The sequence below is a fragment of the Coenobita brevimanus genome, chromosome 44 (genome assembly GCF_032717465.1).
Source record: "Coenobita brevimanus isolate Jiangsu-jjx chromosome 44, ASM3271746v2, whole genome shotgun sequence".
Classification (NCBI taxonomy): domain Eukaryota; kingdom Metazoa; phylum Arthropoda; class Malacostraca; order Decapoda; family Coenobitidae; genus Coenobita; species Coenobita brevimanus.
Genome location: NC_136997.1, coordinates 419,462 through 471,961, shown reverse-complemented (window position 1 = coordinate 471,961; position 52,500 = coordinate 419,462). Strand labels below are relative to the sequence as shown.

At 45.9% G+C, this 52,500-nt stretch overlaps 1 long non-coding RNA gene across 1 annotated transcript; it reads right to left on the bottom strand.

Annotated features, from left to right (window-relative positions):
• Nucleotides 1–12,524: 12,524 nt before the first annotated feature.
• Nucleotides 12,525–29,855, bottom strand: LOC145398122 (uncharacterized). The gene is made up of 4 exons (XR_013897070.1): nucleotides 29,677–29,855; nucleotides 26,738–26,897; nucleotides 25,044–25,257; nucleotides 12,525–12,810 (listed from the first exon to the last, which is right to left on the bottom strand). It is a non-coding gene; the product is annotated as an uncharacterized LOC145398122 (long non-coding RNA).
• Between the last annotated feature and the right edge of the window lie 22,645 nt (nucleotides 29,856–52,500).

Here is a 52,500-nt window from a genome sequence, read left to right as displayed (position 1 = left end):
TCGACGCCCTAATCCAGCAAAGGGTGGCCGCAGACAAAACGCCTCCAAGTCGCTCTGTCACCCACCATTTGACTGCCCTTCCCCTAACTCACTCCCCCCTCCCTCATATACCCTCCACCTCATCCTCGGTCTTCCCCTCCCTCTCCCTCCCTCCACTCCAACTACATACATATTTTTATCAAAGCTCATATTCAAAGCTGTTCAGGTAGAAGTGTGCACAGAAAGTCTCATCAGGTCAACTCTGGAACTGTCTCCCTCTGTCTGTATTTCCTACTACCTATGATCTCCAGTGTAGGTAGATAGGTAGGTAGGGAAGTTAACCGTTACTCCCAGTCCTTCATTTATGCAACAGATTAACTCTGGAACTGTCTCCCTCTGTCTGTATTTCCTGCTGCCTATGATCTCCAGTCTTTCCAACGTAGTGTGTCCAGGCATCTCGAAATGAACGCATCTTGAATTTGGCTCTCTTTTGTATTGTTTTTGTTTTTCTTGGAAGGAACGGTTTGCGGGCTCCTGGCCTTTGGTTCCTTCTTCCTTGCATAAAAAAAAAGAAAGTAAAATGGAGTAGAAAACATTAGAAATAAAATGAGGCGGTTTGACATTGTGGAGATGATGGAGAGTGAGAGACTGACGAGGAGAGTGTGTGAGTGAGGTGGAGGGGAGGAGACAGGATGAGAGGAAGGAATGGAGTAGAGAGGTATATGTGAGAGGGAGTGTAAGTTGGGAGGAGGGAAGCGAAATGGCAGGGGACAGGGCGACAGGGAGGCAATTTGTTTGTGGCCTAGGAGACAGAGGATGAGATGGAGGGAGGGAGTAGAGAGGTATATGAGAGAAGAGGTATAAGATGGGAGGAGGGCAACGAAATGGCAGGGGACAGGGCAACATGGAGGCGATTTGTTTGTGGCCACCCCTTAAGGGACTGAGGCGTCTGGCTATAGATAGATAGATACAGATGTGCCAGCTTCCCCCAGTGTTGTCAGTTCTATATAATGAGTGTTTACAGAAAATCAGCCAAACTTAGGCCTCATGTGGAGCTGATGTACTATGGAAAGATCCCAGCTTTGTGACGGCATATGAGATACACTGAGCTGGTCTGGCCATGTGTGGAGAATGGAGCAGAAGAGACTAACTAGGAGAGTGTATGTGAGTGAGGTGGAGAGGAGGAGGAGATGGAGGGAGAGTTATGAAGAGGGCTGCCTGTGTTAGGAGGACGGCTGTGTTAGGAGGAGGGCCATGTTAGGAGGAGGGCTGTCTGTGTTAGGAGGAGGGCTGTCTGTGTTAGGAGGAGGGCTGTGTTAGGAGGAGGGCTGTGTTGGAGGAGGGCTGTGTTAGAGGAGGGCTGTGTTAGGAGGAGGGTTGTGTTAGGAGGAGGGTTGTGTTAGAGGAGGGCTGTGTTAGGAGGAGGGCTGTGTTAGGAGGAGGGCTGTGTTAGGAGGAGGGCTGTGTTAGGAGGAGGGTTGTGTTAGAGGAGGGTTGTGTTAGGAGGAGGGCTGTGTTAGGAGGAGGGCTGTGTTAGAGGAGGGCTGTGTTAGGAGGAGGGCTGTGTTAGAGGAAGGCTGTGTTAGGAGGAGGGCTGTGTTAGGAGGAGGGCTGTGTTAGGAGGAGGGCTGTGTTAGAGGAGGGCTGTGTTAGAGGAGGGCTGTGTTAGAGGAGGGCTGTGTTAGGAGGAGGGCTGTGTTAGGAGGAGGGCTGTGTTAGGAGGAGGGCTGTGTTAGGAGGAGGGCTGTGTTAGAGGAGTGCTGTGTTAGGAGGAGTGCTGTGTTAGGAGGAGGGCTGTGTTAGGAGGAGGGCTGTGTTAGGAGGAGGGCTGTGTTAAGAGGAGGGTTGTGTTAGGAGGAGGGCTGTGTTAGGAGGAGGGCTGTGTTAGAGGAGGGCTGTCTGTGTTAGGAGGAGGGCTGTGTTAGGAGGAGGGCTGTGTTAGAGGAAGGCTGTGTTAGGAGGAGGGCTGTGTTAGGAGGAGGGCTGTGTTAGAGGAAGGCTGTCTGTGTTAGGAGGAGGGCTGTGTTAGAGGAGGGCTGTCTGTGTTAGGAGGAGGGCTGTGTTAGAGGAGGGCTGTGTTAGGAGGAGGGCTGTGTTAGGAGGAGAGCTGTGTTAGGAGGAGGGCTGTGTTAGAGGAGGGCTGTGTTAGAGGAGGGCTGTGTTAGGAGGAGGGCTGTGTTAGGAGGAGGGCTGTGTTAGAGGAGGGCTGTGTTAGAGGAGGGCTGTGTTAGGAGAAGGGCTGTGTTAGAGGAGGGCTGTCTGTGTTAGGAGGAGGGCTGTGCTAGAGGAGGGCTGTGTTAGAGGAGGGCTGTCTGTGTTAGGAGGAGGGCTGGCTGTGTTATCCAAGCCACTGTAGGTACTGTACAAGTGGTGGCCTTTTATCCAAGCCATTATCAGTGTAGTTATGGTTATTCCTTTGCCTTATGCCTTAAAGCAGACCCAAACACCGATTCCTTTGACACCTGTTGCATTGTCATCAAAGCCGCTCTACGTTCCAGGCTTACTTCATAGCCACCCTTGCCAAAAGCCATCAGGGTTTTGCTATTAGGTAGACACTGCCCCCTTATCAAAGCTTATTACTGCTCCGAATGTGGCCAAGAAACATAATACTGCACTTCTTCGTGACCAGCATTGTATTAAATTAGTCTTAAGTGTTCTAGGTGGCTCTGGAGATATCGTAACAACTCTTCCTTAGCGACTTAATACAACTTAATGCTGTATAAGCAATACAGGTCAGTCTGCCCTTGTTTATTATTGGTATCAAATAACTAAAATACAGCACCAGTTCTGGCCGCAACCCTACCAGGGCCGTGGTGACCGAGTGAAGAGAGAGGTGGCCTGCCACCTGGAAGACCCGGGTTCAAATCCCGGGAAATAGAGGTATATTTAAATATGTGGCAGTATCCTTAGTGGCCTGTCATTTGGACCCGGGTTCGACTCTCGGTTGACATAGAGGTTAATTAAGGTTGTTTGGCAGTCACGTAGTGACCTGCCCGGTGGCGGGGGTGAGGGCAGTCACGTAGTTGAACTGCCAGGGGGGGGGGATGTAAAAGTCTACACTTACACACACGACACGTCACACGCACACATCCACCAATTTAGACAGACAGACACACAGTAAGACAGACGCCCACCTACAGCAGAACACATGCATCAGGGTAGGGCGTGGAAGGTAGGGGGGTTTTATTTCAAAGGCCAAAAAAGGGTATACCTTTTTTGGACTTTAAAATAAAAACCCCCTACCTTCCACGCCCTACCATGACGTAGTATGTTGTGTGTGTCTGTCTGTAGGTGGGTATGACTGAGTGCTTCAGTGTATATCTGTGTATGTCTTCATGTGTGTGTAAGAGTTCGTGTAAATATGCCTGTGTGCAGCAAGTCACTATAGACCCGCCACAATTATCTTTAAACTTTCTCCTCCATCCTCCCAGGAATCGAACCCGGGTTATCTGGTTTAGGGAGCCAAGCCTGTACAGACTCGGCCATCACGATCATGGATGATTGAGGTCGGAAACTCCTACTGTATTTTCCTAAGTTGTTATCTGCAAAAAAAACAAGGTAATATGAAAGTGTACCATGCAGAACAAGTTGCTAAGGAAGCGTTGTTACGATCTAGAACCACTTAGAATACATAAGCCTAATTTAATGCTAGTCACGAAGAAGTAAAGAGTATCGTATATCTACCTACATACAGTATAGGGAACAAAGAAAAACAGGACTTGGTGTTTTTTTTTTTCTCGTTTTTATTTGGCATAATTTACAATGCATTCCATACCTTGCCTGTATTACTGTTATTTACCGTATCTGTCAGGCCCTATACACTCGGCTGGACCAAATCGCCTGTTGTCAGCTGTAAAGAAATGCAAGAGTTATTTCAATTATGCAGGGGTTATTGCTGACAGTGTATTAACCCTCTAAGGCTCCTATGACACACTCCCAGCTCAGTAAAATCGTCTGGTTTAACTGGAATGTCACTAGAACTGTCCATAGCATCAGGGGGTTAATAAATGCCTAAGCTAACCCTCTAATGCTCGGGAGTGCTCTATGTCCAGCTGACGGGGGGGACTATGGTGTTTGGCTTCAAAGGCGCCTGGGAGAGACAATACGATAAACACTCACTTAACCTGGATTAAAATGCACTGGCCATCTCCCCATCTCCATTTCTGACCTGTAGCAACACGTTAACACTACAATACGATGCTAGTCACGAAGAAGTGCCATGAAGTGGATGCAGGGCCGTAGTATTGTCTCACTCTGCCTCTGAGCTACGGGAAATAACCCACAAAAGGACGAAAAATTCCGCCCAGTTAGTCTATACGACTCATCACTCAAAGCAGAGAGAGAGAGAGAGAGAGAGAGAGAGGACAATTTTAGGTCAAGTTAGAGTCAAAAGAGAGGTCTGGACTGCTTGACCTCTTCCCGTCGCACAGTGCAGCGGTGGCGCCATCTAATGCGAGGAACGCAAGAGTGCCAAGCCAATTCAGTACGAGGCCGCATATCAGTTTTTTTTTTTAATGGAGAGGCTAGGTATAAGTTTCAGTGAGTCCTTCCATAAGACAAGGCTACCTAAAGCTAAATAACATCGTGTGCAGGTATCAGAAATAAAATATAAAACGTCTACATGACATAAAAACATCTGTCCACCTCCAGGACTCGATCCCTGGCGCCTAGAACAACGCATTCCATCTGCTGACGTCATTTGTTACTCTTTCTCATTGCCAGGCGTCAGAGGATTCCAAGCAGCTTAAGGAAACCCTCTCAAGACGATGGCAAGGGAACAGTCTTCATTAACTGCCACACTGAGAACGACTTATTACATTTGTTCTGACTAATATCACACCTCACCCAACCCCACTCCACCCCCCTGCACCCCACCCAACCCTACTCCACCCACTGCACCCCATCCAACCCCCTGCACCCCACCCAACCCAATTCCAACCCCCTGCACCCCACCCAACCCCCTCCTACCCCACCCAACCCCGATCCTACCCCACTGCACCCCACCCAACCCCACTCCTACCCCACTGCACCCCACCCAACCCCCTCCTACCCCACTGCATCCCATCCAACCCCCTCCTACCCCACCCAACCCCAATCCTACCCTACTGCACCCCACCCAACCCCACTCCGATCCCCCTGCACCCCACCCAACCCCACTCCTCCCCCTCTGCACCCCACACTACCCCCTCCTACCCCACTGCACCCCACCCAACCCCCTCCTACCCCACTGCACCCCACCCAACCCCAATCCTACCCCATTGCACTCCATCCAACCCCGATCCTACCCCACTGCACCCCACCCAACCCCACTCCTACCCCACTGCACCCCACCCAACCCCCTCCTACCCCACTGCACCCCACCCAACCCCAATCCTACCCCATTGCACTCCATCCAACCCCGATCCTACCCCACTGCACCCCACCCAACCCCAATCCTACCCCACTGCACCCCACCCAATCCCCTCCTACCCCACTGCACCCCACCCAACCCCAATCCTACCCCACCGCACCCCACCCAACCCCACTCCTATCCCACTGCACCCCACCCAACCCCACTCCTACCCCACTGCACCCCACCCAACCCCCTCCTACCCCACTGCACCCCACCCAACCCCCTCCTACCCCACTGCACCCCACCCAACCCCAATCCTACCCCATTGCACTCCATCCAACCCCGATCCTACCCCACTGCACCCCACCCAACCCCCATCCTTCCCCACTGGACCCCACCCAACCCCCCCTCCTACCCCACTGCACCCCACCCAACCCCCAACCTACCCCATTGCACTCCATCCAACCCCGATCCTACCCCACTGCACCCCACCCAACCCCATTCCTACCCCACTGCACCCCACCCAAACCCCTCCTACCCCACCGCACCCCACCCAACCCCAATCCTACCCCACCGCACCCCACCCAACCCCACTCCTACCCCACTGCATCCCACCCAACCCCACTCCTACCCCACTGCACCCCACCCAACCCCGATCCTTCAGACCGATGGGGACAGGTGCTAGGAGCCTAATTAATCTTGCTATCACACCTGTATTTTCGCCTCATAGTGATTACCGCCATTCTTACCGTTTTCTTTGTCTAATTCTCGTAATGAAGTTATACCTCTGACTAAAAAGCTTCCTGGCATGAGATTGTTATTATTATTATTATTATTATGTTTTGATACCGCACGAGAGAGAGAGAGAGAGAGAGAGAGAGAGAGAGAGAGAGAGAGGAGAAGGGGAGAAATAAGACGTCACCAAAGGAAGGGTTTGACGAAATAATGTGGTGTGTGTGTGTGTGTGTGTGTGTGTGTGTGTGTGTGTGTGTGTGTGTGTGTGTGTGTGTGAGAGAGAGAGGGGGAGAGAGAGAGTCATAATCATCATCATCATCATAATCATCATCATCACCATCATCATCTTATTATTATTATTATTATTATCATCACTGCCCTCTCTCCATCTTCACTGCTGAGATGTAACAATAAATTAACGTTGGAATATGATGCTAGTCACGAAGAAGTGCTATGTAAGTGGGGCCGCAACATTGTCTTATTCTGCCACTGAGCTACGTGAAATAAACTCTAATATGATGCTAGTCACGAAGAAGTGCTATGCCACAAAGAGTTTCCATGTCACCTTGTCCAGCATCTGTCTGTCTTCCCTCCAGTTCACACTCTCCTCATGCATATACCTCTCCACCATACCCCTCCATCTCTTCCTCGGTCTCCCTCTCCCTCTATCACGCTCCACCTCACTCACATACACTCTCCTAGTCAGTCTCTCACTCTCCATTATCTCCACATGGCCAAATCATCTCAGGGTGCTTTTCCCAAAACTATCAATCACATCCACATCAACACCACAACGTTCCTTCACTTCCTCATTTGTCTGTCTCTCCACGTAACTCCACATCCACATCACCACCACAACGCTCCTCCACATCCTCATTTGTCTGTCTGTCTCTCCACCTAATTCCACATCCACATCACCACCACAACGCTCCATCACTTCCCCATTTGTCTGTCTGTCTGTCCACTTAACTCCCCTTTCACATCAACATCACAACGCTCCTTCACATCCTCATTTGTCTGTCTGTCTCTCCACGTAACTCCACATCCACATCATCACCACAGCATCCTTCACATCCTTATTTGTCTGTCTGTCTCTTCACGTAACTCTACATCCACACACACACCACAACGCTCTTTTACTTCTTTATTTGTCTGTCTCTCCACGTAACTCCACATCCACATCATCACCACAACGCTCCTTCACTTCCTTATTTGTGTGGCTGTCTCTCCACGTAACTCCACATCCACATCAACAGCACGACGCTCCTTTACTTCCTTATTTGTCTGTCTGTCTCTCCACGTAACCCCACATCCACATCAACGCCTCAACGCTCCTTCACATCCTCATTTGTCTGTCTGTTTCTCCATGTAACTCCACATGCACACAGACACCACAACGCTCCTACTTCCTTATATGTCTGTGTCTCTCCACGTAACTCCACATCCACGTCAACATCACAACACTTCTTCACTCCCTTATTTGTGTGGCTGTCTCCCCACGTAACTCCACATCCACATCAACACCACAATGCTCCTTCACATCCTCATTTGTCTGTCTGTGTGTCAACCTAACTCCACAGTCACATTAACGCCACAACGCTACTTCACTTCCATAATTGTGTGGCTGTCTCTCCACCGAACTCCACATCCACATCAACACCGCAACGCTCCTATACTTCCTTATTTGTCTGTCTGTCTCTCCACGTAACTCCACATCCACACCAACACCACAGCATTCCTTTACTTCTCATTTGTCTGTCTGTCTCTCCACGTAGCTCCACATTCCTCTCAGATAACTTATTTCCACACCACTTTCACAATTATAAGGACGATTTGGTTCATCTCAAAGAACTAGTAATTATCAAAGAACTAATGAACAATATCCTCGCTTACCTTCCTTCATCTCGGCAAGATGGGGAAGCTGTTTAAACACCATCAACACAGAACATACACAGCTCGAGCGTCCTCCCCCGCTCAAGGTTAGAGGGTGACTGACGGGATTCGAAGCTTCTATGGTTCACCGAGCTCTAGTTCGAGATGAAAGTCTCGTTTTTGTCCTGCTGATTAATATTTATCTTTAATATGATCCGTATCTATCTGTCTATATATCTATCTATAGTCAGACGCCTTAATCCCGTAAGGGGTGTCCACAAACAACTCGCCTCCATGTCGCCCTGTCCCCCGCCATGTCGCAGGTATATGAGAGGGGGGTGTAAGTTGGGGGGATACCCCTAACTTACACCCCCCTCTCATATACCTCTCTACTTCATCCCTCCATCTCTCCTCCTCGGTCTCCTCCTCCATCTCACATACTCTCCTAGTTAGTCTCATCCTCCATCCCTCCCACTTTCACCCCATCCCTCAAACTATACCTCCCTCCTCCATCCCTCCGTGTCTTCCTCGGTCTTCTCCTCGTTCTCCTCCCCCTCCACCTCATTCACATACACTCTCCTAGTTAGTCTCTCACCCTTCATACTCCCAGCGCTAATTTAGTCGTCTGGGTTGATGATATTCACCTGAAATACCAGATTTTTATTTATCTCTGCTGGTGTGTATCCCAACCCCGACCATGGTAGTGGTGGTAGTGGTGGTGGTGGTGGTGGTGGTAGTAGTAGTAGTAGTAGTAGTAGTAGTGGTGGTGGTGGCAGTAGTAGTAATAGTAGTAGTAGTAGTGGTGGTGGTGGTGGTGGTGGTAGTAGTAGTAGTAGTAGTAGTGGTGGTGGTGGTAGTAGTAGTAATAGTAGTAGTAGTAGTAGTGGTGGTGGTGGTGGTGGCAGTAGTAGTAGTAGTAGTAGTAGTAGTAGTGGTGGTGGTGGCAGTAGTAGTAGTAGTAGTAGTAGTAGTGGTGGTGGTGGTGGTGGTGGCAGTAGTAGTAGTAGTAGTAGTAGTAGTGGTGGTGGTGGTGGTGGCAGTAGTAGTAGTGGTGGTGGTGGTGGTGGCAGTAGTAGTAGTAGTAGTGGTGGTGGTGGTGGTGGTGGTGGTGGCAGTAGTAGTAGTAGTAGTAGTAGTGGTGGTGGTGGTGGTGGCAGTAGTAGTAGTAGTAGTGGTGGTGGTGGTGGTGGTAGTAGTAGTAGTAGCAGTAGTAGTGGTGGTGGTGGTGGTGGCAGTAGTAGTAGTAGTAGTGGTGGTGGTGGCAGTAGTAGTAGTAGTAGTAGTAGTAGTGGTGGTGGTGGTGGCAGTAGTAGTAGTAGTAGTAGTGGTGGTGGTGGTGGCAGTAGTAGTAGTAGTAGTGGTGGTGGTGGTGGCAGTAGTAGTAGTAGTGGTGGTGGTGGTGGTGGCAGTAGTAGTAGTAGTAGTAGTGGTGGTGGTGGCAGTAGTAGTAGTAGTAGTAGTAGTGGTGGTGGTGGTGGCAGTAGTAGTAGTAGTAGTGGTGGTGGTGGCAGTAGTAGTAGTAGTGGTGATGGTGGCAGTAGTAGTAGTAGTAGTAGTGGTGGTGGTGGCAGTAGTAGTAGTAGTAGTAGTGGTGGTGGTGGCAGTAGTAGTAGTAGTAGTGGTGGTGGTGGCAGTAGTAGTAGTAGTAGTAGTGGTGGTGGTGGTGGTGGCAGTAGTAGTAGCAGTAGTAGTGGTGGTGGTGGTGGTGGCAGTAGTAGTAGTAGTAGTAGTAGTAGTAGTGGTGGTGGTGGCAGTAGTAGTGGTGGTGGTGGCAGTAGTAGTAGTAGTAGTGGTGGTGGTGGTGGTGGTGGCAGTAGTAGTAGTGGTGGTGGTGGTGGTGGCAGTAGTAGTAGTAGTGGTGGTGGTGGTGGTGGCAGTAGTAGTAGTAGTGGTGGTGGTGGAGGTGGTAGTAGAAGCAGGAGCAGTAGTAGTAGTAGTAGTAGTGGTGGTGGTGGTATAAGCAGTAGCAGCAGAAGTAGTAGTAGTAGTAGTAGTAGTAGTAGTAGTGGTGGTGGTGGTGGTGGTGGCAGTAGTAGTAGTAGTAGTAGTGGTGGTGGTAGTGGTGGCAGTAGTAGTAGTAGTAGTGGTGGTGGTGGTGGTGGTGGCAGTAGTAGTAGTAGTAGTAGTGGTGGTGGTAGTGGTGGCAGTAGTAGTAGTAGTAGTGGTGGTGGTGGCAGTAGTAGTAGTAGTGGTGGTGGTGGCAGTAGTAGTAGTAGTGGTGGTGGTGGCAGTAGTAGTAGTAGTAGTAGTAGTAGTAGTAGTAGTGGTGGTGGTGGTGGTGGCAGTAGTAGTAGTAGTAGTAGTAGTAGTAGTGGTGGTGGTGGTGGCAGTAGTAGTAGTAGTAGTAGTGGTGGTGGTGGTGGCAGTAGTAGTAGTAGTGGTGGTGGCGGTGGCAGTAGTGGTGGTGGTGGTGGCAGCAGCAGTAGTAGTAGTGGTGGTGGTGGTGGCAGTAGTAGTAGTAGTAGTGGTGGTGGTGGTGGCAGTAGTAGTAGTAGTGGTGGTGGTGGTGGCAGTAGTAGTAGTAGTAGTAGTAGTGGTGGTGGCAGTAGTAGTAGTAGTAGCAGTGGTGGTGGTGGCGGTAGCAGTAGTAGCAGCAGTGGTGGCGGTGGCAGTAGTAGTAGTAGTGGTGGTGGCAGTAGCAGCAGCAGCAGTTGTTGTGGTGGCAGTAGTAGTAGTAGTGGTGGTGGTGGTGGCAGTAGTAGTAGTAGTAGTAGTAGTGGTGGTGGTGGTGGCAGTAGTAGTAGTAGTAATGGTGGTGGTGGTGGCAGTAGTAGTAGTAGTAGTAGTGGTGGTGGCAGTAGTAGTAGTAGTAGTGGTGGTGGCAGTAGTAGTAGTAGTAGTGGTGGTGGTGGTGGCAGTAGTAGTAGTAGTAGTGGTGGTGGTGGCAGTAGTAGTAGTAGTAGTAGTGGTGGTGGTGGTGGCAGTAGTAGTAGTAGTAGTAGTAGTGGTGGTGGTGGCAGTAGTAGTAGTAGTAATAGTAGTGGTGGTGGTGGCAGTAGTAGTAGTGGTGGTGGTGGCAGTAGTAGTAGTAGTAGTAGTGGTGGTGGTGGTGGCAGTAGTAGTAGTAGTAGTGGTGGTGGTGGCAGTAGTAGTAGTAGTGGTGGTGGTGGCAGTAGTAGTAGTAGTGGTGGTGGTGGTGGCAGTAGTAGTAGTAGTAGTAGTAGTGGTGGTGGTGGCAGTAGTAGTAGTATTAGTAGTAGTGGTGGTGGTGGTGGTGGTGGCAGTAGTAGTAGTAGTAGTGGTGGTGGTGGCAGTAGTAGTAGTGGTGGAGATGGTAGTAGTAGTAGTAGTAGTAGTGGTGGTGGTGGAGGTGGTAGAAGCAGTAGCAGTAGTAGTAGTAGTAGTGGTGGTGTGGTGGCAGTAGAAGTAGTAGTAGTGGTGGTGGTGGCGAAGGTGGTAGTAGAAGCAATTGTAGTAGTAGTAGTGGTGGTGGTAGTGGAAGCAGTAGCAGTAGTAGTAGTAATGGTGGTGATGGTGGTGGGAGTAGCCGTAGTAGTGGAGGTGGTGGTGGTGGTAGTAGTAGTAGTAGTAGTATACGTAATACTAGTAGCAGTAGTAGTGGTGATGGTGGTGGTAATAATAGTAGTTGTAGTAGTAGTAATGGTGGTGGTGGTTGTGATGCTGGTAGTAGCAGGGGTAATAGCAGTAGTAGTACCGGTAGTAGTAGTAGTGGTAGTGGTGGTGATGGTGATAGAAGTTGCAGCAGCAGCAGCAATAGTGGTAGTAGTGGTAGTGATAGTGATAGTTGTATTAGCAGTAGTTGTGGTGCTAGTAGTCGTAGTAGCAGCAGTAGTGGTGGTGGTGGTAGTAGTAGTAGTGGTGGACCTGGTGGTGGTACTAGTAGAAGCAGTAGTAGTGGTGGTGGTGGTGGTAGTAGTAGCAGCAGCAGCAGCAATAGTAATAGCAGTAGTACAGTAGTAGTGATGGTGGAGGGGTAGTAGTAGTGGTAGTAGTATAGTAATAGGGGTGGTGGTGGCGGGGCAGTTGTAGCAGTAGTATAATAGTAGCGGTGGTGGTGGTGGTGGTAGTAGTAGTAGTAGTGGTGGTGGTGGTGATGGTGGTGAGGTAGTAATAGTAGTGGTGGTCGTGGTGTGGTGGTATAGTAGTAGTAGTAGGTGCTGGTGGTAGTAGTAGTAGCAATAGTGGTGGTGTGCTAGTAGTAGTAGTTTATTGTAGCTGTAACTAGTAGCTTTTGCTTTTGTAGTCATAGTAGCAGTAGTAGTAATAGGATACATCAGCTTGGTATCCGGCCTGCTGTCACACCTGTTGTCCAGCCTACTTGCCAGGTCAGTGTTTCTTGACCTATTCCAGCATCAGCAGCCCTTGTAGTGTGGTGTTAGTGCAGCACCACTACATCTGGTACTACTGCATCTGGAACTGGCACTACAGCATGTGGTACTGGCACTACAGCATGTGGCACTGGCATGACAGCATCTGGCACTACAGAATGTGGTACTGGCACTACTGGATCTGGTGCTACAGCATGTGGTATTGGCACTACAGCATCTGGTACTGGCACTACAGCTGCTACACAACTACAAGGATAAAGTACTGTAAAGTAAAGGGAAGTACAGCTTGACCAATTTATTTTATACAATCTCCAAAAGTAAAACATCAAGGATGCCAATACTAAAAAAAAATAATAATAAAAAAAAATAATAATAATAAAAAAAAAAATAATAATAATAATACAGCATTTTCCAGCAGCCCTTAATACTGCTTTCAGTGAACCCTCAGGACGCCAGCACCCCAGGTTAAAAACTGCTGCCCCAGATAACCCTGTAAGCAGCCAGAGTGTGTTGTGCCATCACCACCAGTCCAGCCGGGCCTCACCAACACCCTGGCAGGCACATTTGACTGGCAGCTGCTTCAAGGCCTTGCTGATGGTGTCACTGTGGAAAGAGAAACACAATATCAACAGCCAGCCCTCGTCAACTTGGGGGCTGGGTCTGTTCAGTGCTGGCCCTACATTTGGAGGACAGACAGTAGGAAATAAAGATGGAGGATGACAGCAGGAAATGCAAACAGGGGAAAACAGAAATAAAGACAGAGGAAGACAGCAGGAAATGCAGACAGGGGAAAACAGAAATAAACAGAAGAAAGCAGCAGGAAATGCAGACAGAGGAAGACAGTAGGAAATGCAGACAGGGGAAGACAGTAGGAAATGCAGACAGGGGAAGACAGTAGGAAATGCAGACAGGGGAAGACAGTAGGAAATGCAGACAGGGGAAGACAGTAGGAAATGCAGACAGGGGAAGACAGTAGGAAATGCAGACAGGGGAAGAAAGTGGGAAATAAAGACAGCGAAAGACAGTAGGAAATACAGGTATACCCCAGTTTAATGATGCAACTGGTTAAGTAAGAACCCATTGTTAGGCAGGCTATCGTACATTGGAGTAGATTTAATATGTAAAGTACAGGGATGCGTTTCTGAGCCTTGAGTTTCCCCCCCAACCAAGTCCTAAACCCACCCAAATGAGTCCAAAAACAAGTTTAAAGCCAATCTAATGGCCTAACAGCTGTAAAAGAAGCTAACCTAAGCCTAACACCTGTAAATAACTCACTAAAACCAACAAATAAAAGATAAAAATTGCCAAATATAAGTCTGGAAAAAATCAAGCTTAGTAAACTGTACCCCAAAATGACAATGTTCACCCCACCTATGGCTAAAACACATTAATCTAAAAACAGTTTATAAATCAACCCAAACACAAAAAAATTTAGTCTAAAATATCATCAAAATTGGTAAAAAAATAATACCCATCATTATACTGGGGATTGGCCATCGTTAGGCAGGGTATGTTGGTACAATATTTTTACCCCCATTGCTAAGCCAGGGTATGGCATCTAGGGGTATTGTATATCCAGGTATACCTGTACAGGCAGTAGGAAAGAAAGGGCAGAGGGATGGCCATTTTTGGTAGAAACTTACAATAAGGTCATTGGGCTTTTTTCTATCTATCTATTCCCAGATGCCTTAATCACGTAAGGGGTGGCCACAATTAAATCACCTCCATGTCGCCCTGTCCCCCACCATTTCACTGCCCTGCACCTAGCTCACACCCTCCTCTCCATATACCTCTCCACTCCACCTCTCCATCTCATCCTTGGCCTCCCCCTCTCTCTCCCCCCCTCCACCTCACTCACATACATTCTCCTCATCAGTCTCTCACTTTTTATTGTCCCAAATTGTTGTCCATACAGTCAGCTTCACTCAACCACCTGCTGGCTTTCTGTCTGTATTGGGCAACTATGTCTGCATGTATGTGTAGCCTCAGTGTCAGTGCAGAACATCCATGACAAGCCATCCATCCATCATCCAATCCTACGTCGCCCCATGAGGAGCGTAGGAGCCTGGGGCTAGGCAAGTTGGTCCTGATATTTAAGATGAGAGTGATCAGCCTCACTCATCCCTGAGTGGCATTACATGAGCAATAAACCCCAACCACCCCTTGGATATAAACCTGCATAGGCTCAATCCGATTGGAGCGCCTTAATTACCCACTAAACCACCAGGCGCCAAAATTTGGTTATATGGTTACCACCCAGCGTAGTAAATGGTTTCTGGTGTACAGGAAACCATTTGGCTTGTCACTCAGTGTAAAGTCACCCACAGGCAGAAGGAAAAAGAAAGAATGAAGGAAAGAAAGACAGAAGAGGAAGACACGAAAGAAGGATGGAGGAGAGGAAAGGGCAGACACCAGAGAGCAGCACTACACTGAGTGAGTTGACGGTGGGCGCCCCCACCTACCACATATCCATGATAATAATGGTTTACTACAAAATTAACTGTAAGAGAATTTATTTCAGCTTTATCTAACCCAGACCATGGTGTAGGATAACAAATAAAACATCCCACTGAACACAGCTGCCTACATCAGAGGTTAATTACATGAGTAGCTCCGCGGGAGAAGAGCTCAAGCACCACCGCCCGCCAAACCCTGATTTCCCGCTCAAACGACAGACCAGGGCTTCCCTTACCACGTGAAGGGAGTTGGATGTTTCTTCCTCTGTGCTGTTAGGGTCGAAAATGCTATACAAAGACAACATGTTACTGGCCCTATGACACATTGTCAACGTATGTGCAACACCGCCGCGGGAGAATAGCCCATGCGACAAGAATGGCGGCGCGGTGGCAGCCAGCCTATCAGAGCGCCGGGCAGTTGTGACGTCATAGCCAGCTGGCCAATGGCGCGGAGCCTGGGGCCGTGCTGTAGGGAGCGCGAAACCAATCAGCTTGCTGCAGCTGTCTCAGGGAGGCTGTACACACAGTCTCTCTCTCCCTCTGCCGCCATTAAGACCTGCACTTGGATTATCTGTGTTTTTCTCGTTTGTATAACGATGGCTGCTCGTGATTCTTGTAGTGATGTTGATAGCCCTCAAGCTATCGCTGTTCCTCGTGACGTGAGTGATAGTGAGAGTGAAACAGAGCAAGGACGAGGGAGGACGAAAGGTGGAGGAGTGGGGCAGCGTCATGGCTAAGGTTAAGCATAACTTAGGCCATGCGTACTTAAGTTATAAAACAAAGAAAGAAGTTGCTGCACGTGCAATTGGTAATCCTTGCCGTGATGGGTGCTTGGACAAAGTAACTAATGAAGGTGCAAAAAATATATTTAGTGTATTTTGGGCTCTGGGGTCATATGATGCCCAGAGTGCTTACATTCAGAAAATGGTGAGCATGGCACCAGTAAAACGAAAGTGAACAAAGAATGAGAATAGTAAGCGTAGCAATACCCGTCACTACAGTGTCGTGTATAATAATGTGCAGACCAGAGTGTGTACAGAAGGGTTCATGGCAATGCACGCCACTGGTACAACTCTCCTAACAACAGCATTGCGTAAGGTGAACGGCACAGGTATGCTAATTCCTAACCAACGAGGATGGCATGAACCTGCTAACAAGGTGATTGGGAACAAGGCTCTTCATGTGAGGGAGCACATTAAACTGCTACCTGCGATGTCATGCCACTACAGCAGGGCTAATGCTCCCCACTGGAAATACCTAGAATCTCACCTTACAATCGAGAAGCTGTATGTGTCGTACATGGAGTGGCTCCGAGACGTGTATCCTGGTGAAGAGGTCAGCCTGCATTATTATTCAGACGTCTTCACAAAGGAATTTAACATCTCCTTTGAGCCACCACGCACAGACACCTGCACCACCTGTGACACCCTTGACGCCGCCATTGCTAACTCGACTGGCGATCAGGCTGCTGTTAACAACTTCACCAGGCAAAAAGAGGAACACCAGCGGTTAGCACAGCAGGCACAGGACTTCCTGAAGAAGATGGCATCTGACAATGACCCCAAGACTCGTGCAATCTGTGTTGATCTGCAGCAGACTCTACCCACACCCAAGATCACTGCTAGTGCTGCTTACTACAAGCGCAAGATGTGGACCTACAACCAATGCATCCACAACTTGAAAAGCAACACTAGCACTATGTATGTGTGGGATGAGACTCAAGCCAAGCGAGGGTCGTGTGAAGTGGCTAGCTGCATCAAACACTGGATTGACCAAGAAAGCAGTATTGACGACTTCTCACAGCTGGTGGTCATCTCAGATAACTGTGCTGGCCAGAATAAGAACATCAACTTGGTGATGTATTACCTCAGTGAACTCCACTCCAGGCACCTGATCTCTATTGACCAAGAAAGCCTTGGTTTAATCACGCTTGTTCTAATGCTGTCCGCAACAAGGAGAAGGCCTACAAAAGGTACCGGAGCCAACCCACCCCTGAATCACAAAATCTTTACGTTTCTGCCCGGAATCGTGCTAAGTCTGTTCTTCGCTCTAATAAAAATAATTTCATCCATAATAAATGCTCTCAACTCTCCAACTCGAATTCTTCCTGCTCCTTCTGGCACCTTGCCAAAAATCTTTCTAACAACTTTACCTCATCATCCTTCCCTCCTCTTTTCTACTCTGATGGTTCTGTATCTATTTCTTCTACTGATAAAGCAGATCTCTTCGCACAGACTTTCTCCTCCAATTCCACCTTAGACAATTCCGGTGCTGTTCCTCCATCACTTCCCCCCTCTGACTTCCTCATGGCTGACACTAAAATTTCTTCAGTTGATGTATTTTCTGCCATCACTGGCCTCAGTACTAACAAGGCATATGGGCCTGATGAGGTCCCTCCTGTTGTTCTCAAGAACTGTGCTTCTGTGCTTACACCCTGCCTAGGCAAACTATTTCACCTTTGTCTGTCAACTTGTACCTTTCCTTCTTGCTGGAAGTTTGCTCTCATTCAGCCAGTCCCAAAGAAGAGTGACCACTCCCGACCCTCCAACTATCGTCCAATTGCTTTAACGTCCCGTATTTCAAAAGTTTTCAAGTCAATTCTTAATAGAAAAATTTTAAGGCATCTTTCCCATCACAACCTTCTTTCCGATCGTCAGTATGGGTTCCGTCAGGGACGCTCAACTGGCGATCTTCTCACCTACCTTTCAGACTCCTGGTCATCCTCCTTTCGGGACTTTGGCAAAAGCTTTGCCATTGCACTTGACATCTCAAAGGCTTTCGATCGAGTCTGGCATAAATCTTTAATTTCCAAACTGCCCTCCTACGGTTTCTATCCTTATATCTGTGCCTTCATCGCTAGCTTCCTTTCTGGTCGTTCTATAGCCGCTGTTGTAGACGGCCATCGTTCTTCTCCTAGATCTATCAACAGTGGTGTTCCTCAGGGCTCTGTCCTATCACCAACTCTCTTCCTTTTATTCATCAATGATCTTCTAAGCTGTACATCTAACCCTATCCACTCATACGCTGATAACTCCACCCTTCACCTTTCCATTCGGTTCCCGCAACGCCCATCTCAACAGTTACTTCAAGAAACAAGGGATGAGGCTATGGCACACCTAATGTCTGACTTGGCTCATATCTCTGACTGGGGTAAAAATAATATGGTTGTCTTTAATGCATCTAAGACTCAGTTCTTACACCTATCAACCCGACATAATCTTCCACAGGTATACCCACTAATGTTTAATAATATTCAGCTTAATCCTGCATCATCCTTGAACATGCTTGGGGTTTCATTTACTCGGGACTTATCTTGGAAAGATCATATTACATCTCTTGTAAAATCTGCTTCCAAGAGATTGGGTGTGCTAAGCCGACTCCGTTCTTTCTTTACCCCTGCACAATTGTTGACTCTATACAGGGGTTTTATCCACCCCTGTGCGGAGTACAACTCTCATGTGTGGGGAGGCTCCCCACATACAGCTCTTCTCAATAGGGTGGAGTCAATAGGGTGGAGTCTCATTAACTCTCCTCCTCTTACTGACTCCCTTCAACCTCTGTCTCTTCGCCGCACTGTTGCATCTTTATCTCTTTTCTATCGCTACTTTAATGGTCACTGCTCCTCTGAACTGTCTGCTTGCATTCCTCCACCTCTACGACGGGCGCGTAGCACCCGTCTGGCAGCAAACTCTCATCCCTTTTCTGTCCAACTCTCTAATGCAAGAGTTAACCGTTACTCCCAGTCTTTCATTTATGCAACAGGTCAGCTCTGGAACTGTCTCCCTCTGTCTGTATTTCCTGCTGCCTATGATCTCCAGTCTTTCAAACGCAGTGTGTTCAGGCATCTCAAAATGATCGGATCTTGAATTTGGCTCTCTACTGTATTTTGTTTTTCTCTTGGAGGGAACTGTTACTGCAGGCTCATGGCCTTTGGTTCCTTCTTCCTCGCATTAAAAAAAAAAAAAAAAAAAAAAAAAAAAAAAAAGTTTACCTGGTGCCGGGCCATAGCTACATGGCCTGTGATCGAGCGTTTGGCAATATTGAGAGGCATCTTAAACGTGTGCCAAATCTTTATACGCCAGACGACTATGTGTACCACATTGCACAGTCTGTGTCACAGGGGTACAAAGTGGTGTGCATGAAACAGATGTTTCTGAACTTTGGTGTACTGAAGGACCACATCACCAAACGTCAGGCACCAGGCAGCACATTCAAGGATGCCCACAAGCTTCTCTTCCGCCTCAACTACAAGGAAGGCTTCATCATCAAGTCAGACTATGGGACTGACAACAACTACATCGAGGTCCGACTGATGAAGGGTAGAGGAGCCTGGTCCCGTGACGGATTCAACCTGAGTGCCGTCCGCCTCCCACCCCTGTATAACGCCCCCTTCCAGCTTACGCAAGAAAAGCTCAGTGATCTTCGTAGCTTGTTATCCCTCATGCCAGACGACAAGAAGGCCTTTTATGAGGGCCTTCAAGCTGGCAGAGTCGAGCACAACGTCGCCCTGGCTGATGAGGACGATGATTTGCTCGATTATTGCAACTAATCCTCGAGCCGGGGGGGTGGGGGGAGGGGGGATGCATCTACATTCAACACTCAAGTCACTCTAGTGTGGTAAGTAGCCCTAATACTTGTGTTATAATCATGTCTATAATCATTATTGGTAGGAAATAATGACATGTAACTGACCACCACCTGCACAAGCTTGGTACAGTAGAACCTCTTTGGTCCAGACCCCTTTAATCCAGATTTCTGTTAATTCGGACAAAATTTAAAAATAATAAGCTCCAAAAATATATTGAAAGTAATTCTAAAGTCATTTTCAGTATCGGCGCGGAAAGCGATCGTCATTCGTTTAGTCTCGGATCACGTTAGGTCACAACATGGGCGCCTGTTTAAACACATGCTAGCATTCATTCCATCAACTAGTTCACCTACCATTTATATTTTTATGCTGCATTTCAAAAGGTAATCCTCCTTACCATGCCCCTTAATGCAAGTGTAGCTTCTGCAATGAATAAAGGTGTTAAAAGGAGGAGTTTGCTTACAAGAAAATGGGTCAGAATATTCTGCAGTGTTTAGTGATTACTGTAGGTTATTTTTTGTACTTAAATGTGCTTTACTTGTACATCAAACATTAGCTTCTTGCCCATATGGGTGTTATCAATATACCAAAGATGACAATGTATTTTTTTGCCTACATAAGTTTTATTTTTATTCCAAATATTACAGTTAATTAATTTATTTATTTTTTTGCCTACACGGGCCTTAGTCACTTACTACAATTTAAAATGTAGGCTAGTTTCTTGTCATGGCCATACCTGTAAATTATGCAATACAAAACTATCGTACATGATTAGTTTTGTTATTTTAGTATCCTTTCATCTTTTGCAGTTACGTAGGGTTGACATATGCCACATATGTTAATAATTAACAAACATACCTTATGTAGATAGTTTTTGGTATGAACTGGAGATTACCCTGATGATCCGGACAATCTGCTAATTCGGACAACCCTTCCCCCCATATAGTCCGAATGAGAGAGGTTCTACTGTATTATTAATTAATAATAATTACTCAATGAGTATTATGATAAGAATTTTTCATGCCATTATGAAGATGATGCTTTAAGCTTTATTTTGATATATGAAACTTAAAAATCGTAGGGTTGGTTCTTGAGATATTTGAATTTTCTTAACAGCAAACTTTAGGAGCGATTTCTGGCGTTTAAAAAAATGTCGCTTGGATTGTTCTCCCTCGGAGCTACTCAAATGGTATGTTGTATTTATACCATCTATTATTAGCGCCTGACTAACAAGGAGAGTGTATGTGAGTGAGGTGGAGGGGGGGAGCAGGAGGGAGAGACCAAGGATGAGATGAAGGGATGGAGTGGAGTGGTATACGAAGGAGGGGGGAGTGGGCTGGGAGCAGGGCAGTGAAATGGTGGGGGACAGGGCGACATGGAGGCGATTTGTTTGTGGCCACCCCTTATGGGATTGAGGCGTCTGACAATAGATAGATAGACAGACGTTGTGTTTATTCTGGGGAATCCCTGGGGAATACCCCTGAAGTAGCACATGTCAGTGATCACAGCTGGGACATCAGCACAAGAAACAGCAATAATTTTCTTTTTTTTTAATGCAAGGAAGAAGGAACCAAAGGCCAGGAGCCCGCAAACCGTTCCTTCCAAGAAAAAACAAAAACAACACAAAAGAGAGCCAAATTCAAGATCTGTTCATTTCGAGATGCCTGGACACACTGCGTTTGAAAGACTGGAGGTCATAGGAAGTAGGAAATATAGACAGAGGGAGACAGTTCCAGAGTTGACCTGGGTGAGTAACATGTTCAAATTTTGTCTATAGCTGTTTTATACATTTGGTTAACCCTGGTGACATTACTGACATTATAAAATATTATTGTTGATGGAAAGAGAACAACACTGAGGTGGTTTGGACATGTGGAGAGAATGGAGGATGAAAGACTGACTAAGAGGGTGTATGTAGGTGAAGTGGAGGGAGGGAGAGGGAGGGGGAGACTGAGGATGAGGTGGAGGGATGGAGTTGAGAGGTATATGAGGGAGGGGGGAGTGAGTTGGGGGGAGGGCAGTCATATGGTGGGTGACAGAGCAACTTGGAGGCGTTCTGTCTACGGCCACCCTTTGTGAAATTACGGTGTCAGGCTATAGATAGATAGACAGATGGATAGATTACAGAAAGAACTCTGGAACAAGATGCTAAATACAATAAGCTTTCCAAGGGAGGACCAAACATGTGATGTGCACTATATAGAAAATAATTTACCTATCTATCTGCTGCAAGACGCCTCAATCCCGTAAGGGGTGGCCACAAACAAATCGCCTCCATGTCGTCCTGTCCCCCGCCATTTCACTGCCCTGCTCCCAGCTCACCCCCCCCTCTCTCATATACCTCTCCACTCCATCCCATCCACACAAAATAAGCTTTGGAATTATTTTTATTTGTTTTGCACAGACAGTTTTATGAAAGGAAACTGGCAACACCCTGCACTGCTGTATGTCATATATGGAGGGGTCTGTTGGGTGCTGCCACAAAATTAATTATAATATAAATGATATGCCTGCATTAGTTTGCTCTACTGTACTTATTTTATCCCACACCAAGAGAACGGTGGTAGGCGGTGACCATCATCATCCACTCACTTGATGTTGTGCTGCCTACTTCTTCCTTCACATTTATCATTTTTTTCTGTGTCTGCCCTCCTCTCTTCCCATTTCCCTCATCTTTCCTGTTACTTGTTATTACACTTGTTTCCCTTTCAGGTGGCTTTACACTGAGTAACAAGCCTAATGGTTTCCTGTAAGCCAGGAAATCATTTACAACGCTGGGTGGTAACCATATAACCAACCCACACATGTTCCCTATGTGTCAACAAGTGGGTTGGTGGAGGGTTAGTGCCCCTCCCCACAAAACCACTAACTCAAAGACAAATGGCCACCCCTTACGGGATTATGGCATCAGGCTATAGATAGATAGACAGATGAAGTGAATGAATAATTAAGAGCAAGCTTTCAGGTGTACTGAGGTGTTTTCTTTAATGAGTGGCTGAAACAGGTGTTCAATGAGCAATCCTTTTCAGTAACCATGAAGGTCGTGTCAATATCAACTCTCACACAACAACTAGGTGCACAACTTTGCCCTAAACTGTTTTCCTGAACATTTATCCATCCATCCATCATCCAATCCTGTGTTGCCCCATGACAAGCGTAGGAGCCCAGGGCTAGGCAAGATGATCCTAACATTTAAGGTGAGAGTGTGAAATCTATCTAACCTCTAAAAATTCTGGTCAAACTTCTGTTTCACTAAATCTCCTGAAAAACTCATAATCCTGGATGGTAAGAATGTTACCACTTACAGGAGCTATGGCTAAGGCAAGGTAAGGTAAGTCAGATGTTCAGTCCTGGTGTCCTGCTGCAAGAAGTAACTGTTAAACACTACAAGTTTGTCCACACCTTCACACACTCAGTGTTAATATGACCCTAACACCTATGCTACTCAAGCTAACATTCCCAGTGCCTGTGCTGATTTAATAACATCTCTTATTTAGTCATTTATCCTGCATATTATTAGGCTTTTTATCCAACTGACTGTATAGAAGAGTCAACATCCAAGCAGACTCTCAAATTGTTACAAATCGTATCATATACAGTATCTCATATTGCTGTTTTTTCCCCAACAGTTTCCAGCAACTGTTGGGAGGTAATTAGCTGGTTGAGGCTTCTTTGAGAGACTGACGAGGAGAATGTATGTGAGTGAGGTGGAGGAAGGGAGAGGGAGGGGGAGACCGAGGATGAGAAGGATGATGGAGTGGAGAGGTACATGAGGGGGGGGGGGGGGTGAGCTGGGAGCAGGGCAGTGAAATGGCGGGGAACAGGGCATCATGGAGGTGATCTGTTTGTGGCCACCCCTTATGGGATTAAGGCATCTGGCAATAGATAGATAGATAGATAGGCTTTTGGTTTGGCTTCCACTAAATTGAGAATATCAGCTGTGCCACGGCCAACCCCAATACAGGAATTCTTTAGGTGGAAACATGCTGTCATTTTTATCATTTTCATCATCATCCAATCCTACGTTGCCCCATGAGGAAGGTTAGAGGCCGGGGCTAGGCAGCTGGTCCTGACATTTAAGATGAGAGTGACCAGCCTCACTCATCCCTGAGTGGCATTACATGAGCAATAAACACCAACCATCCCTTGGATATAAACCTGCACTGGCTCAATCCAACTGGAGTGCCTTCATTACCCACTAAACCACCAGGCGCCATAATTTGCTTATATGGTTACCACCCAGCATAGTAAATGGTTTCCTGGTGTACAGGAAACCATTTGGCTTGTCACTCAGTGTAAAGTCACCCACAGGCAGAAGGCCAAGGAAAGAATGAAGGAAAGAAAGACAGAGGAGGATGGAAGGAAAGTAGGATGGAGAAAAGGAAAGGGCTTTTACGCAATGAAAAAACCAGATGACTCCCCTGCCTGGCTAAACAAACGTTCCTCAATTTCCTCCACATCCCCAAATGGAGGATGGAAGACTGCAGAGGAAGGGTTCATGTTCAAATAAGCCTGGGGTTGTAAATACTACTGTGTTAACTGAGCAGGGCAGTGAAATGGCGGGCGACAGGGCGACGTGGAGGCGACTTGTTTGTGGCCACCCCTATGGGATTAAGGCGACTGGCAATAGATAGACAGATACTACTCTCACTCTTCACTTGTTCCCCTCTTGCAAGGTCCACACCTCGCTTCCATACGTCAGGGTAGGGATCACAATACTATCATGCAATGACTTCTTAACTTCCATACTCACCTCCCTATTTCTCATCACTGCTTTCAGTGAACCAACAACCTTCCTTCCCTGCTTTACCCTTTCACGCACTTCATCCCCCAAAGTTCCATCCTTACTCATCACACTACCCAAGTACTTGAAAGCACTCACATTCTCCATATCCTCACCATCCAACCTCACTGCACACTCTGTGACTTCATTCCTCTCAAACACCATAACTTTACTTTTGTTTACATTAACTTTCAGCTTCCTCCTCCTACACACTGTCCCAAATTCATTCACCAAACCTTGCAACTCCCATTCATCTTCACTCAACAATACTGTATCATCAGCAAATAGCAACACTGGAAGCTTCCAAATCTCACTCTCATTCATTAGAGCCACCCCCACATCTACTGCCCTACCTTGCACCTCCTTTACAACCCCATCCATGTATATATTAAACAGCCATGGAGACATCACACAACCCTGTTTCAGTCCCACACTGAGATCAAAGAACTCACTCAGCTCACCATCCACTCGCACCGTAGCCCTAGCTCCTTTGTACATACTCTTCACAGCACTCAACAATTTCCCCTCCACTCCATATATTCTTAATACCTTCCACATACCTTGCCTATCTATTCTGTCATAAGCTTTCTCCAAGTCCATGAAGGCAGCATACACTTTCCTTCCCTTCTCTAGATACTTCTCCATTAAACATCTTAGAACAAATATCTGATCTACACACCCTTTTCCCTTCCTAAATCCCCCTTGTTCTTCTCCAACTAGCTCCTCTGTCATATGCCTAACCCTATCAATGAGTATTCTACCATATATTTTACCAGTTACACTAAAAATTAATAATAATAATTCTCACACATACAGAAGCACTAGACATGTGGGATCATACTGGCCTTTGCTAAACTAGTGAAGAACCTAATGCCTGACAATTCCTAGGGTGCTAAGCTGACATACTCAATGGGTCCTTGGTAGAGTGACAGTGTATAAAAATCCTTGGGGTGTGGCTGACTGACCAGGCCTGCATCTACAAAGGATATGGAAAGGAAATCTGGTTTACCTTTAACATCACTGCGCAATGAATGGATGCAGATTTCTTGCAATTCTGTCCACCATCATCATCACAGCAGCAGGCCACGTTGGTTCACTGCAAAGTAAAGGTTTCTCCCATTTTCTTCCTCTCTGGTGTATTGTCTGTCAGCAGGTTCCATCAATTTCCAGCCAACCTTGATGTCAGAACAAGATGGCACCATGACACTCACTATCCAATCCATCTGCCGACAAAAATCATTATCAGTGTCATCTTTGTTTTTTAATGGTTGCAACACGCTTGCATGCATCAGCCTACATCACCTAATGGCGGCTCTCCATGCAACTCAAACTCTAGCAGCCACCCTATTCAGTCCCTTATCCTTGGGGTCACAGTCAATGACTTCATCCAAGGTGTTTTTCTGCCTACCTCTCACAACCCTACCTCTAATGATAATGTTTCTCACTTTCTGCACCCAACACTCAACCTCCATCCTCTCCACATGCCCAAACCACCTCAATCTACCCCTCCTCATCATCCCAGTCCCATCATAAGTCTTAACTCTTCCATCGTAAACCTAGCCCCCCAGGCCTCACACTCAAGGATGCACTGCACATCCACTTAATCATTGTCAGTTCTGTGCATTTGAGCCTGAGAATATCCTCTTCCTTTACTGCCCAGGTCTCACTACCATACAGCATTACACTCCTAATGCATGTCACATATAAAGACCCTTAAGCATGGAGGGAGAGTCCTCTCAATGTCAGGAGAGGCAACAGCTCCCTGAACTTCTTTCAGCCACTGCTCACCCTAGCCATAGAGCTGCTCCAGCCCCACCTCCAGCACATAACATGTCTCCCAAATAATAAAACTCTTCCACACACTCAAGAGACTCACCAGCAAGTTCAGTCCTTTCACGTCTGACAATCTCCACCTGCCTTCCCAAACACACCGCACACGTGAAATCAGCATTATCTTGCAGTCTACCTCTAATACCACTATATCTCTTATGCACCCACTTATCACAAACACTGCACAAGATGGAATTCCTTCCCACACCCTTTTGGCAAATCGCAAATGGCCACACTCCCTCGTCTTTGACAGTACCGCCACCAAACCTAGCTATCATCACTTTTGTTTTATCTGCATTTACTCTTAAGCCCTTGTGCCCCATACCATCTCTCCACTTCCTAAACCTTTCCTCCGCCTCCATTTCATTCTCTGCAATCAACACCAAATCATCAGCATACAACAACTCCCACTGGAGTCCGTTTCTAAAGTCACGTGAAAGGGCTTCAAGTACCATGATAAACAACATGGGACTCAAAACTGACCCCTGATGCACACCAACATTCACGGAAAACTCATCACTCAAATCTCCATTCACTCCTATCATCTACAATTCTCTTCTCACTCTTATACATGGAGCAGTTATGATCCAGAAAAAGGAAAATACAGAAGTCATTATCACCAAGGATGAGATGGAGGGATGGAATGGAGAGGTATATGAGAGAGGGGGGTGTGAGGTGGGAGCAGGGCAGTGAAATGGCGGGGGACAGGGTGACGTGGAGGCTATTGTTTGTGGCCACCCCATACAAGAGATTAAGGCATCTGGCAATAGATAGACAGACGGATAGATTATCATCACCATTTTCATCCATCAAGCCCTGCAGTTCCCACACACTCACTCAGGGTACATGCTGTGGGGTGTAAACTTCACTCACCTTCTCACTCCATCCACACAGGTTCCCTCATACAGGTGTCCAGGCAACCACCCTTCCCTCAGTCAGGATCTCCCAGCAAATATGATGACATGGTTCAGCCAAGATCTGCAGTCTTCTTCCTGGTGCCGTCCTTCCCGGGCTCATGCTTCCCGATGTCAGCCTGTGAAAAGGATCAATCTAAGAAAAATATGCCCTGTGCCCATATATATAGAGTTACCGTTCACATATTAAGAAAAAAAAAAAAATTACTACGTTGGGTGGTAACCATATAACCAAATGTTGGTGCCTGGTGGTTTAGTGGGTAATTATTGCGCTCCAATCAGATCGAGCTGGTGCAGGTTTATATCCAAGGGATGGTTGGGGTTTATTGCTCACGTAATGCCACTCAGGGATGAGTGAGGCTGGTCACTCTCATCTTAAATGTCAGGACCAACTTGCCTTGCCCTGGGCTCCTACGCTCCTCATGGGACAACGTAGGATTGGATGATGAAAAAAAATGAATGAAAAAATATATAAAAATAAAAACTTTAACATTATGGTAATTTTTTTTTTTTTTTAAGCGAGGAAGAAGGAACCAAAGGCCATGAGCCCGCAGTAACAGTTTCCTCCAAGAGAAAAACAAAATACAATAGAGAGCCAAATTCAAGATCCAATCATTTTGAGATGCCTGAACACACTGCGTTTGAAAGACTGGAGATCATAGACAGCAGGAAATACAGACAGAGGGAGACAGTTCCAGAGTTGACCTGTTGCATAAATGAAAGACTGGGAGTAACAGTTAACTCTTGCATTAGAGAGCTGGACAGAAAAGGGATGAGAGTTTGCTGCCAGACGGGTGCTACACGCCCGTCGCAGAGGTGGAGGGATGCAAGCAGACAGTTCAGAGGAGCAGTGACCATTAAAGTAGCGAGAGAAAAGCAACAAAGATGCAACAGTGTGGCGAAGAGACAGAGGTTGAAGGGAGTCAGTAAGAGGAGAAGAGCTAATGAGACGAAAAGCCTTTGACTCCACCCTATTGAGAAGAGCTGTATGTGGGGAGCATCCCCACACATGAGAGTTGTACTCCACATAGGGGCGGATAAAACCCCTGTATAGAGTCAACAATTGTGCAGGGGTAAAGAAAGAACGGAGTCGGCTTAGCACACCCAATCTCTTGGAAGCAGATTTTACAAGAGATGTAATATGATCTTTCCAAGATACGTCCCGAGTAAATGAAACCCCAAGCATGTTCAAGGATGGTGCAGGATTAAGCTGAATATTATTAAACATTAGTGGGTATACCTGCGGAAGATTTTGTCGGGTTGATAGGTGTAAGAACTGTCTTAGATGCATTAAAAACAACCATATTATGTTTACCCCAGTCTCAGATACGAGCTAAGTCAGACATTAGGTGTGCCATAGCCTCATCCCTTGTTTGTTGAAGTAACTGTAGAGATGGGCGTTGCGGGAACCGAATGGAAAGGTGAAGGGTGGAGTCATCAGCGTATGAGTGGATAGGGTTAGATGTACAGCTTAGAAGATCATTGATGAATAAAAGGAAGAGAGTTGGTGATAGGACAGAGCCCTGAGGAACACCACTGTTGATATATCTAGGAGAAGAACGATGGCCGTCTACAACAGCAGCTATAGAACGACCAGAAAGGACGCTAGCAATGAAGGCACAGATAGAAGGATAGAAACCGTAGGAGGGCAGTTTGGAAATTAAAGATTTATGCCAGACTCGACCGAAAGCCTCTGAGATGTCAGGTGTAATGGCAAAGCTTTCGCCAAAGTCCCGAAAGGAGGATGACCAGGAGTCTGAAAGGTAGGTGAGAAGATCGCCAGTGCAGCGTCACTGACGGAACCCGTACTGACGATCAGAAAGAAGGGTGTGATAGGAAAGATGCCTTAAAATTTACTGAGAGATTTGGTTAGATGGTGAACTCTCCTAGTTTGCTGGCAAGAATACCACATTTCACTCAGCACACATTTTGTTGCACACTGTTTCCTGGTTTTAATGAGATAAAATCAATACGGTATACACCTTTTCCTGAAACTAACTGATTCTACTACATTCAATTACTGGACAATCACCTGCTTTTGCACTTGCTAATCCTGTGATGCTTTGTTGAGTACAGCACACCCTCATTTTACAACTGCCATACATTTCCGAAAAGCAATCGTTTAATGAATTTTGTGTTGTAATCATGTAAGCCAGAAAAAGATCACAGACTGGTAATGAGAAATCAAGTATCACAGTGACTGTATAAGAAACAAATGTTAAATTCTTACTGATCTCATAAGCAAATGACTGTACACTACAGTGACTGTATATACGAGGATGTGCTGCATTTTTTATACTGACTGGCAAACAGTGGGTATACAGTGTTATGGATTCTATGGGTTCCTCTCATCACCAGCAACAACCTCGTCCTTGACCATTTCCTTAGTTGGATAAAGTTAGATTAATGCTTAAAACTGCCAACTTCATTGTCTCATTTTTCTTCCCTGCAGTGTGGCTGGGTTAGAGGGGGTTACATTCATGCTTTGGAGGTTCTGAGGAGCAAAGGCACCCAGTTAGGTCAAGTCAGATGTGGTTAGGTTTGGATAAAACATGGGTTTTCCAAGTTGTTAATCAATCTATTTGATATTAACCATTATTTTCCAGCGAAAATGCTTCTTTTCTCTGCATGGGTTCCCACGTTCAATCGAGGGAAGGGGGAGGCAGGAAAAACAGGGAAACGAGGCAATTCTGAAAATGAGTCAAAATGAACCGCAAAAAATAATCAGAAAACCATTTTTTTATCCACAAAATTGTGTTTGCCTGAAAGTACAAATGTATTCTTTGGGGAGTTAAAATTGTGCAATAATGGGGTCACAGAGTTATGGAGGGTGACAGCACTACAGTATGTAGCATACAGAAGAAAATAACAACAAGAGCTGAAAATGAAACTCTTTACCCATCTCAGCAAGAAGAAATGCACAGGCTCTACCATGCCTTAAAGAGGTGGTGATAAAATCCTTCACTACACTGCACGGCCCATCTTGGCCAACAGTTCTGAGCATCGGCCACAGGTCTTGGTGTGAGGGTCATCGCTGCTTCACTGAGGTGTGGCTTTTGAACTGGCACTCACTCAGAACATCCTGCCAAAAAGGAAAAATGGAATTAGGTCTTTGTGAATGGCTAAAAGAATGTGAGTATTGTATGGCCGAGTATTCCAGTTCCCACCAGTCTTTGGCCATCAACGGGGCCTTCATTTCTTACACCACATTTATCTGATGCCTTATTTTACTCACCTTACCACAGCAGTGTTGCTAACTGTTGGGACATATCCCTAAACCTAGGAATTTTTTACTAATTTTCAAAGACATAGGGATGGAAAGACGCCCAAGCAAAATTCTTAAAAACCTAGGGATTTCAGATATTCATTAATAATTAGTAGAATTTTTATAAGAAAAACTGCCAATAAAATTTGTGTCCTCTATGCAGTTATAAAGAGTAAAGCTTTACTGTTTTCTTTCCATTCAGGCCTTAAGTTAGCCATACTGCTGTGCTGATTATCAATGAAATCTGACATTGAAATACCAAAAGCGTTATATATAAACTGTTTCCTCGGACCTGAAGATAAATTTCCAATCCAATTTCATGGCAGGAAATATGACATTGCTCAATATATTTACTATTCCTCTATCATATAATGTATACTTTGTATTTTCACCCTCAGGTGCATCATGAATACTTAGAGGAATTATCTAGACAATGAAACATATTATTAATTATAATGAAAACAAGCGATATAAACTTTATTTTTCTTATTCTTAATATATTGTAGGAGGAGGCCATAGCACGGGCCGAACAGGGTAGTACTCCCGAGGGGAATGGGAATGCTGGTGATAGGGAGAGCTAGAGCTCCTTTTTCACTAGCTATCTTGCCATCCCCTTTTGCTGACCTTTTCAGTGTGACAGTAACATGGAGAGTAGACCAGCATACTCTCCCAAACATTTCCTCTAACTATCTATGCACTACACTACATGCACTTTACATTTCACACAACGTATCCCACTACGTTACAGGGGTTGGCGCCAGCAAGGGCATGCGGCCAGAAAACTTTGCCCCCGCTACCTAGTAGCGGACTTCTGGGGGGAGGCGTGGCGGGGGTTCCGCCAGCATAGATCGTGGGTCCAGGGCGAGATGGGGCTCGGGCCTGTGCTAGAGGGTACAGGGCATTGCGGTTCCCAGGCTGCCGCTTCCGCCCAATAGAGAGGGGCCCGAACCTGGGAGTAGCGCCCCAGGAGGCTGCCCTATCAGTAGGTGTATAATGGCGGGATAGTTGCAGTTCCCAGGTGCGCTTGGAGGGTGTCCCTGCAGCTGTCCTGGCAGGGTGCCCCGAGGCCACTACCACAGCCACTGAGATCCAGATCTATTGCCTGGACCTGGGACTGTGCAGTGAGTGGGACCTGTGCTGTATCTGTCCCCCTTTATTAATACTGAAGATGACAAAACAAAATAAGTTTCAAAGCAAGCCTGAGGACAGTAAATCACCCATGGGGATGAGAGGGGGTTCATGGAATGTGGGAAGTTTGAGGGGAAGAGCGGGGGACGTCGTTGAGGCATTCAGTAGGAGGTGGGTGGATGTGGCGTGTTTGCAGGAAGTCCGGTACAGGGGTGGATCGGCCAGAAAGATTGTTGGGAAGGACTGTTGCTATAAGTTGTTTTGGCAGGGGGGGACAGACGGATATGGAGGTGTTGGTGTGATGGTTGCGGAGAAATGGGTGGAATATGTTATGAATGTTTTGAGGGTAGGCGATAGGATATTGGTAGTGAAAATTCTGTTGGGAAGAAAGATAGCTGCGATTATATCGGCATATGCTCCACATGCAGGATTGGATGAATCAGAGAAAGATAGATTTTGGGATGATTTAATACGTGTAGTGGGTGGTATGCAGGATGATGAGATGGTGATTTTGGGAGGGGACTTAAATGGTCATGTAGGTGAAGCAGCACAAGGTTATGGAGTGCATGGGGGATGTGCGTATGGTATAAGGAATGCAGAAGGGGAAAGGATACTCGAGTTTGGGGAGGCAACAGACATGATTGTGTGCAACACATATTTTAAGAAGAGAGACAGTAGGTTAATTACGTATGAGTCTGGGGGAAATAGAAGTCAGATAGATTATTTTCTGGTTAGGAGGGCCGATACGAGGTTAGTGAGGAATGTTAAAGTTATAGGAAGTGAGGAGTGTGTGCAGCAGCATAAACTATTGATTTGTGATATGGTGCTTAAAGAACAAGTGATGAAAAGAGGACTTATGTACCTAGGAGGAAAATATGGAAGCTGAAAAACCAAGTAGTATGGGATGCCTTCTATAGCGAGTTGAGGAGAGTGGTGGCTGAACAGGGAGCTGTAGACAGAGGTGTTAATGAACAGTACAGAGCCCTCACGAACAATTTCTTGAGAGTTACTGATGTACCGGTAACATGCGGCTGGACAAGAGGACCACCAAGACATAAAATAACTTGGTGGTGGGATGAGGGTGTAGAAGCTGCAATTAAGGAGAAAAGAAGGCTTTTCCGGGAATGGAAGAAGGGTGGTAGCAAAGAGGAATATTTGGCTGCCAAGCGTAGGGCTAGAAGAGAGGTATACAGGGCAAAGTCTGAGTCACAGAGACAATTACTTGATAACCTAAATCATGGGGAAAGGAAAAATATATTTAGGGTGGCAGGTCAGGTGAAGAGGGATAATCGGGATATCATAGGTGAGCAGTGTGTGAAGAATGATGAAGGAAGGGTAGTGGTGAACAGTGAGGATATTAAAGATGCATGGAGAGAGCATTATAACTGGTTGTTGAATGAGGAGTTTGACTGGGACAGGGAAGGTTTGGAGCCAGCAGATCCAGTGTCTGGCCCTTGGCCTTTGATTGATATTGCTACTGTGAGGCAATAGGCAGGATGAGGGTGGGGAAGGCAGCAGGTGTGTCTGGGTTGACTGCCGAAATGTTGAAGGCCTCAGGCGATATAGGGATGAGTTTAGTCACTGACCTGATAAATAGGATTATTTATGAGTGTGTTGTCCCAGATGATTGGCTGAAGAGTGTAATTGTAAATGTGTATAAAGGGAAGGGTGATGCCCTGGAAAGAGGAAATTATAGAGGTATAAAGCTTTTAGATCAGATAATGAAGGTAATGGAGAGAGTTTTAGAAGGTATGATTAGAGAAAGAGGGAATATTGATGAGATGCAGTTTGGGTTTATGCCAGGTAGGGGGACCACCGATGTCATATTCATTGTTCGACAGCTTCAGGAAAAATATATTGGTAGGAGAAGGGATCTGTATTTTGTTTTTGTTGATTTGGAAAAGGCCTTTGACAGAGTCCCTAGAGAGGTGGTGAAGTGGGGAATGAGAAAGCTTGGCTTGGAGGAGTGGCTGGTTAGGGTGGTTATGGCCATGTATGTGGGTGCTCACACCCAGGTGAGAGTGAATGGAGATTTGAGTGATGAGTTTTCCGTGAATGTTGGTGTGCATCAGGGGTCAGTCTTGAGTCCCATGTTGTTTATCATGGAACTTGAAGCCCTTTCACGTGACTTTAGAAACGGACTCCCGCAGGAGTTGTTGTATGCTGATTTGGTGTTGATTGCAGAGAATGAAAGGGAGGTGGAGGAAAGATTTAGGAAGTGGAGAGATGGTATGGGGCACAAGGGCTTAAGGGTAAATGCAGATAAAACAAAAGTGATGATATATAGGGTTCGTGGCAGTACTGTCAAAGACGAGGGAGAGTGGCCATTTGCAGTTTGCCACAAGGGCGTGGGAAGTAATTCCATCTTGTGCGGTGTATGTGATAAATGGGTGCATAAGAGATGTAGTGGTATCAGAGGTAGACTGCGAGATAATGCTGATTTTATGTGTATGGCGTGCCGGGGTGAGCAGGTGGAGATTGTCAGACATGAAAGGACTGAACCTGCTGGTGAATCTCTTGAGTGTGTGGAAGAGTTTTGTTATTTGGGAGACATGTTGTGTGCTGGAGGTGGGGCTGGAGCTAGCTCTGCGGCTAGGGTGAGAAGTGGTTGGAAGAAGTTCAGGGAGCTCTTACCTCTCCTGACATTGAGAGGGCTCTCCCTACGTGCTAAGGGGTCTTTGTATGCAGCATGTTTTAGGAGTGTATTGCTGTATGGCAGTGAGACCTGGGCAGTGAAGGAGGAAGATATTCGCCGGCTCAGACGTACAGAAATGACAATAATTAGGTGGATGTGCAGTGTGTCCCTGCGTCCAAGGCCTGGAGGGGCTGGGTTTACAATGGCAGAGTTGAGAGGTAGGATGGGACTGGAGTGTATTGGTGTTGTGGTGAGGAGAGGTAGATTGAGATGGTTTGGACATGCGGAGAGGATGGGGGATGATAATTGGGTGAGGGAGGTGAGAGGTGTTAATATTGGGGGTGGGGTTGTGAGGGGTAGACCGAGAAAGACATGGGATGAGGTCATTAAGTGTGACCTTAGGGTTAAGGGACTGAACAGGGAGGATGCAATGGATCGTGCAGAGTGGAGAGCCGCCATTAGGTGACCAAGGCCGACACATGCAAGCATGTTCGAGCCTTTAAAAACGAAACGAAACGAAATCCCTGGGGAATACCCCTGAAGTAGCACATGTCAGTGATCACAGCTGGGGATATCAGCACAAGAAACAGCAATAATTTTTTTTTTTAATGCAAGGAAGAAGGAACCAAAGGCCAGGAGCTCGCAAGCCGTTCCTTCCAAGAAAAAACAAATACAAAACAAAAGAGGGCCAAATTCAAGATCTGTTCATTTCGAGATGCCTGGACACACTGCGTTTGAAAGACTGGAGGTCATAGGAAGTAGGAAATATAGACAGAGGGAGACAGTTCCAGAGCTGACCTGGGTGAGTAACATGTTCAAATTTTGTCTACTGCTATTTTATACATTTGGTTAACCCTGGTGACATTACTGACATTATAAAATATTAGTGTTTACAGAAAGAGAACAACACTGAGGTGGTATGGACATGTGGAGAGAATGAAAGACTGACTAAGAGGGTGTATGTAGGTGAAGTGGAGGGAGGGAGAGAGAGGGGGAGACCGAGGATGAGGTGGAAGGATGGAGTTGAGAGGTATATGAGGGAGGGGGGAGTGAGTTGGGGGGAGGGCAGTCAAATGGTGGGTGACAGAGCAACTTCGAGGCGTTTTGTCTACGGCCCCCCTTTGTGAAATTACGGCGTTGGGCTATAGACAGATAGACAGATCGATAGATTACAGAAAGAACTCTGGAACAAGATGCTAAATACAATAAGCTTTCCAAGGGAGGACCAAACATGTGATGTGCACTATACAGAAAATAATCTACCCATCTATCTGCTGCAAGACGCCTCAATCCCGTAATGGATGGCCACAAACAAATCGCCTCCATGTCGTCCTGTCCCCCGCCATTTCACTGCCCTGCTCCCAGCTCACACCCCCCTCTCTCATATACCTCTCCACTCCATCCCATCCACACAAAATAAGCTTTGGAATTATTTTTATTTGTTTTGCACAGACAGTTTTATGAAAGGAAACTGGCAACACCCTGCTATGCTGTATGTCATATATGGAGGGGTCCTGTTGGGTGCTGCCACAAAATTAATTATAATATAAATGATATGCCTGCATTAGTTTACCCTACTGTACTTATTTTATCCCACACCAAGAGAACGGTGGTAGGCGGTGACCACCATCATCCACTCACTTGATGTTGTGCTGCCTACTTCTTCCTTCACATTTATCATTTTTTTCTGTGTCTGCCCTCCTCTCTTCCCATTTCCCTCATCTTTCCTGTTACTTGTTATTACACTTGTTTCCCTTTCAGGTGGCTTTACGCTGAGTAACAAGCCTAATGGTTTCCTGTAAGCCAGGAAATCATTTACAACGCTGGGTGGTAACCATATAACCAACCCACACATGTTCCCTATGTGTCAACAAGTGGGTTGGTGGAGGGTTAGTGCGCCTCCCCACAAAACCACTACCTCAAAGACAAATGGCCACCCCTTATGGGATTATGGCATCAGGCTATAGATAGATAGACAGATGAAGTGAATGAATAATTATGAGGAAGCTTTCAGGTGTACTGAGGTGTTTTCTTTAATGAGTGGCTGAAACAGGTGTTCAATGAGCAATCCTTTTCAGTAACCATGGAGGTCGTGTAAATATCAACTCTCTCACACAACAACTAGGTGCACAACTTTGCCCTAAACTGTTTTGCAGAACATTTATCCATCCATCCATCATCCAATCCTGTGTTGCCCCATGACAAGCGTAGGAGCCCAGGGCTAGGCAAGATGATCCTAACATTTAAGGTGAGAGTGTGAAATCTATCTAACCTCTAAAAATTCTGGTCAAACTTCTGTTTCACTAAATCTCCTGAAAAACTCATAATACTGGATGGTAAGAATGTTACCACTTACAGGAGCTATGGCTAAGGCAAGGTAAGGTAAGTCAGATGTTCAGTCCTGGTGTCCTGCTGCAAGAAGTAACTGTTAAACACTACAAGTTTGTCCACACCTTCACACAGTGTTAATATGACCCTAACACCTATGCAACTCAGGCTAACATTCCAAGTGCCTTTGCTGATTTAATAACATCTCTTATTTAGTCATTTATCCTGCATATTATTAGGCTTTTTATCCAACTGACTGTATAGAAGAGTCAACATCCAAGCAGACTCTCAAATTGTTACAAATCGTATCATATACAGTATCTCATATTGCTGTTTTTTCCCCAACAGTTTCCAGCAACTGTTGGGAGGTAATTAGCTGGTTGTGGCTTCTTTGAGAGACTGACGAGGAGAATGTATGTGAGTGAGGTGGAGGGAGGGAGAGGGAGGGGGAGACCAAGGATGAGATGGAGAGATGGGGTGGAGAGGTATATGAGAGGGGTGGGGGTGAGCTGGGAGCAGGGCAGTGAAATGGCAGAGAACAGGGCATCATGGAGGTGATCTGTTTGTGGCCACCCCTTATGGGATTAAGGCATCTGGCAATAGACAGATAGATAGATAGGCTTTTTGTTTGGCTTCCAGTACATTAAGAATATCAGCTGTGCCACGGCCAACCCCAATACAGGAATTCTTTAGGTGGAAACATGCTGTCATTTTTATCATTTTCATCATCATCCAATCCTACGTTGCCCCATGAGGAAGGTTAGAGGCCGGGGCTAGGCAGCTGGTCCTGACATTTAAGATGAGAGTGACCAGCCTCACTCATCCCTGAGTGGCATTACATGAGCAATAAACCCCAACCACCCCCTGGATATAAACCTTCACCGGCTCAATCCAACTGGAGTGCCTTCATTACCCACTAAACCACCAGGCGCCATAATTTGGTTATATGGTTACCACCCAGCGTAGTAAATGGTTTCCTGGTGTACAGGAAACCATTTGGCTTGTCACTCAGTGTAGAGTCACCCACAGGCAGAAGGACAAGGAAAGAATGAAGGAAAGAAAGACAGAAGAGGGAGTGTAAAGTCACCCACAGGCAGAAGGACAAGGAAAGAATGAAGGAAAGAAAGACAGAAGAGGATGGAAGGAAAGAAGGATGGAGGAAAGGAAAGGGTAGATTTCAATATCCACTTTTACGCAATGAAAAAACCAGATGGCTCCCCTGCCTGGCTAAACAAATGTTCCTCAATTTCCTCCACATCCGCAAATGGAGGATGGAAGACTGCAGAGGAAGGGTTCATGTTCAAATAAGCCTGGGGTTGTAAATACTTCTGTGTTAACTGAGCAGGGCAGTGAAATGGCGGGCGACAGGGCGACGTGGAGGCGATTTGTTTGTGGCCACCCCTATGGGATTAAGGCGACTGGCAATAGATAGACAGATACTGCTCTCTCTTGACTTGTTCCCCTCTTGCAAGGTCCACGCCTTGCTTCCATACATCAGGGTAGGGATCACAATACTATCATGCAATGACTTCTTAACTTCCATACTGACCTCCCTATTTCTCATCACTGCTTTCAGTGAACCAACAACCTTCCTTCCCTGCTGTACCCTTTCACGCACTTCATCCCCCAAAGTTCCATCCTTACTCATCACACTACCCAAGTACTTGAAAGCACTCACATTCTCCATATCCTCACCATCCAACCTCACTGCACACTCTGTGACTTCATTCCTCTCAAACACCATAACTTTACTTTTGTTTACATTAACTTTCAGCTTCCTCTTCCTACACAGTCCCAAATTCATTCACCAAACCTTGCAACTCCCATTCATCTTCACTCAACAATACTGTATCATCAGCAAATAGCAACACCGGAAGCTTCCAAATCTCACCCTCATTCATTAGAGCCATCCCCACATCTACTGCCCTACCTTGCACCTCCTTACAACCCCATCCATGTATATATTAAACAGCCATGGAGACATCACACAACCCTGTTTCAGTCCCACACTGAGATCAAAGAACTCACTCAGCTCACCATCCACTCGCACCGTAGCCCTAGCTCCTTTGTACATACTCTTCACAGCACTCAACAATTTCCCCTCCACTCCATATATTCTTAATACCTTCCACATACCTTGCCTATCTATTCTGTCATAAGCTTTCTCCAAGTCCATGAAGGCAGCATACACTTTCCTTCCCTTCTCTAGATACTTCTCCATTAAACATCTTAGAACAAATATCTGATCTACACACCCTTTTCCCTTCCTAAATCCCCCTTGTTCTTCTCCAACTAGCTCCTCTGTCATATGCCTAACCCTATCAATGAGTATTCTACCATATATTTTACCAGTCACACTAAAAAAATAATAATAATAATTCTCACACATACAGAAGCACTAGACATGTGGGATCATACTGGCCTTTGCTAAACTAGTGAAGAACCTAATGCCTGAGAAATCCTAGGGTGCTAAGCTGACATACCCAATGGGTCCCTGGTAGAGTGACACTGTGTATAAAAATCCTTGGGGTGCGGCTGACTGACCAGGCCTGCATCTACAAAGGATATGGAAAAGAAATCTAGTTTACCTTTAACATCACTGCGCGATGAATGGATGCAGATTTCTTGCAATTCTGTCCACCATCATCATCACAGCAGCAGGCCACGTTGGTTCACTGCAAAGTAAAGGTTTCTCCCATCTTCTTCCACTCTGGTGTATTGTCTGTCAGCAGGTTCCATCAATTTCCAGCCAACCTTGATGTCAGAACAAGATGACACCATGACACTCACCATCCACTCCTCCATCTGCCGAAAAAAATCATTATCAGTGTCATCTTTGTTCTTTAATGGTTGCAACACGCTTGCATGCATCAGCCTACATCACCTAATGGCGGCTCTCCATGCAACTCAAACTCTAGCTGCCACCCTATTCAGTCCCTTATCCTTGAGGTCACAGTCAATGACTTCATCCAAGGTGTTTTTCTGCCTACCTCTCACAACCCTACCTCTAACGATAATGTTTCTCACTTTCTGCACCCCTGTCAAACTCCATCCTCTCCACATGCCCAAACCACCTCAATCTACCCGTTTCGTTTCGTTTCGTTTTTAAAGGCTCCAACATGCTTGCATGTGTCGGCCTTGGTCACCTAATGGCGGCTCTCCACGCTGCACGATCCATTGCAGCCTCCCTGTTCAGTCCCTTAACCCTAAGGTCATACTTAATGACCTCGTCCCATGTCTTTCTCGGTCTACCCCTCATAACCCCACCCCCAATATTAACACTTCTCACCTTCCTCACCCAATTATCATCCCCCATCCTCTCCACATGTCCAAACCACCTCAATCTACCTCTCCTCATCACAACACCAATACACTCCAGTCCCATCCTACCTCTCAACTCTTCCATTGTAAACCCAGCCCCTCCAGGCCTTGGACGCAGGGACGCACTGCACATCCACCTAATCATTGTCGTTTCTGTACGTCTGAGCTGGCGAATATCTTCCTCCTTCACTGCCCAGGTCTCACTGCCATACAGCATTACACTCCTAACACATGCTGCATACAAAGACCCCTTAGCACGTAGGGAGAGCCCTCTCAATGTCAGGAGAGGCAAGAGCTCCCTGAACTTCTTCCAACCACTTCTCACCCTAGCCACAGAGCTAGCTCCAGCCCCACCTCCAGCACAAAACATGTCTCCCAAATAACAAAACTCTTCCACACACTCAAGAGATTCACCAGCAAGTTCAATCCTTTCACGTCTGACGATCTCCACCTGCTCACCCCGGCACGCCATACACATAAAATCAGCATTATCTCGCAGTCTACCTCTGATAACACTACATCTCTTATGCACCCATTTATCACACACACTGCACAAGATGGAATTACTTCCCACGCCCTTGTGGCAAACTGCACATGGCCACTCTCCCTCGTCTTTGACAGTACCGCCACCAACCCTAGATATCATCACTTTTGTTTTATCTGCATTTACCCTTAAACCCTTTTGCCCCATACCATCTCTCCACTTCCTAAACCTTTCCTCTGCCTCCCTTTCATTCTCTGCAATTAACACCAAATCATCAGCATACAACAACTCCCACGGGAGTCCGTTTCTAAAGTGACGTGAAAGGGCTTCAAGTACCATGATAAACAACATGGGACTCAAGACTGACCCCTGATGCACACCAACTTTCATAGAAAACTTATCACTCAAATCTCCATTCACTCTCACCTGGGTGTGAGCACCCACATACATGGCCATAACCACCCTAACCAGCCACTCCTCCAAGCCAAGCTTTCTCATTGCCCACTTCACCACCTCTCTAGGGACTCTGTCAAAGGCCTTTTCCAAATCAACAAAAACAAACTAAAGATCCCTTCTCCTACCAATATATTTTTCCTGAAGCTATCGAACAATGAATATGGCATCAGTGGTCCCCCTACCTGGAATAAACCCAAACTGCATCTCATCAATATTCACTCTTTCACTAATCATACCTTCTAAAACTCTCTCCATTACCTTCATTATTTGATCTAAAAGCTTAATACCTCTATAATTTCCTCTTTCTAGGGCATCACCCTTCCCTTTAAACACATTTACAATTACACTCTTCAGCCAATCATCTGGGACAACACACTCATAAATAATCCTGTTTATCAGGTCAGTGACTAAACTCACCCCTATATCGCCTGAGGCCTTCAACATTTCAGCAGTCAACCCAGACACACCTGCTGCCTTCCCCACCTTCATCCTGCCTATTGCCTCACTCACAGTAGCAGTATCAATCAAAGGCCAAGGGCCAGACACTGGATCTGCTGGCTCCAAACCTTCCCTGTCCCAGTCAAACTCCTCATTCAACAACCGGTTATAATGCTCTCTCCATGCATCTTTAATATTCTCGCTGTTCACCACTACCCTTCCTTCATCATTCTTCACACACTGCTCACCTATGATATCCTGATTATCCCTCTTCACCTGACCTGCCACCCTAAATACTATATTTTTCCTTTCCCCATCATTTAGGTTATCAAGTAATTGTCTCTGTGACTCAGACTTTGCCCTGTATACCTCTCTTCTAGCCCTACGCTTGGCAGCCAAATATTCCTCTTTGCTACCACCCTTCTTCCATTCCCGGAAAAGCCTTCTTTTCTCCTTAATTGCAGCTTCTACACCCTCATCCCACCACCAAGTTACTTTATGTCTTGGTGGTCCTCTTGTCCAGCCGCATGTTACATCAGTAACTCTCAAGAAATTGTTCTTGAGGGCTCTGTACTGTTGATTAATGCCTCTGTCTACAGCTCCCTCTTCAGCCACCACTCTCCTCAACTCGCTATAGAAGGCATCCTTTACTACTTGGTTTTTCAGCTTCCATATTTTCCTCCTAGGTACATAAGTACAAATTAAGCATCATTCACCTTCTCACTCCATCCACGAAGGTCCCCTCATGCAGGTGTCCAGGCAACCACCCTTCCCCCGGTCAGGATCTCCCAGCAATACTGACTTGCATGGTTCAGCCAAGACCTGCCTTCCTTACCGGGCTGATGCTTTCAGATATCAGCCTGTGAAAAGGATCACTCTAAGGAAAATATGCTGTGTGCCCATACATCTAGAGTTACTGTTCATATATTTAAAAAAAAAAAAAAAAAATACTACGCTGGGCGGTAACCATATAACCAAATGTTGGTGCCTGGTGGTTTAGTGGGTAATTAAGGTGCTCCAATCAGATTGAGCCGGTGCAGGTTTATATCCAAGGTGGGGTTGGGGTTCATTGCTCATGTAATGCCACTCAGGGATGAGTGAGGCTGGCCACTCTCATCTTTGCCTAGTCCCGGGCTCCTATGCTCCTCATGGGGCAATGTAGGATTGGATGATGAAAAAAAATGAATGAAAAAAATGAAAATGAAAAACTAACATTATGGTACTACTTACTGGGAGAGATTTGGTTAGATGGTGAACTCTCCCAGTCTGCTGGCAAGAATACCATACTTCACTCAGCACACACTTTGGTGCACATTGTTTCTTGGTTTTAATGAGATAAATTCAATATACACCTTCTCCTGAAACTAACTGATTCTACTACTTTCATTATTGTATATTCACCTGCTTTTCCACTTGCTAATCCTGTGATGCTTTGTTGGGTACAGCACACCACCATTTTACAACTGCCATGCATTTTCGAAACTCTCTATCCATCCACAGTATTGCCAGACGCCTTAATTCCGTAAGGGATGGTCACAAACAAATCACTTCCATGTTGCCCTTTCCCCTGCTATTTCATTGCCCTGCTCCCAGCTCACACACCCCTCTCTCATATACCTCTCCCCTCCATCCCTCCATCTCATCCTTGGCCTCCCCCTCCCTCTCTCCCCCTCTGCCTCACTCAAATACACTCTCCTTATCAGTCTCTCACTCTCCACACAGCCAATTGTTTAATGTATTTTGCACTGTAATCATGAAAGCAAGAAAAAGATCAGAGACTGGTAATGAGAAATCAGGCATCACAGTGACTGTATAATAAAAAAATGTTAAATCTGTATTGATCTCACAAGTACATGACTGTACACTATAGTGACTGTATAACAAGGGTGTGTTGCATTTTTTATACTGACTGGCAAACAGTGGGTATACAGTTTTATTTTCTATTGGTTCCTCTCATCACCAGCAACAACCACTTCCTTTACCACTTCCTTAGTCTGATGAAGTTAGATTAATGCTTAAAACTGCCAGCTTCATTGTCTTATTTTTCTTCCATGCAGTGTGACTTGGTTAGATGAGGTTACATTAATGCTATGGGGAGTCTGAGGAGCAAAGGCACCCAGTCAAGTTAAGTTAGATATGGTTAGGTTTGGATAAAACATGGGTTTTCCAAGCTGTTATTCAATCCATTTGATATGAACCATCATTTTCCAGCAAAAATGTTTCTTTTCTCAGCATGGGTTCCTACATTCAATAGAGGGACGGAGGAGGCAGGAAAAACAGGGAAACGAGGCAATTCTGAAAATGAGTCAAAATGAAATGAACCACAAAAAATAATCAGAAAACCATTTTTTTATCCACAAAATTGTGTTTGCCTGAAAGTACAAATGTATTCTTTGGGGAGTTAAAATTGTGCAATAATGGGGTCACAGAGTTATGGAGGGTGACAGCACTACAGTATGTAGCATACAGAAGAAAATAACAACAAGAGCAGAAAATGAAACTCTTTACCCATCTCAGCAAGAAGAAATGCACAGGCTCTACCATGCCTTAAAGAGGTGGTGATAAAATCCTTCACTACACTGCACGGCCCATCTTGGCCAACAGTTCTGAGCATCGGCCACAGGTCTTGGTGTGAGGGTCATCGCTGCTTCACTGAGGTGTGGCTTTTGAACTGGCACTCACTCAGAACATCCTGCCAAAAAGGAAAAATGGAATTAGGTCTTTGTGAATGGCTAAGAGAATACGGGTCCTGTCTGGCCGAGTATTCCAGTTCCCACCAGCCTTTGGCCATCAACGGGGCCTTCATTTCTTACACCACATTTATCTGATGCCCTATTTCACTCATCTCACCACAGCAGTGTTGCTAACTGTTGGGACATATCCCTAAACCTGGGAATTTTTTACTAATTTTCAAAGACGTAGGGATGGAAAGACCATCCATCCGTTGCCAGACGCCTCAATCCCGTTCGGGGTGGCCACAAACAAATCGCCTCCACATCGACTTGTCCCTCGCCATTTCACTGCCCTGCTCCCAACTCACACCCCCCTCTCTCATATATGCCCAGGCAAAATTCTTAAAAACCTAGGGATTTCAGATAATCATTAATAATTAGTAGAATTTTTCATAAGAAAAACAGCCAATAAATATTGTGTCTTTTATGCAGTTATAAAGAGTAAAGCTTTGCTGTTTTCTTTCCATTCAGGCCTTAAGTTAGCTATACTGATTACCAATGAAATCTGATACTGAAATGCCAAAAGCGTTATAAACTGTTTCCTCGGAGCTGAAGATAAATTTCCACATCCAATTTCGTGGCGTTGGGTCTGGTTAGTACTTGGATGGGTGACCACCTGGGAACACCAGATGCTGTTGGCATCCCTACGTGTAAAGTGGGGTTGGTGGAGGATTAGTGCCCCTCCCTGTAAAACAATTAACTCTAAGCCATTGGCCACCCCGTCTGGGATACATGGCGTCTGGCAATGAATGAATGAATTTCATGGCAGGAAATATGACATCGCTGTATTTATTTACTGTTCCTCTTTCATATAACGTATACTTCGTATTTTCACCCTCAGGAGCATCATGAATACTTAAAGGAACTATCTAGACAAAGAAACATATTATCATTAACTATGCTGAAAACAAGCTATATAAACTTTATTTTCCTTATTCTTAATATATAGGAGGAATTTAGAAAACTGGATGCATATTGAAAAAAAAATAACTTTTTCTCTAAGAAAGGTAATTAAATACCATTGCATTCATTATTTTGGTTTTCCTTTCTCCATGAACCTTATTAATCACTTCATTAGAAACATACTACGTGCATTTCTTGTTGAAACATAAGTTTAATTCATGTAGGGACGGGCATAGGGGCTTTGACTTGAAACGTAGGGACACCTAGGATATTTTGATTTCTTTAGAGATATTTGGACCAAAAATGAGTTTTCGGGTTGGCAACACCATACCAGCGCATGATTTCTGAGATGCAATGCGGCCATATTCATGCGTTCATCTCATACTACCAATATTAAATATACCGAGGCCAGCCTACCCCTCCCCTGCCGACGGATCGGGACTGGAGGATACAGCTTACTTCCAGCAATTCTCTGAGCAACATAATTACAATATATGACTTACCTACATGTAATGGTGTCTGCATCTTCCACAATACGAAAAAACAGCCATCCAGTGTGTGTGCCAGTGAAATTCAACGGCATTACGCCACCACATGCTGGCACATGCCGTACTGTTTATTTTAAGTGTCTATACTTCCACTGAAAAGACCATCACACTGCAGGCTGAGAAAGGATCGCAATCTCTTGCCGACTCTGTCCTGAGGCCCAATTGTCTTGTTGTTGTTGTGATGGCGAATTGGCTTGACGACGAATTGTCCCGAAAGAGAAAGGAAAGTGAAGGAGCTCAGAAGCCATGAAGGGTAAGCTGACCTCCTTCTCGTATCCACTAACTCTTGATGGTGTAGATCTACTTACTACCACAGGGAAAGCTGACGCACTTGCACGACATTACAGCATGTCTATTAGTATCCCTGCTCCCCTCCCTGACTTGCCCCGGGTCATGCATGTGATTGAGGTAGCTGAAGCAGAGCCCTCCCCGACGGAGTTGTCATCCCGTATCACTTCCCATGAATTGACAGTCGCAATCCGTGCACTGCCCCCACGCAAAGCTGCTGGACCGGATACTATACCGTATGAATTCCTGACCCACCTTCCCTCTGTGGGATATGATCTCCTCCTAAAGCTGCTAAACGACAGCTGGCAGATGGGGGTCTTTCCCACAGCATGGAAACATGCCTCCATTCTCCCGTTTCCAAAGCCAGGGAAAGACCCCACCCTGCTTAGTAGCTACAGGCCAATAGCACTTCTCTCCTGCCTTGGAAAACTCATGGAACGGGTGGTAAGTAATAGGTTACGTTGGTGGGCAGAGAAACAGGCTCTTCTCCTGGAGGAGCAATGTGGCTTCTGGCCAGGACGTGGCACTCTGGATGTCCTTCATCAACTTGAGCATTTCATCCATATTACATATAGAAGTAAACAAGTTATGTTGGTTCTTTTTATCGACCTGGCAGGGGCCTTCGATTCTTCTTCCCATGAGGGGATCCTCTATAATTTATCGAGAGTTGGGATAGTGGGGAAGCCTCTGACTTGGTTCCCTAGTTTCTTCTCGGGTAGAACCTTCTCATTTTCCCTTGGGGGGATAACATCCTCTTCGTTCCTGGTTCGTAGAGGGGTACCTCAGGGGTCGGTCTTGAGTCCCTTCCTCTTTAACATGTTGTTGTCCACACTTCCCCATCCTCCAGGCACCTCCCTCCTAGTACAGTAGAACCTCTCTCATTCGGACTATATGGGGGGAAGGGTTGTCCGAATTAGCAGATTGTCCGGACCATCAGAGTAATCTCCAGTTCATACCAAACTCTTTCTACATATGGTATGTTTGTTAATTATTAACATATGTGGCATATGTCAACCCTACGTAACTGAGAAAGATGAAAGGATACTAAAATAACCAAACTAATCATGTACGATAGTTTTGTATTGCATAATTTACAGGTAAGGCCATGACAAGATACTAGCCTACATTTTAAATTGTAGTAAGTGACTAAGGCCTGTGTAGGCAAAAAAATAATTAATTAACTGTAATATTTGGAATAAAAATAAAACTTATGTAGGCAAAAAATACATTGTCATCTTTGGCATATTGATATCACCCATATGGGCAAGAAGCTAATGTTTGATGTACAAGTAAAGCACATTTAAGTACAAAAAATAACCTACAGTAATCACTAAACACTGCAGAATATTCTGACCCATTTTCTTGTAAGCAAACTCCTCCTTTTAACACCTTTATTCATTGCAGAAGCTACACTTCCAGTAAGGGGCATGGTAAGGAGGATTAACTTTTGAAATACAGCGTAAAAATATAAATGGTTGGTGAACTAATTGATGGAACGAACAGGCGCCCATGTTGCGACCTAGCGTGATCCGAGACTAAACGAATGACGATCGCTTTCCGCGCCGATACTGAAAATGACTTTAGAATTACTTTCAACATATTTTTGGAGCTTATTATTTTTAAATTTTGTCTGGATTAACAGAAATCCGGATTAAAGGGGTCCGGACCAAAGAGGTTCTACTGTATATGCAGATGACTTAACCCTCTTCAGTACAGCATTCACTCTGCTAGAGGCGCAGGACTGTCTCCAGTCGGGGATTAACACCCTACTAACCTGGTTTGCGAATTGGGGATTCAGGGTTAATGTAGACAAGAGTGTTCTAATGTTATTCACCCTTAGACGTGCACTACCCTCTCTGCCCACTATTCATATTCATGACACCCCGGTCCCTCTCAGGCGTCACCATACTTTCCTGGGGCTCCGACTTGATGGCCCAGTTTGACTTGGAAGGCACACATTGATTATTTACGGGTCTCCTGTATGAAGCGCCTTTCCCTCATGAAATGCTTAACTGGCTTCCGATGGGGCGCCTCCCGGGAAATCCTGTTGAAGTTTTACCGAACATATATTAGGAGCAAACTGGACTATGGCTGTACCATATATGGATCCGCATCCCCCTCCCTTTTACGTAAGCTTGACACAATTCAAAACTCTGCCCTCCAGACAGCACTTGGAGCACTCTGTTCTTCACCAGCCGTTGCAATTCATGCAGAGGCAAATGTGTTGCCCCTGGAGCGATGGCGAGTGTTCCAAGACTGCTCATTCCTATATAGAAGTCTCTCCTCTTCCCCTTCCCATCCCTTGGCTATATTATATGCCCATCCTAGTATCACCCATGATGATCCATCCTGGCTTCTACGTTCCCGTGTTCCATTCCTCATCCTTGCTTTGCAATCCTTTTGCTGATTGTCCTTGCCTCTGCCTCATCCTTTCCCCATGTCTCCTGTCTCTCCAGTTCCCCCTTGGTTCCCACTTCCCTCCTTTTTTCACTTACACCTCCATGTTCCGTTTACTAAGTCCACTGACTGTCCCAATGCCCTACCCCTCTTTGGTGAACTAGTGTCCCTCCGTTACACTAACTTTATTCAAATTTTTACAGATGGCTCTCATGTCCCCTTCCCACCCTCCACGACGGCAGCAATCTTTGTCCCTTGCCTTTCTTTGTGTAAAACTTGGAAACTAGACGGGCTTCATCCTATCCTTGCTGCCGAGCTTTATGCCATCCTGGGCGCCTTGGAGTTTATCAGAGAGACATTTCCACCCCAGGTAGTTGTCATTTTTTCCGATTCCCAGTCTTCCCTAGCCCTTTTGTGCTCCAGGCGTCCATCCTCTCATCGCAAACTAGTCTTCAACTGTCACTCTGTTCTTCTCTTTCTCCATGAACAAGGTTATATTGTACATTTTCAGTGGGTCCCGTCCCACACAGGCATCCATGGAAACACCGTAGTTGATGCTGCAGCCACACTGGCACATGACATGACAGATATTCAATCCTATCCTCTTGACTTTTCCTCTTTCTCATCACACACCTTTAGCACCCTCTTCAACTTATGGAATGCTGCTATCCCTGACCTACTCGGCAACACCACACTCTTGGCATACCGTTCCTCCTCTGCCCCACAACCTTGGGTTCGCTCCCCCAGCCGCGACCTGGACACCGCATTGGTTCGACTACGGCTTGGTCACACTGCACTCAATGCACACCTGCACAGGATAGGCCTTTCCCCTACTCCTTCGTGCCCGTGGTGTGGTGACACAGAAGAGACCATCCTCCACTTCGTCTTTTGGTGCCCGAGATTCTTCTCTGCTAGAACCTTTCTCCGTTCAGCCTTGATCGCCTATGGTGTGTATGACTTCACGCTCCCCATTCTGCTAGCTGGTGTCGGGCTACCAGAGGACCTCAAGACCAAGGTGCTATGCAGCATGAAACAGTTCCTCCGCATCACAGGTCAAATTCAACGTCTTTAATCCCTGTTAGTGACATGAGTCTCCACTGCTTTGTCCAGATCTCAACCGATCACTAGTTCATGGTCATCCCTGCAAGGCCCCACTTCCTGGTGTACCACCTCCACCTGGGGAGGGTGTATAAGCTACACTGCTTCACTACCCTCAACCTAAGAAGAAGAAGAAGAAGGAGGAGCTCAGAAATTCAGGCGACTGATTATAGCTTACACATAGTAAGAGAAGAGGAGGTGTGACCACAGAAAGACATATAAGAAAGAGAAAAGAGAAAGAAGGAAATCGTTTAGAGGTGCCATTGTAAAGGCAATACCTCAACAACATCACATCACATCACATTGTTGTGACCCTTTAAAATAAATGTGTCGGAAAGTTTCGTTCGTTTCGTTTCGTTTTTAAAGGCTCCAACATGCTTGCATGTGTCAGCCTTGGTCACCTAATGGTGGCTCTCCATGCTGCACGATCCATTGCAGCCTCCCTGTTCAGTCCCTTAACCCTAAGGTCATACTTAATGACCTCGTCCCATGTCTTTCTCGGTCTACCCCTCATAACCCCACCCCCAATATTAACACTTCTCACCTTCCTCACCCAATTATCACCCCCCATCCTCTCCACATGTCCAAACCACCTCAATCTACCTCTCCTCATCACAACACCAATACACTCCAGTCCCATCCTACCTCTCAACTCTTCCATTGTAAACCCAGCCCCTCCAGGCCTTGGACGCAGGGACGCACTGCACATCCACCTAATCATTGTCATTTCTGTACGTCTGAGCCGGCGAATGTCTTCCTCCTTCACTGCCCAGGTCTCACTGCCATACAGCATTACACTCCTAACACATGCTGCATACAAAGACCCCTTAGCACGTAGGGAGAGCCCTCTCAATGTCAGGAGAGGCAAGAGCTCCCTGAACTTCTTCCAACCACTTCTCATCCTAGCCACAGAGCTAGCTCCAGCCCCACCTCCAGCACACAACATGTCTCCCAAATAACAAAACTCTTCCACACACTCAAGAGATTCACCAGCAAGTTCAATCCTTTCACGTCTGACGATCTCCACCTGCTCACCCCGGCACGCCGTACACATAAAATCAGTATTATCTCGCAGTCTACCTCTGATACCACTACATCTCTTACGCACCCATTTATCACACACACCGCACAAGATGGAATTACTTCCCACGCCCTTGTGGCAAACTGCACATGGCCACTCTCCCTCATCTTTGACAGTACCGCCACCAACCCTAGATATCATCACTTTTGTTTTATCTGCATTTACCCTTAAATCCTTTTGTCCCATACCATCTCTCCACTTCCTAAACCTTTCCTCCGCCTCCCTTTCATTCTCTGCAATCAACACCAAATCATCAGCATACAACAACTCCCACGGGAGTCCGTTTCTAAAGTCAGGTGAAAGGGCTTCAAGTACCATGATAAACAACATGGGACTCAAGACTGACCCCTGATGCACACCAACATTCACGGAAAACTCATCACTCAAATCTCCATTCACTCTCACCTGGGTGTGAGCACCCACATACATGGCCATAACCACCCTAACCAGCCACTCCTCCAAGCCAAGCTTTCTCATTGCCCACTTCACCACCTCTCTAGGGACTCTGTCAAAGGCCTTTTCAAAATCAACAAAAACAAAATACAGATCCCTTCTCCTACCAATATATTTTTCCTGAAGCTGTCGAACAATGAATATGGCATCGGTGGTCCCCCTACCTGGCATAAACCCAAACTGCATCTCATCAATATTCACTCTTTCTCTAATCATACCTTCTAAAACTCTCTCCATTACCTTCATTATCTGATCTAAAAGCTGTATACCTCTATAATTTCCTCTTTCCAGGGCATCACCCTTCCCTTTATACACATTTACAATTACACTCTTCAGCCAATCATCTGGGACAACACACTCATAAATAATCCTATTTATCAGGTCAGTGACTAAACTCACCCCTATATCGCCTGAGGCCTTCAACATTTTGGCAGTCAACCCAGACACACCTGCTGCCTTCCCCACCCTCATCCTGCCTATTGCCTCACTGTAGCAGTATCAATCAAAGGCCAAGGGCCAGACACTGGATCTGCTGGCTCCAAACCTTCCCTGTCCCAGTCAAACTTCTCATTCAACAACCGGTTATAATGCTCTCTCCATGCATCTTTAATATCCTCACTGTTCACCACTACCCTTCCTTCATCATTCTTCACACACTGCTCACCTATGATATCCCGATTATCCCTCTTCACCTGACCTGCCACCCTAAATATATTTTTCCTTACCCCGTGATTTAGGTTATCAAGTAATTGTCTCTGTGACTCAGACTTTGCCCTGTATACCTCTCTCCCAGCCCTACGCTTGGCAGCCAAATATTCCTCTTTGCTACCACCCTTCTTCCATTCCCGGAAAAGCCTTCTTTTCTCCTTAATTGCAGCTTCTACACCCTCATCCCACCACCAAGTTACTTTATGTCTTGGTGGTGATAGGAAGTGTGGACATATTCTTATTAAATGCACATCTTGACATTATTCAAGGTTAGGCTTGAGTAAATTTGAATTATGAAGCCTTGATTCCCAGTTCTACGAAGGCAAAGGTGAGATATGTGTCAAAAACGTACCGGTGTAGGAATCAGTGAAAGGTGAAAAGGGTAAGACATACAGGGGTAATAAGTAACCCACACAATAAATCTTTTACTCAACAGCTTCCAGGTGAGGAACTATTTATGAGTAAATGTAGGTTTTTTTTTCACTCTTTTACTCAACAGCTTCCAGGTGAGGAACTACTTAGAAGTTAATGTAGCTTTTGTCTCCCAGTCCAATGGAAACTAGGACTACTATGGCTATTCACTGTATAGGGGATTTAAATATTGAGGAAGCATAGCGTCATGTTTGTCCATATGTTATTTAAGTACAGTACTGTGTTTTATATATGTATGTATGTATTGTATATATGCACCCACAGTTTGTTACTTGGTTTAAATTTGTGCCTTCCCCCTCAGCAAGACATCCACACGAGTGTAGTACGGTACTGTATAAAGTCTCTCATTCACTACTGTGGTATAAGTTAGGTTGAATGAAGTCTGGGTGGGTTAATGCCTAAAACATCCTAATTGCCAGGAAACTTATTTCAGCAATAAAAGTGTGCTTTTACCAAAAAAAAAAAAAAAAAAAAATCTAGTAAATGTACACTTTAAGCAGCAGAAAGACCTTATCAGTTCAGTTTGTACTGTTTTCCTCCAGTTTGTTTTCTGTATTTTTCTCATTACTTTCAGGGTGATAAATGACCTTCATCTTCTGGGTATAAAGGACCACAGTTGAGGACATGACCCACTGCCCTTCCTCAGCCGATGACGCAGTGTCTTCGGTCACAGGCGGATGAGCTGCCCCGATGATTGCAGGAGTCCACACAGCAGGCGCATAACTTGTAGACGTGTATCAGGGTCACCAGAGCCACCACCAAGTAGCAGAGGGAGGCAGAGGTTTTCCTGCTTAATTTTTTCCCCCGTGTTGTTATGATGTTCCTTAAGCCCTACCTGTGAGTGTTTGTTTCTGGCATAGTGGAACAGACTCAAATGTACCCAAATGCATTTACTTTTTCCATTTCATTTTTTTTTTCTTTTACTATTTTGGGTGTAAAAGTGATTTTTTGTGTTGTCATTGTATCCTACTTACTATCCATGTCTCTTTTGCTGTACTGACGATTGTTTTGTGGAGTGGATTTTGTT